The 72,089-nt window shown below is 32.4% G+C and overlaps 2 protein-coding genes across 2 annotated transcripts; one reads left to right on the top strand and one right to left on the bottom strand.

Annotated features, from left to right (window-relative positions):
• The first annotated feature begins 7,562 nt into the window (after positions 1 to 7,562).
• Positions 7,563 to 37,178, top strand: LOC123703148 (regulator of hypoxia-inducible factor 1-like). Its single transcript, XM_045651050.1, has 13 exons — positions 7,563 to 7,628; positions 11,592 to 11,740; positions 12,673 to 12,843; positions 13,462 to 13,618; positions 15,225 to 15,327; positions 16,843 to 16,930; positions 23,144 to 23,310; positions 23,512 to 23,697; positions 26,217 to 26,396; positions 26,535 to 26,685; positions 27,332 to 27,512; positions 32,290 to 32,432; positions 34,524 to 37,178. Exons 1-13 carry the CDS (start codon positions 7,568 to 7,570, stop codon positions 34,713 to 34,715), a joined length of 1,929 nt encoding a protein of 642 aa, XP_045507006.1. The 5' UTR covers positions 7,563 to 7,567; the 3' UTR covers positions 34,716 to 37,178.
• A 3,787-nt stretch (positions 37,179 to 40,965) lies between these two features.
• On the bottom strand, positions 40,966 to 52,499 carry LOC123703152 (chymotrypsinogen A-like). The gene is made up of 8 exons (XM_045651055.1): positions 52,446 to 52,499; positions 51,672 to 51,921; positions 50,303 to 50,479; positions 49,658 to 49,889; positions 49,115 to 49,165; positions 48,398 to 48,609; positions 41,858 to 42,014; positions 40,966 to 41,229 (listed from the first exon to the last, which is right to left on the bottom strand). The coding sequence occupies exons 2-8, from the start codon at positions 51,909 to 51,911 to the stop codon at positions 41,012 to 41,014; spliced, it is 1,287 nt and encodes a 428-aa protein (XP_045507011.1). The 5' UTR covers positions 51,912 to 51,921; positions 52,446 to 52,499; the 3' UTR covers positions 40,966 to 41,011.
• Positions 52,500 to 72,089: the final 19,590 nt, after the last annotated feature.

Genomic DNA, 72,089 nt, shown 5'->3' on the forward strand with positions numbered 1-72,089 from the left:
CAGGAATGCAATAAATATTATATAGAATGTCATTGGGGTAGTCTGAACTTATGTTTATAAAAATTACCGCCCATTTTTTTTTTAAAGTGATACTTTTATTACATCGTCTCAAACTTTTTGGTCTGTGTAGCGCAAATCGCGTGACGCACGATACGTACGATACTTATCGTACAAATACGATAATTTTTAGTTAAATGTCTATAGTGTGAAAAAAAGTTTCACTTTTACCGTGGTTTCATAAAACCACACAACATTTTTTTTGTTATTCTTGTTGTATTCTATTTGTGCTAACAAACTACTTACTACGTACAAAGCTAAGCGAACATACTTATAATAAATTATTATTTATCTGTAAGTCATTGAAATGTAATCTTTTTGAGAAATAAATGTCTTAAACCGTAAACCGTATCATGATTTTTTTATACATGACTCTACATAACGTAAATTCTGATACTCATTATGTTTTTCTATTTGTATTCTAGAAAAATTAGCACATAAGTAACTTTCTTCTGCCCATGACTTAGCGTAATATTTTAAATTACATTTTTAGCAATACCTTGTATGTTGTTCTTTTTGTTTGCTTTTATTCATTCGTAGTTAATAAAATCGTAGTTCAATTTCAAACAAACACTCTAATTGTGTTTATGTTTCTATTATATAGTATAGATAACAAACAAGTAAACTCTAACTAAAGATAAATAATTCAAATAACTAGATCACCCTGTAGTTTTGTTTTGCTTATGCAGAAAATTAGTTTAAAGGCAAAATCAATATTAATAGAGATGTTTTATATTTACGTAAATTTCTGAACTTAACTGCTTTGTAACTTCAAAATGTTAGAACACAATTATAGTAGGTAGTTTAATATTGAATAAATAATTGCAAGAATAAATATTTATTAGCTTTTCAAATTGGCGTAGAAACATAGGAAGGACTATTCTAAATTATTTGGTAGTTGGTTTAGACAGAATAATTAAAATGCATAAAGGTGGTTAAGTGTTATTTATTTTAATGTGAATAATAAAGTAAATAAAGCAGAAAGATTTAATTTTCGTTGTTATTTGATTTTGGATAAACCCAAAAACCACGTCTTAATCTAGTTTTACATAATTTATTTCCCCAGATAAAACTACGATACTTTTGAGTAATATAGGTAACTAGCTGTGCTCCGCAGTTTTACCCTCATTGCTCCGCTCCTGTTGGTCTTAGCGTGATGATAATATATTATAGCCTAATAGCCTTTCTCAATAAATGGGCTATCTAACACCGAAAGAATTTTTGAAATCGGCCCAGTAGTTCATGAGATTAGCGCGTTCAAACAAACAAACAAACTCTTCGGTTTTATAATATTAGTATAGAAAATAAAGTATAGAGAAGTAATATAAAGTACCTACTACTCAATTTTATAGTTTTTATCTCAGAGCTTTTTTAAAAAGCGATTTTAAAATACCAAACTCAGTTAAATTTTATTCATTCTACACACGATCTATTTCTTTCTAAACCCTAAACCTCACTTTTTTAACTTCATTTAGACAGACCAAAAGTGAACCAATTGAGGCAAAAATTTATTCGAATTTTGGTCTCAAATTCCATTGGTAATTCTCGATAGTTACCGAAAAAACTCTCAAATTTCTCTAGAGAACAATTAGTAGGAGCAGTTCAATGTGACAGTGGCTAAAAGTTACTAATGACTATTTAGTTTTTTTAAATTCAAGTTATGTTACGGATTTTAAACGTGATTTATTTGTTTTTGAAGTGAAACTTCTTTATCGAGGTTGTAAAAAAAATTAGTGTAACATTTTTTCGTTACGCGTGACATTTTTCCGTTACGCGCCATCTTTTTCATATCACTACCACGCGTGATTCGACGTATTTATTTAAAGTTGCATATAGTAAATTATTTTTTGAAAAATAAGGCCACAAAGAAGTTTCACTTCTAACGTGTGTACACAAGTACACGCACACATTTTTTTATTAGTTAACTAGGGATCCACTAGCGTTTGTATTCGTTGATTCCTGTTGAATAACTCTATCTATTAAAAAACCGCATCAAAATCCGTAGCGTAGTTTTGAAGATCTTAGCATAAAAGAGACAGCGGAAAGCGACTTTGTTTTATACGTACTTACGTATTTAGTATCACAGAATACTAAATAGTTACTACGTAAGTAGTATACGCACATATATTTTCAATACACAAATACCAACAAAAGGTCCTTTTACAATTTGTAACACAAACAGACAGTCCAATAATTAGCTATATATACATATTTGCAATGATATCTTAATCTTGATTATTAGTCAATGCCTGGTGATGCGCAATGGTTCACTCCACTAACCTAATTAGATTAATCCTTTACAAATTAGTAATACATGACATTCGCCACGCTTCGCTCGCGTTTACTTCGCTTTATAGTTTCCCGTACAAACCGTTTTTAGGACAATATCAAGTAACAATAGTAATACAAATAAATATTCTTCTTTATGTAATTATATACTAGCTGTGCTCCGCGGTTTCACCCGCATTGCTCCGCTACTGTTGGTTTTGACGTAATGATATTATAATATAGCCTTCCTCGAAAAATGGGCTATCTAACACCGAAAGAATTCTTTATATTGGACCAGTAGTTCCTGAGATTAGCTCGTTCAAACAAACATACAATCAAGCTTTGTAATATTAGTACCCATATATTACTAGCTATCCGCCAGCGGCTTTGCCCGCGTCTATAAAAACCCGAATAGTTCACGTTCCCGTGGGATTCCGGGATAAAAAGTAACCTGTGTGTTATTCTGGGTCTTCAGCTACCTACACACGAAATTTCATTGTAATCGGTTCAGTGGTATTGGCGTGAAGGAGTAAAAAAATAGGATATGTATCCTAATAAAAAAAGGAATTAAACACTAACAAAAAGGGCCAAGCCCTAAGGACATCTTGAATCCAGATTATAATTGGTTTCCCTTAACCCTCCAATGGTCACGTTCTGAATTACAAGTACGCGTGCCGGCCTTTTGGACCAATGTAAAAAGTTTCGGGTTAAATTATTTTAACGTTCGAAAACATACTATTATATAAAATTTCACTTAAAGTACCTAACTTTTGAAGTTGACTGAATATATAAAAATGAAACCCGTTTCGCGTTGTCACGGCATCATGTGTGAACGGCTGAACCGATTTCGATAATTCTTTATTTATTATATTCCTTGAAGAACGAGGATGGTTCTTATGTAGAGAAAACGTAAATATGTACCACAGGCGAAGCCGGGGCGGACCGCTAGTTTCAAATAAAAAAGAGATCATAATTAATTATGCTCTACATAGGCACAATATAATAATACTTTGTACAAATTAACATATTAACTTTTAAGTAATACCTACTAAGCTTGCTTTTACTTTGTTTTGCTTGATTTATTTATTAACTAGCTTTTCGCCCGCGTCTTCGCCCGCGTTTTCAAAAGAAAACCCGCATAGTTCCCGTTCCCGTGGGATTTCCGGGATAAAACCTATCCTATGTGTTAATCCAAGTTACCCTCTATATTTGTGCTAAATTTCATTATAATCGGTTCAGTAGTTTATGCGTGAAAACCATACATACATACAAACCTTTCCTCTTTATAATATTAGTATAGACCCTCCACATGAAAAGCTAAATACCTATACGAATAAAATAAGTATTGCAATTTAAATAGTGTTGGTAGCGCGAAAACTAATTAAAAAGTACTGGGAGATGCCTTTCTGTGTACTTTAGATAGGAATGCAGGAATCTAGGTTTATTTCTCCTAATAAAATAGCAAGCCTTTGAAGAATGTGTAGACATTTTCAATATTTGTATTTTATTTCACCGAAATGATTGTAATGATTTTAACGATTTCGTAATGTCTCCTAGACCTTTATACCCTAAATAAAAAAAGTTATATTTTAATGACCTACCTGTATTTATTTTACAATATACAGGTAGGTATACATACACAAAAATAACGATTTCGATTTGAGTCAAAATAAGTTTTCAACATATCAATTATTTAAATGAATACTTTACAATGTCAAATCGAAGTGCTATGGTTACGAAAGAATTCCATATCGAAAAAAGAAAAGCACATAAGTAATTGGCTAAGTTAACTAAGTTATAAATATGCCTTGCAGCTATAAGTTTAAGTAAAAGATTTGGAAATCATTATTATGAACAAAGAAATAATGCATGTACTCAAGAAAACATGATTGAAGGAACTAGTAACTTGAAAAATGTGACGTCATGATAAAATTTACCCGTACCTAGGTAAAAAATTGTGATTAACTAACTATAATACTAATTTGGAACATCTATACTAATATTATAAGGCGAAAGAATTTGTGTTTTTTGAAAGAGTTTGTTTGAGAGTTTGTTTGAAAGCGCTAATCTCGGGAACTACTGGTTCGATTTGAAAAACTCTTTCGGTGTTAGATAGCCCATTCATCGAGGAAGGCTATAGGCCTATATTATCATCACGCTAAGACCAACAGGAGCGGAGCCACGCGGGTGAAACCGCGGAGCCCAGCTAGTTCTAAATATCCGTGAAAACCGCATGAAAATCTGTTCTCTAGTTTTTAGTTTTACCGAAAATACAGACGTACTACTAATATTATAAATACGAAAGTTTGTGCGTATGTATGTGTCTAAGTATATTACCTATATTAATATTTAATACTAGCTTTCCGCCTGCAGCTTCACCTGCGTAGCCAAATAAAACGCGCTTAGTTCCGTTCCGTGGGATTTTCGGGATAAAAACTACCCTATGTGATAATTCAAGTTGTCTCCTCTATGTGTGTGCTTAATTTCATGAGAATCGGTTCAGTAGTTTTTGCGTAAAGGAGTAACAAACAAACTAAAACTTTCGCATTTATAACAGTAGGATTATTATAGGAAAAGTTATCCTCATATACACAGGCTTTATAAGTAAGAATTCTTTGACTTAGAATAAACGGCTAAATTACAAGTTTTAATGCAGTTCGCAAGTTATATCCAAGTTGGATAAGTTGTAATCCGGCTTACACTTGTCACGAGATGCTCGCATGATAAAAAAAACTTAGTTTTACTTAGCACTTTCAAGTTAAGCTTGTGAATATATTATAACGTGCGTTTAACTATTAAAGTTTGATTCTAGACTAGTACCTATTTAAGTATAGTTAGGCGTTGCTCGGCACCTGTTTTTTGAAGCTTTGGTGTTTTTATTGATATTTATAGGAAATAGCGATTTAATAAAGTGACATTTTTGGGTATTGGAGAATGCATATTTTCATATCTTATAAGTTATAATGATCGATTTTCTTTACGTTCAAAGTTAGTTTTCTCAATATGTTTCGTATTTTTCCAGAAAAAGCAATGATTATTATTTTAAGATATATTTAGGATTATGATATTTTTAAGGACAGTAAGGAAGCTGTTAGATTGTAGCTCTTAAATCGTATCGTTGCATTTTAATGATGTTCTATATAATACAGTGAAGTTACAAACAGCCTTAAAAAATAGTTGACCACCTATTCTCAAACCTATACACAAAAAAGTTTCATTATATTCTGTCAAGCCGTTTCGGAGAAGTTTAGTTACACATAACATACATACAAATGTTATATACATAACCCAATACAGATGAAACAAGGATGTATTAATCAACATGTCACATTGGGCAATGCGAAATTTTCACATTTATAATGTAGGTTAAAATTATAAAAACTCGTTATGCTGCGCTGTGTGCACACTAGCGCGCTACCGGAAAATTGGCGCGAATTACATTATGAATGTTGAATATTTTCTGAGTATTCCTCTGTTTTCTGGAGAATTTTGCGCTTGGTTAATACTATTGTAAAGGTGTTTGTATATTTAAGCGCGAAATTCAAGATAACACGTAAAAATAGATGTTTTTTGATTGAAAAACTTGATTAAAAAGTTTTTTTATGAAGATTTAAAACATTGAGTATGTACGGAGTTTTTGAAACCTTTTTAGTTTGTGCTCAAGTGTGTTCACACGCTGCAGCTCAGAAGCAACGGACGCGACATGCAGCAATGCGTATGTTTGCACACGTATCCTGGAAAAATCCGTAGAAATAAATCTTAATTTTTCTTAATTTTTCCGCGCAGACGGAGTCGCGGGCGGAAGCTAGTAATTCTTTATTCATCAAAAATAAAGTCAGTGATTATTTTGTATTAGTATCCTTACTTTTTGGTTCGGTTTATTTATATATACTTTTTTTTTGTAAAATGCGTTTTCCCGTGCAAGTGTGTTCACACGCTGCAGCTCAATGAAGCAACGGACGCGACACGCACCAATGCGTTTGTTTGCACTCGTACCAATGACACGAAACTCTTCGTCGAATTGCTCTTAATGATAATCATTCGTGTATGTGACAATTATTTTGTGCATACAAAACATTTCATTTATTTATAACTAGGTTTCCGCCCGCGGCTTCGCCCGCGCAGTCAAAGAAAAACCCGCATATAGTTCCCGTTCCCGCGGGATTTCCGGGATTGCGTAATTTTCCCGGGATAAAAAGTAGCCTATGTCCTTTCTCTGGTATCAAAATATTTCCATACCAAATTTCATGAAAATTGATTCAGTTGTTTAGGCGTGATTGAGTAACAGACAGACAGACAGAGTTACTTTCGCATTTATAATATTAAGTATGAATGTTTATTTATATTATTAACACATAATTGCATCTATCTTCTTTCACATAATAAACATTGTTTAAACCTAACCTGCTGACTATAGGATTATGTACTTACATAATATTATCCAACGGTGAAAATGAAGGTAGTACAGTTCCCGATATCAGTGCGTTCCAACAAACAAACCAAAAAACTTCATTTTTATATTATTAGTACATTGACATTATTAATTAAAAAAAATCACCTTGTACAGGTAAAGAAAATAAAAATATGTAAACACATAATATAATAAAAATTATACAACAGTTCAATTTTAGAATTACTAGAATGAAATCTAAAAAAACTACCCCTATTTTTTAGTTTTCACGTCCGACTTTCACATAAAAACTACTGGACGCATTTTGATGGAACATGAAAAAAAGTAATTTACAAAAAAAAAAGTCTTCATTTAATACCCAATCACTACAACACTATCATTAATACCCAATCACTACAAACAAATTCGCTTTCTCTGTCCCTCTGTCCCTTTGTATGCTTAAATCTTAACTACGCAACGGATTTTGATTCGGTTTTTTTTTAATAGATAGAGTGATTCAAGAGGAAGGTTTTAGTATATAATTTATTAGGTTTTAGACAAAGCGGGCGAAGCCGCGGGCGGTAAGCTACTTTATTTATATACAGCATACTTATAAATTTTAAACAATAAACTAAACCATGCCCTTACTCATAAGCGTACGTAAAAAGTACATAGCTAAAATACATTGCATAATTTCACTCACATCACTATAACCTTAATTTCATAACCATAGACCTTACTTTATTTGTCTATTAAAAATTGCATTTATTTGTCTCTGGTTTCGTAAAGTTTCTATGATCCTATCCCCGTTTGAATTGTCGTTCGCTAGCTTAGTCGTTAGCTCGTAGCAAAATGTGGTGGCTGGCCCTATGTGCTGTGAGTGTTCTAGCCCAAAATGACAGTTATAATATTGGTATGTATTTTATTTATCTATACAAAATATATTAATATTACAACATCAGAGGAAATGTAATCAAACTGTACTTATTTTATAAGAATATTTGGTGATCTACAATCGATATTGAAGGCAAAAATATGGATTTTAGAATTTTTATCCGTATGTATATTCAGGCTAAACTCAAAAATTACTGGATGGATTTATTTCAAAAATAAATTTAATAAACATGAGCTAGTTTTAGTTCAATTTAGGAATCAAATTGATACCTAGATGTTATGGTAAATTGAGGAGAATATTAGAAATATTTAGAAATTGAAATTTTAACGTATTTTATCCGCGACTTATTCATTGGATTGGTTTCTGTAATAATAAAATAATGTTTAGTAAATCGAAGACTGCTTAAGATATTTGATTTTGTTCTATCTTTCTTAAAATATATGACCTAGTTACAGCGGAATTTAGAAGTAAATCAATTATTTATATCAATATTTAGGAAGTGATAACTTTAACGGATTTCAAACACGTTTTATTCCGTATATTTTTAAGGGCGTCTTGAATATATAAAAATGAAACCCGTTTCGCGTTGTCACGACATCACGCGTGAACGGGTGGACCGATTTCGATAATTCTTTTTTATTATGTTCCTTGAAGTACGAGGATGGTTCTTAAGTAGAGAAAACGTAAATATGTACCACGGGCGAAGGCGGGGCGGACCGCTAGTGCTAAATAAATTACACTAATCTTGGATATTGGCGCACGGAAAAAATCGCGTTTAAAATCCGTTATAAAGTGTTTAATACGGATATTTTGTCATGTATTTGTCCGACTCCGACTGTACTGTTGCTTCCGCGTCAGTCATATGGATTGTTTTTATTGTTTTTCCTTGCTTTTCAAATTTTAATATCAAGCAAAATATTAAAAACATGCTGCGCTTCGCGGTTTCACCCGCTTGGCTTCGCTCTTGTTAGTTTTAGCGTAATGACATAGAGCTTTTAGCCTGCCTCGATAAATGGGCTATCTAACATCGAAAGAATTTTTCAAATCGGACCAGTAGTTCCTGAGTTTAGCGCGTTCAAACAACAAACTTCAGCTAGGTATATAATATTAAGTAGGTGGATATGTTATGTATATCGTTTCCCCAATTAAAGACACATAACATTGTAAAAAGGGACATACATACAAAGTAAATATTTGAACTTTTAAAAGTACTAATGAAAAAACTTTTTCTTTACTCCGGATTCTGGAAATTTCTAACGAGACGAATTATTGGCGGGAAAATCTCTATGTATCCTTCTTAAAGTTTATTTTATTATATTTTATACAGTTAAATTTTTGTATGAAAATACATAATTTAAATTTTAAACACATACCTATTACATATTAAGAGGTTTATGTTAGATGTCATTTTCTTAATTAATAGACTACATCACTACATAGTAGGTACGCTTTCTCTGTCCCTATGTCCGTTTGTATGCTTTAATCTTTAAAACTACGCAACGGATTTTGATGCGATTTCTTTTAATAGATAGAGTGTTTCACGGGGAAGGTTTTACTATATAATTTATTATTTAGGTTTTAGACAAAACGGGCGAAGACGCGGGCGGTAAACTAGTTTATTATAATTTATTTGTATTTGTTGTGTCTTTGTCTTTAAATTTTTGTATATTGTTTTTAAATTATGTGTTATAAGACCGTAATAATTTAATAATATAACGCATCTTAGTTTTTAATTATTGACAGGATTTTTAAGGACCATTAGGTTCTTTGTTTAGAGATATTTTAAGCTCTTCATATAAGGTTTTTTGAGTCTTTTGCTTTCATGTCATATTTTTATAATAATATATATTTTTAATAACACATTAATAATGTTTAATTAACATTGGTTTTAACATTGGTAACACAATTTTTTTTTTGTAAAGAAAAATCGTTTTAAATCGTGGTTTATTTTGTTCCAAAACGGATCCTTCTTTATTCAGTCGAAAAAAACATTAAAGTACATAATTATTAGATATTTATTAATTATATAGGTAACAATTACACAAAAAGATGAACTTTATGATTGAAAATATGAAGTAATTTATTTTTATGACGTCATTAATTATTATGTGACCTCCGACAGACAATATAATAATTTATTATATATTAATGATAGGAAATTATAAATTACTTTATTGTAGACTGGCTGCGTGCCCCGGCTCTATTTGAAATATTCTGTTATTTTTTATTTTGATCAATTTAACCTGTCATTATGGAAATAATGAATTAAATGATCAATGTAAACATATAATTTCTCAGATTTACTAGGTATATAAAATTTATTATGAATAATGTACCTACCTATTTGTGAAAATAGGGTATTAGGTCATACTTTGGCAAATCGTCTTCATCGTCATTGTCTATTCTTAGGAAGTTTCTTACTAGCCCATAGAGTTGATGGGAGAGACAAAATAGTTGCGGAGACAAAAGTTGCTCTTGCGCGGTAGCTACCCCCTAAGCTCATAATAGGTATACCAACATAAAAAATAATGGTTTAAATCACTCTTTTGAAGGTTAGGAAAAGGCATGAGATAACTAACATTTAAAAAATCAAAAACTCTGCCTTTTTTCGAAGTGTTTTTAAAAGTAAGAAATTTATTATTTCTACAATGTTTTTCTACTAATTAGTATTTCTGCAACGCGAATTTTTTATTAGTAAAAATAATTGAATAAATCACGTTTAAAATCCGTTAAAAAGTATTTAATTTCTTTATGCTCGCGTAATATCAAACACAAGAAGATGCAATGTAACCTAAATAAAAAGAAATAAAAGCCTCAGTCACGCACGAACCATTGTACAGATCAAGATAAAATTTACGCATACTGATAGATGATAACCTAGATTATGGCTTTATCTCAATAAAAATATTATTTCTACATAATCCTAGTGTTTACTCTTTCACGTAAATACTACTGAACATACTACATAGGATAGGTTTTATCCCGGAAATCCCACGGGAACGGGAACAATGCTGGTTTTTGTTTAAACGCGGGCGAAGCGGGGCGCGAAAAGCTAGTCATATTATAAAACAAAGATCTCTACCGTTTGTTCTCGATATACTAAAAACTGTTGCACCAATTTTCATTCTGTTTTCACCAATGGATAGATGTGTTCTCGAGGAAAATTTAAATATATAATTTGTTAAAGAACAACGTGGACAAATCCGACGTAAAGTTATTACTATGATTTCACACATTGATCGATTACTTAGTAACTATATAAGTTAGGTAACTTGATATCGAAAAAGGCCTGCAGTTACATCATATTTTAGCATCTAGCTTGCAATCCTTTCTAGATTTCAAAAGTGTAACTAACTTGTTTAATCTGGGTTTAACTTAATCTACCGTTAATCTATGATTAACTTATCTGATATCAATTTCTAAGTTATGTATTTTGAAATGTTACCTAGTATTCTAATTTCTTACAACGAAAATTTTGTTTTCATAAATTTTATTGAAATTTAGAAATTGAAAATGACACATTTTTTCAATCATACAATAACAATACTAGATGTGCCCCTCGGTTTTACCCGTATTTCTCCGCCATTATGGTTAACGTGATGATAATAATATATTATAGCATAATAGCCTTCCTAGATAAATGGGCTATCTAACACCGAAATAATTTTTCAAATCGGACAAGTAGTTCCTGAGATCAGCACGTATAAGCCAACAAACTCTGCACCTTTATAATATTAGTATAGATTAATTGCTCGTTTATTTACAAACAAAACGTTGTTTATAGTTTCAAGTTATTTCAAATAACAGGTTTGATCGGAAATGCAACTTGCGTTGCATTGCGATGGTGAAATGGCATGAATGTAAACCTAGGTTAAGTGGTTAATCGTAGTAGGGTTTAATTTATACTAATATTATAAAGATTACGAGTTTGTTTGTTTGAACGCGCTTATGTTAAAATGAAAAATAAACATTTCTCCATAGAAACCCGGGATGTATTCGACTACAGTTCCATGCCGGCTCTCTCTGAGTTGGATGACTTCGACAAATGTCTCAAGGACAAAGATGCTGTGTACTGTATAGTTGATATGGAGCTGCTGGAAGATGATACACCATTGTATCAGTATATTAAGGTAATTTTAACGGGTTTAAAACACGTTTAATTATTTTGTTTCACGGAATAAATCGCATTATAAAAAATTATTGTTTTCTTGACATGAGGGTAGTTTGATAATATAAATCTTTAACGGCTTCAAAACCCGCGTTTTATCCAAAAAGGTAATACCTAAGTAGTATTATAAAGTTTTGTGTAATATTACACACAAGAATTTAGTAATATACTTATAGAGTAAATAAGCTTTACGTATAGAATACAAAAAAAAATCTTTAGACGGGATTCGAACCCGTGTCATTCGCCTAGCCTGGCCGTTGCAATCTATTCTAAATCTCTCCGAAATTATGTTTGTATTTTAATTATATATCGAATCAAATATTTATCTTAAACCAAATATTTAAGCCAACTAAGGGCTGATTTTTCAATCGTTGGTTAAAATTTATTCATCGAATAACGTATTTAACTACCATTTCAAAAATGTATTCTAATTGTCCGTATTTGACTGCAACTCAGGCCCCGGAACCACAGACACAATAGAAAATCTATTGTGTCTGGGACCGATCGGGCCGCTTGGGGCAATGGGTTAACAGGTGACATTTTAAAACGTTCGTGTAATAGCTTTGTGTTATTGGACGGGTAAATTTTAACCAAGAATTGAAAAATCGGCCCTAAATAAGTTAAGCAGTAAATAAATGCTATCGTGTTGATGACACAGAATTTCTTTCTTTAAGAGCCGATTTTTCAATCCTTGGTTAAAATGTATCAGTCCAATAAAGTATTACACGAACATATTAACATGTCACCTGTAAACCGTCAAATACGGACAATTACAATACATTTTTGAAATGGTAGTTTAATACGTTTTCGATGAATAAGTTTTAACCAAGGATGGAAAAATCGGCCCTTAACATAATATTTATATATACCTATATAAGTACATTTTATTTACAGAATTTCTCCTCACAATACTACCACAACTACAAGCACACGAAACTACACAGAGGCGTGTGTGGCACACAGCACTGTGGCCTGAACATATCTCATGCGAATGTGACCGAACTGACTGTGACTGCTTTGAGAGAATGTTTCAACGCTAGTATACATGAGGGGTATGGGTTACAGGTAATATTATTTAGTATTACAGGGAAGAGTATAAAAATCTGTTTGATTGAAGTTAAATATTGATTGAAGTTGAGCCCCGAGCGGCCCGATCGGGCCACGACACAATAGATTTTCTATTGTGTCTGTGATTCCGGGGTCTGAGTTATACTTCAGATAAACTTGGAGTAAATTTTAAGGGTTTTAGGATTTGATATATTTCCATATATTAACAAATAAATCAAATGGTAATTTACAAAATACTTTAATAAATTCACAGCAGACAAAAAAAGTATTCGTATGAATCTTTATTCATAGCAATACTTTTTTTATGATACTTTTATCAAACTTATTCGATCATAATATACTATGAAATTTACCGACTTTTTTAGCACAATTAACTTAGGATGAGAATTTTTCAATCGGTGTGTGGAAAGATCTTAGTGGATGGGGATCTCTATACGATTTTTTTTCAAAACTCACATTATAATGCATAATATCGATATGAATTCTTGATAGTTTCGATGTAAGTAACTCAAAATCAGACCAATAATTAAAAAACTTATTTTACCACTCTGAAGCCACATCTTTACTTTCGTCTTTTTTATTCTATATCAAGCTATTTATTCATTTTGTTATCAGGTGGAATCCTTATCAGTACGATATTGTAAGACACAAGAAGATCAACTACCCATAGACACTTTGGATATAATAATTGGATTGTTGATACTGCTGATATTATTCGTTAATCTTGGATGCACTGCGTACTATTTCTTCTGGCCCCCTGAAGATAAGCAGTGTTAGTATTTATTTATTTTAATTGTATAATGTTATATTATTTTGTACTAGCTTTCGCCCGCGACTCCGTCCGTGTGGATGTCGGTCTTCGCGTGGATGGTTTATTTCTCCATTTTGAGTAACTCTGACAATGACATCTTATATCTATTGGACCCAAATACGGCTAGGCCTATAATAATACGCAACGTGTGTTCGCGGTACAGAACAACGTCTATGGATAAAACTGAAAAATTAAGATTAATTTTTTTTCTACGTATTTTTCCAGGATAAAAAATATCCTATTTTACGCCCAGGATAATAAGATATAATTATACCAAGTTTCATCGAAATCGAACCGTTAGTTTTCACGTGATGTCTTCACATACAGACAGACAGACAGACAGACAGACAGACAGAAAAATTTTTTTAATCGCATATTTGGGTTTGGTATCGATCCAGTAAAAATCGTGCTATTTATTTTTTCAATATTTTCAATGTGCAGAATTGACCCTTCTACAGATTTATTATATGTAAAGATAGATGTAGTAGATACCTAAACTCAAATTTTAGTACTAAAAATATCATATTATATTAATAATTTAAGTCGAACTAAAAAGATGTCGCCGTCATCTGGTAGAACGCTTTCAAATCAACGTTCGGCCTAGTCATTCAATTGAATGTCATCATTATAATATGCACGCGCTAATCATTCAATCAAATAGCAGATTCAACCAGATTACTGCAACATACATAATAGGTTGAGTACCTACTCGAAGCACAAATTATCTAAAAATATCTTCCCATACACAAACTCCACCCAAAACAGCACTTATCGTAACAAATCTGTATGTTTGTCTATCCCAAAAATGACAATCGGTAATTGATGTGTCACTTATAAAGTTTCACCCAACTCCGGATCATTGAATAATTTAGTGACATGTGGATTTCCACGGCTATTTCAGTTGGAATTAGTTTATTTATGGGGCCTTCATTTGTAATGTGTTAATAGCTTTGTGTCTAAACTAATTACTACACAGTTCTTTGACTAGCTGTGACCCGCGGTTTTATTTTATTTATTTATTTATTTTACAAAGGATAGCCAACAATTGATAACACAAAATACAATTTAACTTATCAAGTGCAACAATAAATTATAGGCTAACACCACATGCCTTTAAAAACGGTTATGATTTATAAACACAAAAAAACTGATAGCTTTTTTCCGCATTGCTACGCTCTTATTATTGTTAAAGTAAGAGCAAGAATATGAGCTACATAATATTATTATGATGTAGTTTTTCTCAATGAATGATAAATAATTAATAAATATTTTTTTCAAATCGTACCATTAGTTTCTGATATTAGCGCGTTCAAGTTTCCATTTCGAAGATCATAATAACAACATTAGATAAGCAACATTATTTCCTAATTAAATAAACATTGTGTTAGTTATTTTACAATCGGAAAAGCCCGGGCAAATAGCTAATAATATAATTTAAATGTTTTGGTTTTTATTTGAACATTCTCCGAACAACTTTATTAATTTGATTGATTACATCAACAAATTCCTGTTTGTTTTACCCAAATATCTACAATTAAGATATTAAATGTTGACTTTTTTTATCCAGGCAACAGATATTTTTTGGCTTTTTGTTTGCAAAAGAATTGGAAAGCTTTAAAATATGGCGGCAGTGCTGATGGAGGCATCTTCAAATGTTTTCAAGCGATGAGGTAATTTTTATTATTATTTTTACGTATTTATTAATTCGTTAAACTATTACCTTACCAATGTATGTGTCTTGTGTATATCTATATATTATATATTATGTGTATGTTACTCTAATGCAGCAAAACTATTGAACAGATTTTAATTAATTTTAGCTTCGATATAGTTCCTAAATTAAGACTAAAAAGGTGGGAATAAGGGGAATTTTATATTAGGAATGTTTTGTAGAACTCTGTATTGAATAAATTCTATGAAAATTAATTTAAATATTGTTTTTCCAAGTACCCATATTATATTTCACGTAATAGAACCAAGAAAAAAACTGAAGCGCGAGCAAGAAAACTATCGTCAAAGAATTCGTATCGTCATCAAGAGCATTTGTATGGAAATTTAAAAAAGCGCCGCTGCCGTGCGTGAAAGGAACTAATTTTTGTATGTAATAATGACGTCATATTCTCAATGATATACGAATTGACCATGAATTGACGTAGTTATTGAGACTTTTTCTTAACGATAGTTTTCGTATTTAGTTATCTCGCTTTTACTGAAGGACACGCGAGGAAAGTCGAACTAATTTTATATATTTCCGAAAGTCCTACATAATCTGAGATCCGTATAAATCTTTAATCTTCTCACAAACTTCGTCAAAGGACCAGTAAACTAAAACAAAGTTTATCCAACCTTCGGAATCCCACCGTATATGTTAAGGTTAAAATTAAATATTAATATATAAATTTACTTGGTAATCTATTCTAAGAACAATACATTTGATGTTGATTATTCTACTAATGGTATATAGTTATAAATACACAGAGCAATACATTTATTATATCCTACTAATATTATAAATGCGAAAGTTCGTGAGGATGTGTAATGTGTATGTGTGTGTGTTTGTTACTCTTTCACGCAATACAGTGAACTGATTACAATGAAATTTAGCACACATATAGAGGGTAACTTGGATTAACACATAGGATACGTTTTATTCTGGAAATCCCACGGGAACGGGAACTATGCGGGTTATCCTTTGAAAACGCGGACGAAGCCGCGGGCGGAAATCTAGAACAAAATAAATTTAGCGTCTACATTTCTTGATAACTCAACCCAAAAAAGGCTCCGTGAAATCTATATCAATTTAATTTGTATCTAGTATAATCTATTTTTAAGATTATGGCGTAATATCTTTCTTTCTTTCAATTTATATTTATTTCAGCACGCTTCGCACGCGTAATATTCGCTACACAGTATCCCGTAATACATCAAACATTTATTTATTCAACTAGACTTCATTAAAAGTACTTTTGAATCGTTTAAATACAGAAAAAAAATACTTTCCCACCAACCAATATATCTGTTTGTCTCTTATACAGTATTTTAATTAATATACAAAACTGATATCTAAAATATTTTATATTCTTAGATTTATAATAACTGATGAGCTAAATTATATCTAGCAAGCGAGCGAAGCGAATGAAGCGAAGCGAATGCGAAAAAAATATTTATCAAAACTTTGTTCACAGGTTCTATACAATGGTGATGATCCTTGGTCTTCATTCGATGATATTTATCGGTTATGGATACACAGAAAACCCAGATTTCATTGAAAAGGTAAGACGTAGGTACTTCAAAAGATTTATAGACAAATTCTTGAAAATAATATGTGTGAATAATTAGAGCACACTATTGATTTACCACATACAGTAAAAAAGCTCAGTTCGTAATTTTCAACATCATAGCGGTTTCACCCGCGTAACTGTTCCTGTTTGTCTTAGCGTGACAATATATTATTATGTATAGCCTAATAGCCTTCCTCGATGAATGCGCTATCTAACACCGAAATATATTTTTTTTAAATCGGACCAGTAGTTCTTGAGATTAACGCGTTAAACCAAACAAACAAACTCTTCAGCTTTATAATATTAAGTATAGATAAAAGAACACAACAATTCTATCTCTTCAAAATTAATGGAGGATAAATCAGTAATAAATATAATTACGTATTGTGTAACTAAATAGCAAATAGTGTTAAGTGCATTTGACTTGCGTGTTTTATTATTATCGATTTTAATGATCAATTATTATTATTATTTGACTTTAACTGGTCTTTAAATAACTGTGAAATCATGTGTCAATAAGGTTTGCCACTAACCCTTCTAGCCAATTGCGAGTTGTCTCTCGAAATTTCAAATGAAGTACCTAAGTACTTACTAAGAAATTTTGTGATTAACTAATTTTATTTCTTTTTGGCACACTTGCATTTGCACAAGCCTTTAAATTACTCACTAATTGTGTAGCAAAAACAACAATAAAAAAATATTTATATTGAATAGTATATTTTTATTTAAAATTAAATGAAAGCATTATTTTAACAACAATTCTTTAAAATAAACAATTGGGTTAATGAATAAATTTCCAAAATAATTAACAAATAATCCAATTTTGCTTTTAATTATAAAGTCGACTAAGCTGTAACTTGGCGGATAATTCTTGCAAAACTTAAACTTAATCTAACTTAACAATTGCTTTGTAAACAATCTAATCCTTAGCGGGTGAACGGCCTAATGAATGTCAATGACCTAAGTTAGTACTTAGTTATTAGTACCAGGCTTTCGCAAGCCTTAGGACCACGTTCACTATCATTAAGTTATATATTTATATGTCATTATGTTTTATTCCTAAATAAATTATATGTTTATCAAAGTCCATTTCGTTGCCACAAGTCAAGATCCCTAAACAAATTAAAATTATTTATAGTAACTATACAGTATAAAAATTTCATCACTACATAGTATAAAACAAAGTCGCTTTTTATGTCCCTATGTCCCTTTGTATGCTTAAATCTTTAAAACTACGCAACGGATTTTGATGTGGCTTTTTTTAATAGATAGAGTGATTCAAGTGGAAGGTTTTAGTATATAATTTATTAGGTTTTAGACAAAGCGGGCGAAGCCGCGGGCGGAAAGCTAGTATCCCACCAAAAACATAAATGTAAAAATTGGAGCCGAGTTCAATCGTTGACTTAATTTGCCAAAAAAGAAATGAGATCTAATTAATGTGTGCCAAGTTCTGCAGACAGTCCAGAAATTTGTTTATAAAGATGTATTAAGTTCTTAGGTTGACTGAAAACTCAATTGTTTTATTTTCCCTTAGAGAACAATGTTTATTCAAAAATATAACTTTTTTAATTTGAATAATATAATTATTTTCACAAAGCAAACAACTAATGACCTATTGAACCCCATAATTTGATGAGGCTAGTTTTACATACTGTTTATATTTTGTGAAGTTCTAAAAACTAGCCTCATCAAATTATGGGGTTCAATAGGTCATTAGTTGTTTGCTTTGTGAAAATAATTATATTATTCAAATTAAAAAAGTTATATTTTTGAATAAACATTGTTCTCTAAGGGAAAATAAAACAATTGAGTTTTCAGTCAACCTAAGAACTTAATACATCTTTATAAACAAATTTCTGGACTGTCTGCAGAACTTGGCACACATTAATTAGATCTCATTTCTTTTTTGGCAAATTATGTCAACGATTGAACTCGGCTCCAATTTTTACATTTATGTTTTTGGTGGGATATCATTACTTTTTGTACAGAAAATTACTCTGCAAATTTGATTTAGGTACTTTATGAATATAATACTTTTTATATACGATTTTTTTTATATTTTTTCTTGCGGATTCTTTGTATGGTTTGTTTAGTATTATTTTCTATATTTTCTTGTATGTTATGAATGTCAGCGCACATTGCCCCGTCATTATCTGCAATTTTTTAAACTCGTTTTCTGTTTAAAAGATTACAAGATTTTCTAAACATCCAGCGTGAATATGTACACACACTATTACAAAGATGCAAAGATCGTTGTAGAAGAATCGTCGCTTTACTCCATGACGTTACGGTATTGCCATGACGAGATTTTGAAATTTTACTCTAAACGCGCCTAAAGATGTTTCACATAAATTAATATTAATATTACGCAAATTAAATCATTTCGACCTTCGACAAAGCCTTCTTCCATTACACTGAAATTAAAAATAAACTAAACACTCATAAATAAAGAATAAAGAAATGTGAATTTGTAAAATTATATATTATTTTTAACTGTATGAGCAATATTTTTATTACAATTTTCTTTTATTTTACGTTTAATAATAGTTTTGAATAAAGAAATCATGCAATCGAAGTAATCCGCCCTAGCGATACTAGCGCGAGTGAGTGTGATGTCAGAGGCGCATCGAATCTACAGATGTTTCGCGCTAAAATATGTAAACTTCAATAATCTATATCTCAGTCATTTATTTATGGATTTCAAAATTTTTTTCGGCCACTGACTAGTTTTCTATTTTTCTATGTTTATTGTGATCTATTTTTTAAGACTAGTAAGGTGAATATACTATTTTCTATATTTTTAAACTTTTCCATTTTTCCATACAAACAAAATTAATGTCATTGAAAAAAAAATTAAATACAAATAAATTCAGTATTTTCTGATTTTTTCCTTTGTACACTCACTATTACCTAGCTGATTACAAAATTTGAACTTTCTAGGTCATCTGGAAGTGGGTTAGGTTTTGTATATGTCTATAAGTCAGTCAGTCTTAAAAATTGCGATTTTTGGATATTAATATCTACGCAACTGTTTAATCTGTATTTATGAAATTTAAGGTTCTTGTTTATCTTGAGGTCCTCTTGATATGTACCAAATTTGGTTTATTTAACTTAAATAGTTTTCGAGTTATAAGGGGGTGAAAAGTGGCTCGAAATGGTTCGTGTAAATATACACACGGCTGCTGCTCGCCAGTTCTCTTCGCTTGAACTCGGCTTGACACGCTGCCGCGTGTCTAGATTATTTAAAAAACTAAAAGCACGCTTAAACTCATGAAATTATTTTATTGTCAACGATCCTTGTTACGTGTACAAAGTTCGAACTAAATCTGTCCGTTTAAAGTGGGTCAAAATGTAAAGGAGTCGGTTACATACAAACATACAGGTGAAGCTTATAAAACACAAATTCGAACCATTTTCTGACATTCAGATAGATATCTATCTATACAAAAACATGTTTTTTAACCGACTTCAAAAAAAAGGAGGAGGTTATCAATTCGGCCGGTATATTTCCCATAAATACCTAAGAAAGATTTTGCATAAGATAAAACCTCAATTAAAGTAAATAACCAATCATATCGCTTCATTTAGTTTGAAATTTGAAGCGATTCGCGTTTGAAGCGATATATTCGTTATTCCTCGCTACACATCCTCGTATATTATTAGTGAAAAAGCACCTTAAGAGACAGCTGTAAGCAAAAGTAGATATTCATGGATATGTATCAGTTTTACAGCCTGGTTCTTCAGAAGTTTTTATGTCACGATAGGCGACGCTATAAAACTAGTGACCGTCTGGTCTGATTAAATGCGTAAAAATTTGAAGTGCTAGGCTTGGAGCCCTTGCTGAAATAAAAGTTTTATCTTTGTGGGAACGTTTGAAGGTCGATTTATAAAATAAAATTATAAACTAAACAAATATTCGATTGAGTCATTCAGTAAAAGCTATAAGAGTTCATTATTTTTACCTTTTTTATGTTTTTACATCAGATATTGAAAAGGAGAGTATAATTTTAGCTAGAATAAGAATATCATTTATTAAAAAGTTCACTATTATCATCAATGCATTTTCCATTACCAACAAGTAGGTAATAAACTATTTTTTAACGACTTATTTATGGAATTGAACCCTAAAACTCACCCTACTAGAGCAAGCATTTATCACTCTGCCACAAGAAATAAAATTCACTTTCAAAATCGCTTCAGAGGGGCCACTGAAAATCAGCGTTTCAACTATGTTGCAACTTATGCTGAGTGGCTGCCTGACTTGGCTCCACTTTATTTTATTTTACTCTTACGTTTATTATTCTTGTATTGTTTTGTTTCATGTTGTGTTGTTTTAATTTTATTTATTGTAATTTGTATTCTGTGTTAATTGTGTTTGTGGAGTCAAATAAACGATCTTTCTTCTTTCTTCTTTTTCTTAATTATTATCTTCCTCAATCTATCCTACTACTAAAATCTTTTAAATTACGTATTAAAGGGTCAGTAGTTCCCTCCATCCTACTAGTCAATTACTATTTATTTATGCAAATGTAAGTAGTTCACTTTCGAAATACTCGACATCTAGAAAACTAAGTCTAGCATTTAGATGTATTTAACTGCATTACTGCACTGTGTTGCAAAATTAGGCCTACCGGTCATTGCGATATGAAATTGCAATGTGCATCGGTCGTAACAACCTTGTGATTGTGACTATCATTTGCTAAAAGAAAATGTATGTACTTTTCTATAAATGTTTTCTTAATTCTATATGTAATAATGTAACTACATTATTACTTTCACTTATAATATTTATTAATCCATGGTATATTATAGTTTAGTTATGCAATGTAAAAGACCAAGGCCTTGGAATAACCTAAAATTAATACAACTTAACTCCAAATACATTTAATGGTTGTAATTTCATACCAAATTGATTACTTTCAAAGTCAGTTAAGTGTAAAATAATGACAAAAGTGTATTATGAAATCGTTACATCCATTATAGTAGATTTTAATCATACCTATATTCACATTCACCTGTATGTCTGTATGTAACCGGCTTCTCTAGACTCGATTTTGACCTACTTTAAACGGACAGATTTAATTCAAACTTTGCACACTTATCAAGGATCGGTGATACAATAATAATTCTTAAACTTATTAAAGTAAATTTTTAGGTGTTTTTAAACTAAGTATATTTATTACTAGCTGTGCCACGCGGTTTCACCCGAATTGCTCCGCTCCTGTTAGTCTTAGGGTGATCTTATACTACCTATAACCTTTCTCGATAAATGGGCTATCTAACACTGAAAGAATTTTTCAAATCGGACCAGTAGTTCCTGAGCTCGTTCAATCAAACAAACAAACTCTTCAGCTTTATAATATTAGTATAGATTAGCTTCAGCTGTATGTTTTAATGTAACCGACTCCTATGGAGTCAATTTGACCTATTTTAAACGGACAGATTTATTTATTTATTTAAGCCAAACCAATAATTTACCTAGTTAAACTTTGTACACTTATTAAAGATCGATGACAATACGATTATTTAAACCCTATGTATATTTAACGCATGTTTTTAGTTCAATTAAATTTATTACATTTTATTTGCTGTTAAATCTCAAAATCCATTCAACCATCTGATTATTTGCAATGTTTCTCGCCGCAATCGTAACCTATTACGATAAAATCCTGTATTGTACACCGCAAAGAGGATAAACAATGTTTAATTTTCAACCACAAGCATCCATTTTGTAAATCGGAAAAGCATTGGCGCCAAAATCTGAGTGATTTTTTTTAATTCGCGCGTCGCACGGTCCGTGGTGGTCAATCGAATATTGAATTTCGAATGTTTGCTTCTTTATGATTTTAAATCGCATTGGAATCGTAATTTTGACCTTTTTCTATCGTAGCCAGGAATGTGTTTGTAATTAACCAATCACATCGCTTCATTTAGTTTGAAGTTTGAACCGTTTAGCGTTTGAAGCGATACTATTGGTTATTTACAAAAACATTCCTCGATACACAATACACATCCTCGCACATTATTGGTGGAAAAGTGCCCTTACTGTCGATTTTAACCCACTAAAATGAACAAATTTATATAATTAAAACTTTTTACATTTAGTAGTAATGTACCTACCGGCTACCTAGTAGTATTTAGTATTATAGCAGTAGTAGTATTAATTAGATTTTTCTATACTTAATCTAATGTTTCTTCCTTACAGTCCTACGACGATTTTTTCAAGTCCCTGCTATTCAACGCGCGTATCATTGTGCAAATCTTCTTCGTCATGGGAGGATTTTTAATGGCCTACAAAATGCTAACGTATGCAGAATCCCATCAGTTTAGTTTGAAGACCATCCCCATGGCTATTGTTAATAGATGGCTTAGGTAAGTGACATTTATACTAGTTTTTCTCCTGCGGCTTCGCCCGCTTTGATCCGCTTCTTAGCGTGATAATAAGACCAGTAGGTTAATTCCGGAGATTAGCGCGTTCAAATAAACAAACTCGTAGCTTTATAATAATTTTAAGTATAGATATAACAATATTATATATATATAACAAATAAACAAAATAAAATTTGTCTACAGGCTCATGCCAGCGGTCCTAGTGGTGATGGGACTCGCCATGACGTGGGTCCCACATATGGGATCCGGCCCCATGTGGGACGCGGTGGTGAAGCGAGAGCGCGACATGTGCAGGATGAACTGGTGGCAGCTGGTCATACTGATGCCGAATGTGTTCCCGTTTGAGTATCTGTGCTTGCCGCAAGCGTGGTGAGTGAGCTATCCTTTTGGTAAAGTTTTATCAAAATTTGTATAGCCGTTTCTAAGAGTCCATGTGCAGGATTAACTGGTGGCAGCTCGTGGATACTGATGCCGAATGTGTTCCCGTTTGAGTATCTGTGCTTGCCGCAAGCGTGGTGGGTTATCTAGATGGGATAGTTTGATCGTAATTTGTACAGCTGTTTATGAAAACGACTTAAGAAACTGCAGATAATTTTCTTATAAAGTTTATTACAAAACACAATCACAAAACCATTAGAAATAATTTAAGTTCAATAAATATTTAACAGTTGATGCTCTACGTGTAAAAGTTTTATCAATACTAATTTAACTATTACTTAGATTGTATCTCTCAAACAAAGAAGTTAGGTACTTATTTAAAATAATACACTGCACAAGACAAGAATAAAATACGCCTAAATAAAACGAAAAGCAAACATTACGCTGATTCTTATCATTCTTAGAACAGACACAATAATAACTATACCTTTAAATATCTACATCCTTTCTACATCTATCTATAGATAAAAATGAAACCCGTTTTTTGTCACGTCATCACGCGTGAACGGGTGGACCGATTTCGATAATTCTTTTTTTATTATATTCCTTGAAGTACGAGGAATGTTCTTATGTAGAGAAAACGTAAATATGTACCACGGGCGAAGCGGGGCGGACCGCTAGTATTTAATATAATTCTATAATATACCCACTGACCTACAATACGCACTTTATTTGTCATGTCTTAATAATAATAACGTAATGTTTAAAACTATTTGTTTTAACATCGTACTTATATTGCCTAATAAAAAACGAGTTCTAAGAAAAAAACAAATAAAATGGCAGTTGTGAAAGGAAACGTGTGAGATTTAAGATTATTATAATAATGCAATCTCATAATGCGAGATTACAAGTGTTTCTAAGACCTCTTTGGTACAGTGGTTAAGAAATTAATGGATGGTTCGATCCCCGGTGGTGATAAAAATTGGGAAAACTCGAATGGGACAAATAAGATAATATTACAACACAGGATTGTAAAAAAAATAATTTTCTTTACAATATATAACGTTGAAGATCCATTAATAATTTATTTTTCGTTCTTACTAGAATCGGCCGAATATTTTCCGAGCTTTTTTGTTGCAAACAGACAAACAAAATGACACAATCTTTTTTTTATTATTTTAAATTACCACGTTAGGCGCGGGTCAAACACAAGCGGCGCGGGCGCAGGCGTGCCATAAGCGCACCTCTTAAATCTGTTTTGCACCACGTTCTTCTTCTACATTTTGTATTAAAGAACTTTGGAAAGGCGTCGAGAAGGCACGCCACGATTGTGCTACGGTTGCGCCCCCTTTCCAAAGTTCTTTCATACACAAGTGATAACTGCGTTAAAAACAACCGACTTCAAACTTGCACTTGCAAAATTTACAAATACCTACAGACAAAAATGCTCATAAAATAAAAACTACTGGGCCTATCCGAATAAAATTTTTATGGGACCAATTCGACACCATCCCGCATCGAACAAAAAAAGAATCACGTAAATCGGTTCAGAAACCTCAGAGTAATCGGTGTACATACATAAAAAAAAAAATATACCGGCCGAATTGATAACCTCCTCCTTTTTTTTGAAGTTTGTTAAAAATGTAGAAGAAGGACGTGGTGCAAAACAGATTGAAGAGGTGCGCTTATGGCACGCCCGCGCCCGCGCCGCTTGTGTTTGACCCGCGCCTAACTCATAAGCTTCTCTTTACTCTGTAATGACACATAGCCTCTTTTGGCTTATAAAAATTGCAACATAGATATTAGAAATATATTTTTTAGAACGTACCTACTCTAATCTGGCTTAACATTTTTCAAAACTACGTTCAAAATAACAACAGCTGTAACTAGTACTTGTAAAAGATTTCCTTCTATTTGCTAACAAATACGCAGTTATGTATTGTTTGGATACGAAACTTGAATGTTAGTCTGGAATACAATTATAAAAATATGTTTATTAGAATAAAAGTTAGTGTCTCATTATACTTACTTAATCAATAATCATGAATACCCCATCAAAACTGATTTTAATTTTATGCTTTAAATATGTGAGTATGTTTATATGAAACTATAAATGAATATTGTGTATATCCACTGTATATATACGAATGTTTAAATGTATTCAATACTAGCTTCCGCCCGCGACTCCGTCCGCGCGGTAAAATTAAGAAAAATTAAGATTTATTTTTTTTCTACGTATTTTTCCGGGATAAAAAGTATCCTATTTTATGCCCAGGATAATAAGGTATAATTATACCAAGTTTCATCGAAATCGAACCGTTAGTTTTCACGTGATGCCTTCACATACAGACAGACAGACAGACAGACAAAAATTTTTTTAATCACATATTTGGGTTTGGTATCGATCCAGTAACACCCCCTGCTATTTATTTTTTCAATATTTTCAATGTACAGAATTGACCCTTCTACAGATTTATTATATGTATAGATTCATATATTTTTTATTCCAGGTATCTAGGAACAGATACCCAACTATTCCTGATGACGATGGTGATCATGCTCATCATCTGGAGATGGCCACGGTCTGGAGTACCAGTGCTATCAGTGGTGATGGTGATCAGCCTCCTGATTCCCTTCCTGCAGAGCTACTTCATGGAACTACTGCCTATTCGTGTTAGCATATTCCCTGAGTAAGTTGGAGAGAAACAGATTTTCTGTGATATCTTTATTGCTAATATTGTATTATAAATTTTAAAATTGCGAAAGTTTCTTCCATTTCACTACAATAGGTACAAGCAATTTTTTTCTAATTTTCATATAACTTCCAGGTCAATAAGGAACATTTTCGGATACAACGACACCTTCTACCACGCGTATGTCTCCGCCCAGGGTAACTGGGCTGGCTACCACCTGGGTGTATTGACTGCCTGGTTCTACCATCGAGCCCAGAATAAGAAATGGAATCTGGGAGAATCATGGGTAAGTGTATTTTGCACAATTTCTGTAGTATTTTAGTTTAGAATTTTTTGAAGAGTAACTTCTTTATCGGGGTTGGAAAAAAAATTAGTGTAACATTTTTACGCGTGCGGCGTGACATTTTTCCGATACGCGCCATCTTTTTCTTATCCCTACCACGCGTGTTTCGATGTATTTCTGTAAAGTTGCATTATTTTTTGTAAAATAAGGTCATAAAGAAGTTTCACTTCTTACGTATGTACCTACACACACTACTACACGCACACCTATTTTTTTATATGTAACGTAAAATTATGAATTGTATGTGTCAGTTTACCTGTTTATTTAAAAAGAAATTCAAGAAGCTTAAGATAAAAAAAATCAAGATAATAATTTTGGAGAGCTTGTCGGCAGTTAGAAATAAATAATAATCTAAAATCGTCATCATTAGGTCAAACAATTTAATTTATAAAATTAATTTTTAAACATATAAAGAAAAAAACATTCTCTTCACTATTTCCGCTAATTCATTTATATTTGAAACATATTGAAATAATACAACAACAAATTGGCAGCACTGGAAATAGAAAATAACCAAATTATTTTTCTTTAATCTTATAGGCAATTCCACCAAGAAACAAAACAGACTTATAACTTTAAAACATTCCAGATCCTCAAGGTCCTGTTCATCATCTCAATCCCAATAGCATTTGGGACAGTCCTGATGGGATGGGATCTGCACCATCGAGAGGCGTCAGCTTTCGAGTCCGCCATTTTTAATGCGCTGAACCAAAACTTCTTCGCGTTTGCTATGTGCATCTTTATTATTGGATACTTCTATAGATGTAACAGTAAGTAATACATACGCTTTTAACCATTAGGCCAATTTATGTAGGAGTAAAAAATTATATAATTTGTTACCGATGTCGATGAAAAAGTAAATAATATTATCACTAATGTAATAAATTTCAAGCAAGTGATGTCGATTGAAGAATAGAACCTCCTTGTCGAAGTTGGTTAATAATGATTTAAACGAGATTTTATAATTCTTATTAAGATTTTATTAAAAACCAGATTTTATGCAAAAATAACATGCGTTTGCGAAAAACGACGAGAGATGAATTAATGAAAATTAAATGAATTTATTTGAGCAGATGGTAGGCTTATTGTCCATGTGCCGTTGAGCAATATTTCTAGAAATTTATAATGATGTTAAAGCAACCTATCAATAATTGGGACATAAACAAAAATGAAACATCATTTTTCTGTTACATTATTCTTTTCTTCTACTTCTTCCATCATAGACGCTCCGGTTTTCTTTTCTGCAATCTCACCACCTGAAAGGAGACTAGTTCCATTCCATAGATATTATTGCATTGTCTCTAGAATTCTATTGCTAAGGGTATGCCATATTAAATCCCTAGAATGCCATCTTGAAACTTGACCTAAAGAATAGACGAACAAATACAGAACGTTAAATAGTTAAGCTAATATAATAATGTAATATATAATTTGTGTTATTTAATTTTTAGTTATTAGTATTAGTTTGTAGTAATACTTTTTGTATTTCTACAGTGACGATTCTGTTAAACTCCAACTTCTTATTCTTTTAAGGATGATGCCTTTTTACACCACCCAAAATAAATCCTAAATTTTTAACAATTTAATAGTCAATCCTCAATAAAAACGGTTAATAGATGATGGCTTCCACTCAATTAAATGTTCTCTCTGTGACAAATATTTTGATTGTCTTCAAAATAACAACGTTGCTAACCGTACTTAAAGTCGAGCCAATTTAATAGGCAACATTTGACGTCTATCAATTTTATCTTCGAAGAGAGGTAACCTGCTTAAAAACATCGATTAAAGTGTATTAATCGATACGGATTTGAAACATTTGTCAATCGAATTTATTAATTTATGATGATTTTTATTCACAAGTAATCAATGCATTCGATTCTAGATGTCAGATTTCGATTTTTTGAGCAACGTCTCTAGCATTTAAAAAGAAAAAAGGTTTATTGACACAAAATTGTAGCGACGTCAGTTCTTCAATTCAGAAATTGTTTATTATGTTTAGGATGGTTTATCAGTAAAATGAAATCTTAAAATAACTTGTATCGGTCATTATTATTATAAATATGTAATCGTAATTGAAAAAAGTAAAGCAAATGTGCAGTTCTAACAAAACGAAATATCATGTTATTCTATGTCGTCGTTACTAAGTTACGTTGTTGAATTTTGTTGAACTGTCAAATGTTGCCTATTAAAATGGCTCTACTATAAAAACTAGATCTCTCTGACTTGGCTTGGGTTACCATGAAAAGAGAAAAAAAAACGTAGGTACTAAAGGAAGAAATATATCGTATTCTATTTGACAAAGAATTTTCATACTAGTGTTGAATTTTCCATTTGTTATCAATGCTACATATACTTAAGTCTTTCCTCTATCTAATATGAATATAGTTGTTGGAGAAACTCGACCCAAACATCAACAATGAACGCTTTCAAAGATCCATTCGCTACCGAAAATACCTATTTTTCAAAAACAAATTCCTAAATCCTCTCTCCACTGACATAATACAGCCATTTATATTAGGCCCGAACACGTGTCGTTTAGCATAAGGGTTCGATTCCCGTGCGAAAGATAACAGGATTAGGCTTGGATCCGGGATAACAATAAAAATGCGGAGGAAGGATTTTCAGTCTTGCGTTCACTGAATTTAGGCGGTTTGAACACGGGAGTGTTTGACGCTGATGAATGCTTTTTCAATGGAATATGGTGTGACAGGATAAGATGATTGGAGACTTGGTGACTTGGGTTATTTCGTAAGCGCTTTGATGACTTATGATACGTATTAAAATGACACATTTGAAACTAAACTAATTTTGATAAATATTTTACATATTAGATTAGAGTCATTGGAAATGCTGGAAATTGCGAAGTTGGTTAGGAAAAATATTTTTCGATAAAAAAATGAAAGGAAACAAGTAATCAGTATTAGTATTAAAATTCATGATACCTATATTATGTAGAGACAGAATAGTGTACCAAAATCTAAGTTTGATTTGACAATTATTACAAGTTGAACAATTATTGCTTAACTCGATAGATTGTCCTATTTCACTAATTTTTCATACGTTTTTTGAAGAAAAACTTCTTTAATATAACTCGCGTCATGGCAATACCGCCACGTCATGGAGTAAGGCGACAATTTTGGTATCTTTGAATCTTGCCAAATAAGTTTCACTTCTGACAAGACTCAGCACACACGCTCTTTTCTTCTTTACTTCCTGTTTGATACAAATCGTTGTTACCAAAAGGCTTTAAAAATGTTGTGACGGTCGAATGTATTCACACGGTCTGCCTCGCTTGTACGTTAACGCGTTTATTCTTTATACAGGTTTTTTATTTGTTTCATGGAAGCCTACAAATTTTATTGAAATTGTTTCTCGACTCCTGTCACCTTGAGTTGTCGGTATTGTGTTAGTTTCAGTTGCTATTTCATCTATACTAATATTATAAAGCTGAAGAGTTTGTTTGTTTGAACGCTCTAATCTCAGGAACTACTGGTCTGATTTGAAAAATTCTTTCAGTGTTAGATAGCTCATTTATCGAGGAAGCTATAAGCTATATACCTATCATCACGCTAAGACCAACAGGAGCGGAGCAATGCGGGTGAAACCGCGCGGCACAACTAGTCTGTTATAAAACCTATTTTATTGTTAAATGAATTCATATACAATACATCATCATAATCATATTCCTTTATGTAAGTATTGAGCTAATCAATTTCGGTTTGGAAGATATCGTCAAACTTCTAATAATTATATTATTAGTTATGCCGGTTTCGTTTCGGTTCGGTTCGTTTGCTGATTATTATCTAAATGATATAAATAGGATAATGTTCAGATATATTCAAAATTAATTTACATCTTAGCACACCAGAAAATAACATTTTTATCGAACTAATTAAAAAGAGGTTGAAAGGAAATAGACTACACTACAACCTATACATGCAATGCAGAATTGTCTATATTTAACAGCCAGTTTTAGCAGACTGACTGCGTGAGCTTTACATTGAATCTTTAATAATTTCGATCGATTTCCATTATCATTGTCCCTCTTAATTTATAGTTCATACGAAATAAGCTTACCTACGTATTTTTACCATATTTATAAGTTTCCTTTGTCAAATAAAACTAACTTTGACGTAAAATTACTTCCATTCTATAAATAAAAGACCAAATAAATTAGACGCTAGATAAGTAATGTATTTTCAATGAAAAAATAAACTTACTTAGGCTTTATAGACTTTTCTTCGCAGAAAGAACGAAGCAGAAACTTATATAAATATACCAATCACTATTTATAAGTATTCTGTGAACGATCTACAATACATATAGCCTATACTACCTCTAATACTAGCTGTGCCCTGCGGTTTTATCCACATTGTTCCACTCCTATTGGTGATGATTGTGAGGTGACGCGTGATGATATATAACCTGTTGAATTTGATATATAACCTATAGCCTTCCTTGATAAATAGGCTATCTAGCTCTGAAATATTTTTTCAAATCGAGGCCGTAATTCCTGATATTAGTGCGTTCAAACATACAATCTCTTCAGATGTATATATCACTTACTTTCCGCGCACCGCTTATAGACTATGTAATATACCGACAGTTCTGTCGGTTACGCTTTGATTCTATTTATAATGAAAATATGCAGTTGAAGACTTAAGACCAGGGTAACACATAGATCTCGCTTTCGAAAATAAGCTTCTAAAATGGGGACAAATTGTTTGTCATGAGTTTTGTCTGCGGGTGAAACCACGGGACACAGATAGTCACATACTATAATATAAAATTAGTATGTTTCCGACCGCAGCTTCACCCACGTGATCAAAGAAAATTTATATTATTTATCACACAAATATAGCACTATCTATTGTAATTAATAGGAAAGAACACAGATCACAGAAACTAAAGGGGAAAGAAGCACTCTTTCGTATTTAAAATATTAGTAAGGCTAAGCTAAGCGATAAACGTAGTAAACGCAATGGTAAAAACAAAAGTTTTGGAAGATTTACGCTTGCTGTGTTCATGAATAAATTGGTTTCCCTTGTGAGTTGGGAGAAGCTTAATTTTTCTTTTTTGTAAATTCTCATGTGGCCGCCTTTTTGGTATCACATGAATATTGAAAATAAGGAATGATTAATAATAATGGTGGAATTAATAGAGATCACGCTTATGATATTACTAATCCAACTTGATAAGAAGATCAATATTACACACCTAATATAATATTATTATGCTTTGTATAATGTTTGTATTTTACTTAATGAAGAGGTTAGTATGACAAAACTTTCAGTGACTTTACATGAAACATGAATTTTACATGATAGCTAATGTGTTAAGGCGGAATAAAAATAAATGTTACCCATGTCGAGTTTTATAAACCTGCTTCGTGAAAAAATATTAAAATTCAGTTTCTTTTATGATAACAACACCTATAAATCTTCTGTGTTAGCATAAAACATTTATATATTACAACATACCTACTGAAAATAATTTCAAATACATTAATTTAAAGCACTGTGTATATATTTATCTGTCTTTTCCCAGAACTCTACGTAGGCTCAGTGGAGTGGGGCCCCCTACAGCCCTTGGGCAGAATGTCCTACTGCGCTATGTTACTTCACGCGACAGTCCTCAGGACGTATGGAGGGCAGATGAGAAGATCCTTCTATGCAACTGATTATACTGCTGTGAGTATTTTAAATATTATATTAAAAACAGAGCAAAGTAAATAGGTTACTATAAATCTAGATATAAATCAAGTAACAATGATGACTTCGTTTTAATTATTTTATGAATTGTCATATCTAAAGCTTTCCTTAATTTTTTAAAGTAAATAGTATCTGTCCATTTTAATTCTTCCATCTTTACATATATTCAAACTCAAACTCAAACATTTATTTATTCAATTAGACTTCTTCGAGAAGCACTTTTGAAACGTCAATACATATTTTAACATTTACCACCGATTCGGAAAGCAGTATCCATGGAGAAGATATTTCTACATAATTATCATCAACGTTAGTTTACAATTTTTTATTGACTGGTATAAATGATATTTTTCATTATTCCCAACTGCAGTTTAATACGAGCTTTCCTCACCCTTACAACAATTCAGACCCAATTTTTCACAATACATTGTGCCCTCATCATGAATCATTAATGCTATTATAGTATAGAGTAAAACAAACTCCAACTCGAACATAGACTATAGTCATTGCTGTTCAAAACATTACTTAAATCTCGTTACATTCATTCAAAAACAATCACCCCAAAACCAATTCCATCAAAAAATCTCAAACTATGAATTCAAAAGCCCGAACGAACATTTGAATGCGGTCCGATAATAGATCTCAAATAATACAAAGTTTAAGCAATACAATACGCAAATAAGATCCGTGAAATCTGTGGAACAGTTCCCGGGGGACTTCATTCAAGATTTCTGATCTCGGAATGAGATTAAGCTCGCTGTATAAACTCCACTTTTGGATACAATGTTCCGTGTTCAAGGTTGCGTCCAGTGAAAGATAAACTATAGCTTAAGATAAACTAAATACTAGCTTTGCAGCAGGTGGTGACGGAGATGCCCATTGGAATGTGATGTTTCACTGAGTATGCCTATGTTACTCTCTAGCTTCCTCACTAACTCTAGCAACAATAATATAAAAATTATACCAGCCGAATTGATAACCTCCTCCTTTTTTTTGAAGTCGGTTAAAAATTAATAGTAAATGTACTGCGTTGTTAAGTGAAAGAAAGGCAAAAATATATCTTTTTTACCATCGTTTTTCTGTTTTCATTGAATTTCTTGTAAATATTAGGATACAAAAATAAACACCATGCCATAATCGAAGAATACGTACTTAATTAATTTTTGATTAATTATATTATCAAGTACTTACGTTCAACGCGCGACGTTCATTCCGTCTTATGTCATATTTTCACGATTTTAACAGCTTCACTTCGATAGATTGTAAAATGTAACGTACTAAAAATAATTCGTTAAAAATTGTTAGCAGATTGTACAGTATCACAAATTCGCGACATATTACAATCTTGCGAAATTTCAGCTATTAAATTCACTTACTAGCTATGGCATAGTAAACCACTGGTTGGAGAGCATAATTTTAAAATTGTAAGCGTTGAAATGAAACCACTAAAGCGATCTTGTTTAAGATAAATAGTATAAATCTCTCCGTATCTCTATAAATCCTTAGCAAATTAATTAAGAATCAGCTTCCCACTGTAGCTGTGCAATTTAACATTTTGATTAGTGTTAAAAGTTTTACTAAACTTATAATTTGTATTCTGATTTCTTGACGTTTACAAATTAATTTGAGAAGTAAATCCCCGAATTATCTTTCAACATATTTTAGCATTGATTTTTGTTATAATTTACATTGATTTTATTTCTAAAACATTTAGTAATTTCGTCCAAATATGTTCATTTAAAAATCTAATAAGGTTACTTTTCCATCAATAATGTGCGAGGATGTATAGCGAGGAATGTTCATTCTAACCCCACTATGTCAAATTCTGTTAGTGTAAACAGGCGTAGAACATTCTTTCGTTGTTCGTGCGTTCGAAAAGATTCTATGCAATGTTCTAATATTGAACAACACTGAATACGAGTTTTCGTTTACACTTAAAGATCACGAAACACTGCTCTTGTTCTAGCTCTAGCTCTATGTTCGTTTAGTGAAAATGCACCGTCAGAATTGACCTAAGATACGCGCTTTCCTAGGTGACACTTGTGAATTTAATTAATAATGTTTTTCCAGATAATGCTATACGCTGGTATAGTAAGTACAACCTACCTCCTCTCTTTACCTCTTCATCTATTCGTGGAAGCACCAGCTTGCGCCCTGCAGAAGATTTGGTTCGGACCTCGTCGACAACCACGGGAAGAACCCATGAATGTTAAACCGGGAGTGTCTACTGTTTCTGTGTCTACTGTATCTACGCATATATAGTTTATTAGGTAAAGCCGCGTATCCACTAGGTGATTGTTGCGCAACATATTGTACAACATGATGTCCAACATATTGAAACTTTTGTTGAAAAAATACTGACTCTTTGTATTCGCTCTACTAATATGTATATGGACAACATAAAACCAATGAACCAAAGCCAATAGTTCTGATTTCAATCAACAACAAGCCGAGCGTTATGTTGCACGCTGTTGTGTAACTTTGTAACATAATATGGTCACGTGTTGCGAGCTAAATGTTGCCTAGTGGAAACGCGGCTTAAAGCGTATTCATGATAAACATTTGTTGAGCAACAGTTGATCAAAAATGTTGCTCTAAACTATGCTTAAATGTTTCTTGGGTATTTCAACTCGCATTATCAATTCAGACACAACTCAGACAAATGATCAATTTTATTTCTAAACAGATGTTTACCATGAATGCAGTACTTTGCTTAAAAAACTAACGATCTGAGCACAGGAAATTTAATTAAAATCGGTCGAGTTGTTTCGGAGTTTGTATACAAATACTGTGATAAGAGAATTTTATATTTAGGTATTAAATGACGCAGTAGTAGTAGATGTTATAGTAGATTTAACAATGGTCTAAGCACGCTACATAAACTGAAAATATATGAAAAGATTGGTACAGTAAATAATATACAGAAAGATTAAATCTTTTGATTAGAAAAATAAATTTGAAAGTAAACAATTTTGTATGGACGTTTTATTAGTATTTTTTTCAGAAAATTATGTAGGTACATAGAATATAGTTTTGACCTGAACCTGGATGGGAATCTACTATGTATGTATCTATTATGTGTTGAGGTACTATATATAGTCTAAGATCCGGAATTAGAAAAATATACCCTCATCTGTTATTTAGATGAAACAATTTTTATAAGCTAATTTTATTATAAATTGTTGACGGTTTTAACTTACTACATGTAATTAACACGAGAAAGTAAAAATTAAAAATAAATTACGTGTTAATGAATTAATTACTATTAATTGTAGCAGGCTTATGATGGCAGATGTTGTTTTTATAAGTTCATGATATTGAAATCAGCATATAAAAATTGTTTCACCTAAATAACAGATGAGGGTAAATTTTTCTAACCCCGGATTTTAGACCAATATCAAAAGTGACGTTAGAGCAATCAGTTTCCATACTCAAATTGAATTGCTTCTAACAAAGGCTTCTTGGAATATCCATACCATGCTGGAAGTTTATACTCAATAAATTAATTCTATATTTTGTCTCTACAATGTTTCTGGAGCGCTTCTTCCTAAGAAATTATAAAATTATAAGTACCATCATAGTTTACTAGCTGTGCCCCGCAGTTTTACCCGCAGTGCTCCGCTCCTGATGGTCTTTGCGTAATGATATATGCCTATAGGCTTCCTCTATAAATAGGCTGTCTAACACCGAAAGAATTATTCAAATCGAACCAGTAGTTCCTGAGATTAGCGCGTTCAAATAAACAAACTCTTTAGCTTTATAAATCGACACGATTGGAAAGTGATGATCGTCAACTACACATGCTCTTTTGCTCTCTAACTTCCGTAGTTCTCGATTCTGGGTTATTTGAATATATCAATACCAATTTCATTATTTTTTTCCTACTTAATTTTTATTTTGTACTTCCCAATATGTTAAAAAACTTCCTACACTACCAAGGAGACGAGTAATGTTAAGAACATAATAACGATTTACAAAACTTTGAACCAATCCTCAATACAAGAGCTTACGTAGAGAGATTACGTTAAAAACAGATAGGCGAACGTTTTGTAAAGTCGCTTAAAAACAAATGACTCCCAAAATTCTAAACTATTTCGTATTGGTGTTCCACAGACTGATTGTGAGTCGTAATTAAAACCGCATTACTTCTAACGAGCGCTCCTCACAATGGGCAGCATTGGTCGAGTAAAGGCAATCACGATAGTGTAAAGGGCCTAAATGATTATGATCGGCCGTCATTGTAGGTCTTTATTCAAAACTCTGAAACGGCAAACATCGACGATCATTTGTTGGGCCAACGCTGCCCATTGTGAAGAGAGCGAATAACGATCCTGTGCGATTAACAAACTTTATTAGATTTTATCAATGTAACTGTTTATTTATCAGATGTTGTGATGGGTTTACATGTGTTATATTTACGTATATTGATGATTTATCTTGACTCTGTTCATTCCTGTTTCAATATTGATACTAGACTATTAGAAGCTGTTTTGGTTATATAAAAACTAGTTACTATTATATTATTATGTCTTTAGTTTTTCTATTATGAATACGTTGTTCTTTTAATCTTTATTCACACTTTTTACACTGGGTTTTATTAACTTGTTTGCTCAATATACGCTATAATTCAACGTCCAATTACATCTTAACGATAATTGACTGGTTAATTATAAATATATAATGTACATAGATGTAAGTTTTGTATAATAAAAATGTTTATAGAAATTGTGTTTTATTTAACTACCTACTCTATATTTTCTCTAATCAATAAGACAAGAAATAAAATACGTAACAAGAAAATCAAAATTAAATTCAGCGTGAAACTTGAGACCGGCTGAACCGATTTCGTTAGTTATTTTTTTATAATATTCCTTGAACTACGAAGATGGTTCTTATGGAGAGAAAACGAAAACATTTAGAAAATAAGGATTAAGGAGACTGGTCTCCCCGTGACCACGCTCGCTGTAAAGTGTTCGAAACTTAAAATTAAATAATGCAAAAACTGGCAACACCTTTTCTTCACTTTCAGACATATTATTACGTAGGACGTTATCAACCGTAATATAATATATCCACAATCGAATACATTGGTATCTATGACATATCGATATAGATTTACAATACGATGTATTCAATGTATTAGTGACCTGATTAAAATCCCACTTCTAACTAACTATCCCAATTAAGTAGAGTATTTTAGGCGTAAAACCGACTAATCCTAATTTAGGTCCCCTGTGAACATGAACAAAAAAGGGTAGATTTACTAGCATAGTTAGTTTCATTACCTGACTTGTCCATCATGAAAATTGATCAGTAAGATAATATGATAAAAGAACTAAAGAATTCGATTTTTTTATTTTTAAAAAGTGTAATTAATTTACGAAATGCCTTCAGGCATTTGATTATTTCGGACTTAGATTTCGGACTCAGAGCAGCAGTACAACCGGCCAAGCTCTAATGTGTTTTTGAGCCGCTTTCAGTGACTATGTCGATAAATATAGTTAGTGAAAAACACACTTTAATACGAAAAATTATTCGTATTATTACCTATCCTTGATTAGTGTATTATGTTTGAATTAAATTTGTCCATGTGAAAAACACAGTTTAATAAGATCATGAAATTATTGCCACCGAGCATTGATCTTGAGTTTGAAATATGACCGTTTAAAGTGGGTCAAAATCGACTCTAAAGTAGTCTGTTACATACAAACATCCAGGGATATGTCCAATGTGGGAAAAGGATGGCACTAGACTACATATAGCGCTGTCATTTTTCCACACTGGAAATAACAATGCTATAAGACATCATGCTGCTAATATAAGCGTGTTAACAGAATTTGAATGACCTCATTGCCTCCTATGCAATAACCTAGAAAGAATCAACGAGCTAAAATGATCAGTGCAGTTCACTTATTGCGTAGTTGGCAAGTTCCCAGTGGTCCGGGTCACTTTGGTTTATACCCTTATTTGGCGTGACTATGCCTGTGTTAGTAAATAGTAAAAAACTATAACTAATAAAGTTTTAAGATCCCTGCCAAATTGCAAACTGTATTGTTGTCGAGTTTAATTTATTCTTTGGAGCTTTCTTTCTATTCAAATGTCGTTGATTTTGTTGCATACCAATCTGTGTTATACCTAAAATGAACACTGCAGATAAATTGAAAGATTGTGTTAAATTTATTGCCTACTATTACCTACTTTGTAATACTCTGTGAAATAAACATTAAGTACTTTCTTAAAATCATCAGGAAGATGTACCCAAAGAAGAATATATTCACATTGTATATCACAGCTTCAAATACAGTAAACTTTAAAGCCTTGTGATATTAGTTTAGGCAGGATAATCATACGTTTTTCTTATACTAGTACATATGTTTGTATATTATGCATTTTTAACCGACTTCAAAAAAAGGAGGAGGTTATCAATTCGGCCGGTATGTTTTTTTTTATGTATGTACACCGATTACTCCGAGGTTTCTGAACCGATTTACGTGATTCTTTTTTGTTCGATGCGGGATGGTGTCGAATTGGTCCCATAAAAATTTTATTGGGATAGGCCCAGTAGTTTTTATTTTATGGGCATTTTTGCAAGTGCAAGTTTGAAGTCGGTTGTTTTTAACGCAGTTATCACTTGTTAGTAAAAATAAACATGTTTTATTTCATGTATTTTCAAGCAGAGTTCAGAAACAGAATAATATATTGTTAGTAGAGGACCCAAATTTTCTAATGCTTTGCAAATAAGTTGTATTCTATTTTTTTGCGTCTAAACGAAATGGGCACTGACCCGACAGACGTTGTCCAATTTTCCGGCCAGCTGTTCCAATTTTTTCTTTCTCTAAAAACCTCATTCGGACTATAAATATATTATTAGAAAAATCCTGTTTTCAATGGATTTCCAAAATATTTCTGTATATACTGTTTTCAATGGATTTCATAAATGTTAAATTGAACGCAAGAACAAAAGTGCATAATCAAATTAATATGATTAAATACAGGTAATTATTACATACAATAACATAATATTTAAATTTAAAAAGTAGTGAAGGTTTTTCTAATGATAAAATAAAAAACAAGTTTCTTTTTATAATGAAAATTTATTTTGACTGCATTCCTTTCCTGCCTTTAAATGCTATCAAGACTATTGTTTGGAATAAGAGCAAAAGATCATATCCATATCATTTTAAACACAATATAAGAAACATACCTACGAGCTTTGATTATTGACAAGTAAATAATCAAAGCCTACGAGCATAAATGGCATCATAATCTTCTGTCACTCACAATGGCACTTTAAATTAATTTACCATACGCAAATACAAAGATAACATCACATTTATATCCAGCCTTTCGTTCCACATGTTTTCTAATCCATCATAGTTTTCCAAATTCAATATTCCATACTTATATCCAGCCAGTATTTCTCCTTAATGTTCTACATTTTCTTAAATAAATAAATCCTCTATTTGCATTTAAACTTGGTGTTTTAAGGTGTTATAACTTACAATATAATATTACAGCATGTTTAGCTGTTATTTAACAGCATGCAAATTATTTTATTACATATCTATAATCAAAGTTCTTTTCTTTCTAATGTATATCCAGCCAGCCTTTCTAACTTCGTTCCACATAATATTATCTAATCCATTCACTATATTGCACGCCTCATAAGCGAAGCGTTGAGGTGGGTACTACTGTCACTTCGCGCAAAACATCTGATTTTTCAAACTTAAAATGTCTTTATGTATCATACATTGCACTTGTAAGATAACATACACACACATATTAAGAAAAAACACTATTTTTAACATTCATGATATTTTTGATGTCATTTTTGTTATTTAAACTAGTTAAAAAACAGTTTAAAAAAGTTCTATCTTGGACGTCCGTGTGTCTGTATGTGCGGAGGATTTTCTTGTTAACACGATAGCGACCGAAATACTTTACTAATCGAGTCTTTTTTTTTTTCTCTTACGCTTGAGTATGCTCAGGAATAGAACCCTTTCATTTTTCAGGGTCTGATTCGATGTGGTTTAATTGTTATTAAATAAACAAAAAAATATCGACATTTTTTATATATTTATAGTGTACTCAAAATTCACCATTATAAACTCGATTCTTTATACTATAAGCCAAGGTTTAAAAAAATAAGTTGGTAGTCAGTCCCTTAAACCTGCGCAGTTTCACATCTAGGTGGGGCCACAAGAAAAATAGCTCAATTATTACGGTACCGCTTTCTTTACTTTTCCAACTGTTTTGAGACAGTACAAGAGCATTGGCACATGAGAACAAGTGTATCTACATACTTATATTATATACACCTTTATAAATAATCAATTTTATTGTAAAGGATGAGATTATGAGGCGTGCACTTTTGGATTTTCCAAACTTTTTATACTTCTTTTAAATGTACCACATGTTTTCCAATCTTTCTTTTTTTGTCTTCAATATTCCACGTTTATATCCAGCCAGTCTAACTTCGTTCCAAATGTCTTATAATCCTCTCTACACATTTGCTCTGCTGCGTCCTCTTGCATAAATAATAATACTTAGCAACATATTTAAAGTTTCAAATGTTTTCTAATCCACCCACCGTACTTAGCTACATCTGTGAACACCACATACATATACGGATCACATACAGGAGCGTCACTTCGTTTAGCGCTGAGCGAGACGATGCCCCTCACGTACCAGGCACCGTTTGTAGAATTGTCCTTCGGTATATCTGGAACGAAGACTGAGAAACCACCGCCGCTGTCACCGTTGCACGCTGATGTTCCTATAATTAATTAATTGATATTGTTAATCTATACTAATATTATAAAGCTGAAGAGTTTGTTTGTTTGTTTGAACGCGCTAATTCAGGAACTACTGATCCGATTTGAAAAATTATTTCGGTGTTAGATAGCCCATTTATCAAGAAAGGCCATAGACTATTTATAACATCACGCAAAGACCAATAGGAGCGGAGTACTGCGGGTAAAACCGCAGGGCACAGCTACTATTGAATATAGAGCAGTTATACTATGGTACAAAACTTACCTAACAAATAAAGAAAATAGAACAGTTATTATAGATGGTTCAGAAATTATGTTAAACATGTGCTCTATCTTTGATAATATTGGATATCATAGAGGATTTATCTTTTGTATTAATTTATTACACTAGACTTCGTTTTCCTACCACTTGAATAGTTAAGTGGAAGCATTACACGAAAAAGAACCAAATAAGAATTGAAATTAACTTAAATCTTAAAGATTTATTATGATGATCTTGTCTGCATTCCGACAAAAACATATTTGTATAGTTAAAAGCACTTTGCATAAAGTTTTAATCAACCTTCCTTTTTGTAATTTCAAATTAACTGTAAGGTGTTTTTTTTTTATTAAATAAAAAATCCAACTTACCATTATTTAATCCAGCGCAGAATTTCTTATCATTCATTACAGTAGCATAGAAGACGGGATTCTTCTTTATACACTTACTTTCCGATACTTTTGGCATTGTGGCGCTCTTTAGTTGCGTGGAAAGATGGTCTGTGTTATCAAAACCCCAGCCTACAACCTGACAAATAAACACATAGGACTTATAATAAACATTTGTGGTGATAAGTCGTTTCTTAAGGATTTATCATCACAAAACATATTTTTCAATTCGAACTAGTAGAGTAATAGCTGTGTTTTACCTGAAATAAAACACATATTAAATACTTACCTATATTTGAAGCTTACTTATTGAGAAGGTACCTAGCTTTTTCCGCCTATTTTCCCTCTCTTTCTCGTTGTATATATGCTATCTCTCTCGCACACGGCACACCTCCCACCAGGTGGCGCGGCCGGCGCACGATAATGTGCAGGCGCTAGATCTTCTTCATTGAGTCGAAATACTCAACAGGTGGACGTTAAGTGTAAGCTTCAAATATAGGTAAGTATTTAATATGTGTTTTATTTCAGGTAAAACACAGCTATTAAACACTTGACCGTAATTTGAAGCTTACTTATTGAGACCTGTTTGTTACCCACCTGGTGTACAATATATGGACGCCAATGTGAATTTGAATAGGTACATAAGTAATTACTTATTTCTTTATTTGAAAGAGTAAGGTGTGCAGATAGTATACCAATAAATCACACAAATTTTTAAATTTTTATATTATTTATATTAACAATAAAAAGTTAATCAAATAAGAACCAAAAAGTAAATCATAATGATTAAAAGTATTAGAACTTATGAGATTCGTTCAAGCGTACCTTAGTTAACCTTTTGGGCTTGAAAAGTTAAAGTTACTACAATTTCCACTATCTTTAGCGTAAATCTGCGAAAGAGCAAGTAACGACTTTTAATTACGCATTTAGATGTTACTTACAAAATTAAGCAACAGCTCATCACCGACGAGGCAAGAATACCTCAAACTCAAACCTTTATTTATTCAATTAGACTTCTGTAGAAGCACCATTGAATCCTCATAACATAGATTTACCAGCTGTCTCAACTCACACAGTTCTAACCCAACCTGCTACTAGCGGACAAGTAGAGACCTTGGTCTTTACTTTTAGGGTCAAATAAATTAAAAGGTCATCCCTTGGATAAGGTAATAAAATAAACCAGGTAAGCGGTTTAAATTATAATACAGATAATATGTAACATCCAACCAAAGCGTGCGGTGTCTATTAATGTTTAGAGCCAACGCCACCGATCATAATATAAACATGGCTGGTACTTTCAGTGCAATGCATGAATTATTTATTTAAAACTGATAGGTTTTAAACTCTGTACTGGAAACATATAATGAACTCAAGAAGTTAGAGACTAAAATGATAAGAGCTTATCTGTGTCCCAAACCTGCAATTACTACAGCTAAGTACGTTAAGTTTTAATCAAATTAATTTTAAGGTATAGTTATGGTTTACATCAGAACTTATATACCAAAAGTCTCGGGACTACATAACGTGACTTATTTATAATGAAAGTGTTTGTGCATAACATCTAGGCCATCAACAGCTATATGAACGTCAGATAGGAAATGAGCCAAATTTATCCAGTAAGTAACAAAGGTTTTTAATTATACTTATTCTAATTCAACCAACTTCTACTAGCTACTCCGTATGTCTTTTGGGTAGACGGAGTCAAATAGGATTTTTCTTCCGACTATAACATTTGATATTTGGAAAATGTATACATTTCTGTATACCTTCAGAGTCAGATTCTAGTGGTGCAGCACTAAACACTGTCTATTAGGTGAATGGTGCTGCTGACCGGGCCTTCAGTTCTGCTTTCCAGAATACCTTCGCCCTTCTCGGTGCTACTACTACTGAAATAGCAGTACTCTTACACGTCGTTCAGGCCTCGAACTGACTAGGATTTCTCATATTATCGTTACAACCCTCGCTCGCTCTAACGAGAACAAATTATCGCTAAGGAATTCTGCTGCAGGACAATGGCAACAGATTAATATGCATTATTATGTTCAGGAATATGGTGCGTTCTGAATACTATCGTCGTCTGAAGGTATCTCCTTTCGATTAACTGCATTAAGGGTGCAGATCTGATCCCATTTTTGTTCCGTAGGAATGCTACGACTGCCTAAACGTTAAACTGGACAAAGAAAGTTGCCCTGAATATGGTCGGTTGTTCCAACATCCCTAATATGGCTAGCTTACCTTAGTTACCCCTTGATTGTAACTGCTACCAATGGAGGCACTGCTCGTGGGTTGTCCACAGTTTTTCGAGTGCAAAAATGAAGAACTGAACTCGTGGGGATCTATGTCGAATGAATCTGTTTTATGATTATGAAAGGACAGTTGGTTGTGGATGCGAAGACAGGACGTTACTTTAGTCATCTGTAACCACCACGAGAGGCAGCCACGGACAGTGATATAGTAAGAACTAAACTAGCAAAGTTTAGTTGGCTTACTAGACTTTGTCATGTTTAAAATGCAGTATATCATCTGTATAGAATTGCATTTATGACCATTGATAAACTTAATTCAACCGCAACCACGAGAAGCAGGCACGGATATCGATATAGCAAGAACTAAACCAGAAAGGTTTAGTTCGCTTATCTGGTATATTTATAATGTTTCAAAAGCTCTGTATTGCATTGCATTTATTGCCCCCCCCCCCCCCTTCAAATCAAAGAAATGTGAAGTCATCTGGCAGAGCTTTCTCGTGAAGGGTAGGGGTTCCAAGTAATATCTAATAATACGAGGCTTTTGTTTGGAAGGATTGACCTTCCGTTATTAATTATCCTCTATCCTAAGTAACTCAATAGTCAGAATTCACAGCACTCGTTGAGTCCTTAAACGTTTTACGTTAATAGTTGCATATAAGTTTATTATATAATATAATAATCCTGGTGGGATGACAAGAAACTTGTCTAAGCAAATGATTATCCTAATCCCTCAGCGATTTATTGTTTGAGCCCTGAAGAAAAACTCATGGGTGCCATAATGAGGCCAAACGGGTTGATAAACGAGTCGAATAAATTGCCTACAAGATCGGGCAACTAAAGTAGGCCTATGAGAGGTCAACTATACATAACCAATCGTAATTTGTTACATTCAATCGCTTTGCGATTAAAAAATCTCTTCAGGTGATTTTATGTGAAAATTGGTCGGCTAGTGCCATGGAATTACGATAACAAATATACCATTGACACAAGGCTTGGTGACAATCCTGGAAACCACCGCCACAAATCATCTGCGAGATGATATTTGATCCGACTCGCCTCCCTTTGTTGTGATTCTCTGCATTGTGAGGCTCTGCATTGGTAAATACAATTTGTTCAAGTCGCAATTTCCATAATTGATAAACCAATGGTGGTTTCCTGATTAAATAAGCGTAAGCTAACCTTTTAGGATACAAAGTATTCATTTCATGCGTCCATTATTTAACGTCTCTTACCTATTTTATTGTATTTATTAGGTTATATTACTATACTTATATTGTATAGATGGCCCACTGTGAATTAGATTTCAAAACCTTTTTCTACCTACCTTAGAAGAGTGAAGATCCGTTACTGTCATCTCTAACATTTTCGTGGGTCCTCGTTGACGAAAGCAAATATCTATGATCATTTTAATGATCAATCCTTTGTATATTTGCACCAACCGCAATCAAAGCCCCGCGAGGGCCGATATATATTTGCACCATTTCCCCGTGAGGGACGGTCGTAATCAAAGCCCCGCGAGGGCTGATATATATTTCCACCATTTCTCCTTGAGGGCGGTTGTAATCAAAGCCCCGCGAGGGCTGATATATTTGCACCTATTTCCCTGCGAGCGACAGCTGCGCGAGGGATGTTTGTAATTTGAAATAAGTAGGGCCTTCCCAAAAATACTTAATAGTCACCCTGCGAGGGTGGGTTTAACCTGGCTAACGAACCTAACCTGCGAGGAGTAGCGGTTAAACCTAGCGGCCACATTTATGTAATCTGCTTCGAGCAAGATTTAAGGTGCTAATATAAAATTAGAAGTTAATAATCATTTAAAATAATAATATAGTAACAAGATACTTTAACTTATTTTCCAATGCTAGCAACAGCTGTCCAGGATGAAATAAGAATTGATTTGACAATGGTAATTAATTGTTATGTATATATAAAAAGAAGGCTTTAACTATTTAATAAAGTCAAAATTCAAATCATTTACACAAAATTTTAAAATGAACTTCGATTCATATTTAATTTAGTTCATACAATCGATGTCACATTCAGTTGCTTTATATCCGTTAACATTCCTTACGAACGCAGCCATACGTGGCCATACCATCGTAGGACGGTTTTATTGCACAAAATAATCTCCGCTCACCCGCAATTTTTTACTTTTTGTCAAGGTGTACAAGTTTATAATATTATTCTAAAACGTTAGAATATGTGAATAGTAAATCCTTTGAAATGTCTCTAAATTTAATTTCTAATTAAGGTATCTCGATAACTATACGATAACGTCTCTTTCCAAACTAGAAAATTTAAATGTAAAATTTTGGCACTTACTCGTTTTAACCAAAAAGTTGCATCATTTGAAACATAGGAAACGTAATATAAATAAAAGTAATTTTCAAACCAAAATTGCTGTGTGTAATACCTATGTCTATTTTCGCTTATATACGGATCAGATTAATACTCATAAAAGGACACGTATAGACTACGGATACTTTTGAATGTGTGGTACGTTCATGGTACCTACTGAACATGTGCATTGTGCGTATTCCATCATTATTCAGATGAGCGGCTAACTCCCGGACGATTTATAACATATCTCGACATGTTCGGACACGTTGTGATTCGTGCAATTACGCTAACATCAATTTGTTCCTGTTATAGGTAATACCTATATAATTTGTTCTTTGAGCTGACTCATCTCGTTCGATAATTTTTAGTTATAAACTATACTCCGAACCGTTCCTAGTGATAACGACAATGTAATAAAGTCGTAGCAATGGATTGCATGCCTGTTAAGCTTTGAGTTGGCTCATAGGATTAGCCTTGGATTTATCCATACATACTATTAATATTCACTTGTAACCTTGTAATAAAAACACATTAAAAATGAAATAAAATAAAAATATCTATATAAAAGAGAGTGTATTTGATATATTTAGTCAATATCAAATAATCACAAAAGTAATATTAACGATACGAGTAAAGCCGAACGGTAAATCCGTTAAAATCTGCTTTACTCACAGTATTAGAAATTCAAATATTCATTAGTATATATTGCATTACTTATAAAATATTTCAAAAGAAAAGTTACTATTTCACGTAAAATGTAACGGTTGTATCGTTAATTTTAAATATCTAACATGCTATTAAGTATTTAAAGCATATTGAAAAATAAACTATTGCTGAAGGATTCACTAAAAGACCTCAGCATTTTAAATAAAGTCCAACGGATATACCGTCGATTTAAAAGATTTTTGCTCATTTTTAAGTAAAATGTCATTACAATAGATGTAAAAATAACTCACTGTACCGATCCGACGGGATACACTTTTTCACACTTTTAGCACTTGCAATATGCAATACTTAATACTTAATAGCACCAAGGTTGTAGTCTTGTAGACAACCTTCTCGCGGCGGAAGCTAGACGCCAATGAAGAAGATCTAGCGCCTGCACATTATCGTGCGCCGGCCGCGCCACCTGGTGGGAGGTGTGCCGTGTGCGAGAGAGATAGCATATATACAACGAGAAAGAGAGGGAAAATAGGCGGAAAAAGCTAGGTACCTTCTCAATAAGTAAGCTTCAAATTACGGTCAAGTGTTTAATATTATATTCTATGCTAGTAGTTAGTGTGTTTAAACAAACAAGCATTAATAAAGTGTTATAGATTTAAAAAAAGTGTATTTTTAAGATAATTTTCATTATTTCCTATGAGTATCGCATATATTCTGCGCCAATTGCAAAGTAATTGAAGCTTTATATAAATTCGCAATGTAGGTAACAAAACCATTTTTTAGAAAACTAACTGCGAAAAATAAACTCAAAACCAAATGCTAAAATATGTAATGACGTTTCAAAAGTGCTTCTAAAAGAAGTCTAATTGAATAAATAAATGTTTGAGTTTGAGTTTGAGTTTGAGTTTGAAAATGACACGACGTGTAACGGTGCATTTACATCAAACGAACGAATGCTCAATCATGACGTGTAAACAGGCGTAGAGCGTCGTTGTTCTTAGTGCGTTCGAAAAGATACTATGCAATGGTCTAATACTGAACAACACTGAATACAAGTTTTCGTTTACACTAAAAGATCACGAAATAATGCTCTTGCTCTAGCTCTAGCTTTAGTTCTATGTTCATTTGATATAAATGCACCGTAATACAAACAAGAATATTTGATTAGACTTAAAAAATTCAAAACATTGAAAAGCTAAACAATATTTAGTGGCTTCTTGGCTAAAACTTAGCAAATCTAAAAATTAAAATATTAAATTAAAGGCCTACTTACAGTTCCATAAACTCGATTAGTAGGTAGTCTTTCATACGCAGACGCCTGCCAGATACATGCTGGTTGGATGTAGTCATTGTAAGTTACTTCTGTCTTCAATTGAAGTAGCGCTATATCGTTGTTTAGGTTTTTTGGTGCGAAGTCTTCATGAACTATTATTGAGTGCACCTGGGAGTTAGAAATCAAATTATTTATATAACAACATACCATAGGTTTTGGTTACCTGGAAGAGATAGCTAGCCATAAGGTCGGCTGTTGGTGTATATCATTAACAATTTATTAACCCATTGAGCCCCGAACGGCCCGATCGGGCCACGACACAATAGATTTTCTATTGTGTCTGTGATTCCGGGGGCTGAGTTTTCATTCGTTCAGTATTGTTATATTTTATTATAATAACCCCTATTTCACTCGCATTAAGTTTTGTAATGACAAAATGAAGCCTATGTCCATTCCCAGGGCCTAGTCTATCTCTATTTTAGATATTTTCTTAAATCGAGAGCTAGAGCTTTTTTTTCGAACTCATATTAGCTTTTCATAATCATATATACATATATGAATGAATAAAAGAATATGTTTATTGCCATAAAAATTTTTGTTGATTCATAAAGCTTTAAATCTACTTCATCTAAAGAACGGAATAAATATAAAATTGTGTATTATATTATATCGAGCGTTTGTACTGAAAACAAAATTTACTCTATTTGCTTTCTACATATAGTATTTCAGGTAATACGGCAGCACCACGAATTGTTGTACAATGTGCAGCTAAAACAAGGATAATATTATATGCAAAATACATTTTGTAGTTTGTTTGTTTGAACGCGCTAATCTCGGGAACTACTGGTCCGTTTTAAAAATTCTTTCGGTGTTAGATAGCCCATTTGTTGAGACAGGCTTATAGGTTATATAACTTATATATCATCTCGCTAAGATCAACAGGAGCAGAGCAATGCGGGTAAAACCACGAGGGTATCATATAATTTTCAATATAAATGTACTTAATAGAGTTACAAGATTCTATATCCTTGCATGGTAAAACCACCGATTAATTGATCGATCCATTAGGAAAATATTAGGAATTTCTAGAAAAAATCTCGAAGTCTCTACTTTTACTGTACTATAATGCATACTGCAACGATTATGAGAACGACTGTAATAAATTAATGAAACAACAGCAGTTAGTTATATAAATGTCAGTCCTCTGTTTATTTTCTGGGTAAAATTCCATGTTTGTTCTATTTAATACAATTTATTTACCTGTCAAAACAAAGCTCTTCGATATCAAAGTCCCCCCACATGTATACTTAATGACAGTTTTATCCAGTCTGTATATAGCAACGTGCCAGGGCCAGTCACCTGGCTGAGTGGTAGCTCCGTTCACAATCAGTTCTGTGTATTTAATTTTACGCCTGCCACAGGACTGATCGAGTAACTTCTTTTTGGTTTCCGCGTGGTCTTTATAACCCTCTATGTATTGATCTAGGTAGCCCTGTGAAAGAATTAAAGAAAAGGAGCTTGTGTGCCGAGCACACGTGTCAGAAGTGAAACTTCTTTTGCAAGATTCGGAGATACCAAAATTAAAACAATTAGTTTTAATTAGTTTTATAATTTTAATCATGTTATCTTTTATTAACTAGGCATATAATGCCAAATCATTAAAAATATATATTGTAGAGACACACATATGCAATATACTGATCAAAGCTTTTTTATATGTATTCATCCACATTGTTTCATCGACGCTTTTTACTTTACAATAAATTTTATTTTATTCAGAAGCGCTTAACCGTTAGCCTAAGTCATATTATGTTTGTGAAAAGGATTAACAGTATAAAAAATAAGGCTTTTATTTGGAGATCTTGGACCAAGAAGTGCAAGCTACATATATATCAAAATACTTACAACTTTTGCATTCTGGCAGTAATTTGCACTATTTATTTCCAAATTAGTCAAATACGGTACAACATGACTATTCACAGGTCCCTTTATATTTAGTGTTATGCCTTGATGTGATTTGAAAAACCTCACGTTAAAATCATCGTTGTCGTCTACGGATAATCTTGCGTACGATTTTTCAGTCTGAAAAAATATTTCACCTATTAAAATAATAAATAGAATTAAAAAAAATAATGACCATACAAAAATGAATGGGAATAGAGCATAGTTTGGGACCGGGGGGTTACCATGATATCATAAAGCAGTATAATTTCAAGTGAACTTCATCGTAATTCCCCTGTCAGGAACAGGGCCGAAGAAACTGGATGTCTATTTAACATTTTTTCACTTATTTTCATACTTTAATTGTTATTTTAATATATGCCTTTTGACTAACAGATTGAAACAAAAAACTTGAGTGATGTCAAGGGACATCCGGATGGAACGAAGTGTTAAGTTATAGAGAGACAGACAGAGAACCACGCGCACGCCGCACGGCTTACAACTCTAGCAAAAAAGCAAAAAGTGTCGTGACAACGTTTCGTAAGAATTTTTTCCCTCTAGCCCCCTTTCACAACGCGCGATAACTGATAAGGAACTTCGTTCCAAAAATCAAAGAACTGTGAAAATAGCTATTACTTAGATGTGTTTTGTCTCGTCTCATTTAAATTTAATTCAGTTTCTCTACAATATAAGTAAGGTTTGTTTATTAACGAATAAATAACAGTATTCAAAAAGTATTTTTAACACATTTATAAACATAAAGCATTAAGCAAAGTGATAAAACTGGACGATAAATATCCAGTTTTCCTCCTACAGCCGTTTTAAACGCCAGAGCTTGCAAGAAAGGATAGGTTTTCTTAGTTCATTACTCCTTGAAGAAAATACGACTGATCTGTATAAAATTTGGTATAAAGATTAAAATCTCAATTATACTGTAAAAGCCATGGACCACATCACAGTTAAATCCATACTATCCATATCCATACTAATATATAATTGCGAAAGTGACTCTGTCTGTCTGTCTGTTACTTAATCACGCCTTAACTACTGAACGAATTTGCATGAAATTTGGTATAGAGATATATTGATACCCCAGAAAGAACTTAGGCTACTTTATACCCCGGGACATAAGATAGGTTTTATCCCGGAAATCCCACGGGAACGGGAACTATACGAGTTTTTCTTTGACTGCGCGGGCGAAGCCACGGGTGGAAAGCTAGTGTATTATAAAACTAAATTTTTGACTCATGTTTAACCTTTCATACTGTTAGATCTCAAATTAAACGATCACAAAAACCTTCCAATTCATTAGTCTATAATATATTTCTCTTACCAACGTAACACTAGCTTCAGCATCAAACTTCAAAACCATAACCGTTTGCGCGGGAAACTCCTTACTAATCTGTAGTTTATACTCATTTTCTTCATCTGGAGGCTTCCCAGGCTCATAGGCCACGGTCACATCAGCGGTGTCATTGCAAGGGTGTACGTGGAGGAGAGGAGCACCTACTAATCTCCATTGTGTATCTGCCCTTATTGATATTAGGGATATAATTAATAGAAGTGTCTTCATTTATGACAGCCTGGAAGATAAAATGTACTTTAGTGCGTTGAAGGAAAGTTTATTTTGGCGTGAAGTGTATTTTTATTTTTTGTATGTTGGTAAATGATGCGTCTGCATTTTGAAGTCGTCTTGTTATGGAATTTAAGAATAGTAAGTTAAAGAAACATTGTTATTTGCATTAAAATGAGTTTGTAATACTTTACTGTTATTATTTTTTTTCAAATGAATCAATTTTATATGTTTCATGGTGCGACAGGGACGCATCATATTGTTTTGTATAACTCTATCTCTCTCTACAAGCTTTGTATTATTACAAATAAATAACAGATACATACAATATACATACAGATACATATTTCTTTAACAAATAAAAAAACCATAATATTATAAAACCTGAGTCACTCAGGAATAATCTAGCTTTCTATTAAAAATTCTAAAAATTATAAATTAGTTAATTAATAATAACAACTTTTACACTACATCGAACTCTTTACGCACTTTTTCCGTCAGATAAATTACTTACTCGTAATTTCAAATACTTACTTACGAACACTTAAAATATTAATTTACATGTACTTTAAAACATTTAAACGTGAATTGTGCTCAAGTTATAAACAAACACTGACGTATAGTATGAAGATTGTGATGTTACAAGCATAATGAGGAAAATGGCAAATTGGAATAACCCGTATTTGTAGGTATAAAATCTGTGATAATATTCTGGAGTTGAAAATATTATTGTAATATCAGAAACTATTGTATCGAATTGTATACTATTAATTTTAGAAAGTCTGTATACTATTTTAGTGTAGTAGGTAATTGATTGTTGAACAATGAATGAATGAAGATTCTGTATTGCTATAGAAACAAAAAATATAAAAGAAAACAATTAATATGCATCGAGGGAAGGTACTATTCCTATTTCCTCTTTAGTCAATAATGAATAAATTGAGTCTATTACAGACATTTATAAATCCGCTACATTTACAACATGCACCGTAACATCCAGCAAAAACCTGATATTCGCGTCTAATAATATCTGACCTGCAGTCAATACAAAGATAAAACTTAATTCGGCGCCATCTTTAATTCGCTAATTGTAATTTCAGATTGCGATTTATTGTCTACTTTTGCTTAAAATTAATGATAGAGCCCAAATAGAGCCATAAAATAAACTCAAACTCAAACATTTATTTATTCAATTAGACTTCTTCTAGAAGCACTTTTGAATCGTCATTACATATTTTTTACATTTATCACCGATGATAGCCGAATAATTCCTTAAAATTGTTTATTCAATTTAGAAAATAATTTTAAGTAATACTGTAATAGGTATTGACTTGATCGATAATTTATATTATTTACGGAGATCACACGGAATTATTTAAAATAATATTAATAAAAAGCGCTCAGTAGCAGACAACATCACCATTCACCACATAGTATAAAACAAAGTCGCTTTCTTTGTCCCTATGTCCCTATATATGCTTAAAACTTTAAAACTGCGCAACGGATTTTGATGTGTTTTTTTAATAGATAGAGTGGTTCTCGAGGAAGGTTTTAGTATATTATAATTTATTAGATTTTAGATAAAGCGGGCGAAGCCGCGGGCGGTAAGCTAGTAATATTATATCCAAGAACTTTTAAGCTTGAATTTTCCATTGTCCGTAAAATGTTTCAATAAATAGCTGAGTATAATAACACTAAAACAAAATACATGTGAATTCGCAGTATCTTTTGCAAGTCACGAATCGACAAAAAATATTCAATATTATAATAATTTAAATAATAGGTATTCTGGCAACCCTAGAAACATAAAACTCGACGTTATGACTGCCCTGTCACGACCAAGAGGGCAATTCTTCCATTTTGCTTTTTTAGGAATCATTTCTTATTGTTTTTAACCCCTAAAGAAAGTGAGGGGTGTATAAGTGTATCTGTCTGTGTATTTGTCTTTAGGTTGCAAAAGCATTTAAATTAAAGCAATAGTATATAATTTTTCAAAAGTAAAGAACTAAGTACATTATAAGTAATTAATATTAATTTAAATTTTTTGTCACCTACAGGTGACAGGCATTACAATGCCCACAAAAAATAATGTAATTTTATGTTAAGAAAGAGAATCCAGCTCAATAAAAAAAAACCTATAATTTAATAGACAACTTTCTAAATTTCTTACAGAAGAAAATTTCGTTAGCAAGACTGAAGAATATCAAAAAATTAAGGAATAACTTCACAATAAATTTTTTATACAGTTTTATTGAAGTGAAACTGCAATCATCATTATCAAGGTCACGTCATGGCAATATCGTCACGTCATGGAGTAAGGCGACGATTTTGGTATCTTTGAATCTTACCAAAAATTTTCACTTCTGACACGTGTGCCCTGCACAGAGCATACCAAAAAGAGCGTGTGTGCACGCTCTTTTTGGTATGCTCATTCCATTATAAATATTCAATATGGTCACTTCTTTTGTTTTCTGAATTGTTTTTATATGTGGTGAACTTTAAAAAAAATCCATACAACGGTAATTCAATTCAGTAGCAGGATTATAATATAGAAAAGGAATTGTCATGCATAATACGGTAAACGGTCGATTTGAAAATATCTTAGAAAATATCCTCATTCTTATAAATTGAACGCATACAGTGCAATATACGGAAATTTAAAGAGATTGCTCCGCCGATCTAGAATACTATTTTTATTTTATCACCAGCTTCAGCTCACGGCGTTTCTCGCGTTATTATTAATGTCTTAAAAGTATGTTTGTTTGTCATTCTATTTGTGATGATTTTATAGTATGATTTTTTTTTTTCATTTAATTTTAGATTGATCATGGAAGCAAAGCTGAATATAACAGCTACTACTTAATAAGGACAACAATTGTGAAAAATACTCTTAACAAAAAATTAAAGATAGCTTTCAAATAAAAAATAATCATCGAAATCGGCTCAGCCAATTGGAAGTTCTGAGCTAACAAGTCCAAAAAAGCAGTTGAATACGTCTTCCTTTTTTGAAGTCGGTTAAAATGAATTAGAATAAAAATGGTTTAAAAAATGTAAGACGATGTCAAACTCCTGGAAACTCATAAGAAATGTAAGTAATTTAGATTCCAATATAAAATTCATGCAGACGAAGCCCCTTGTTTGAAAAGCATTTATATTACTTTGGATTCTCTTTAATATTAAAGCCACTATGGACTGAAATTTCTTGTCAACTCAAAAGTTCTTTTTTTATACTTAAAATGTAATTTTTAATACATTTATAAATAACCTTCTTAGTACTCAAGAATTGTATAACATTAGTTGTGACCGGGCCTTAGACAAAGTAACAATTAAAAAACGATAACGAAGTTAGAAAAGGCAAAAATGTATGGGATTGACATACGCCGCGTTAGATCACGTGGTCTATCTAATGTCAATTCCATACATTTTTACGATTTCTAACTTCGTTATCGTTTTGTAATTGTTACTTTGTCTAAGGCCCGGTTTTACCAGCATTGCTGTGCTTTTATTGGTAAAGTGTAAGTATACATTACTGTAAATTAAACATACCAGTTTTACCCAGAAAATTATGACGATACTAAAATGTTATAGGTAAGTACTAGCCATCCCACCAGGCGATAATTTTTTTGAAATAGTTCCGTTAGTTCCTGAGAATAGCGCGTTTAAATAAACAAACTCTTCAGTTTTATATTTTATGTAAAGACCAAGCGCTGTATATGAGCTCTATGTATCAGTTTATTTTTGTTTACTTCTTTGCAAGAAAATTTATCACGACATAGTATAACAAATTCGCTGTAGCTGTCTGTCCATCCCTATGTATGCTTAAATCTTTAAAGCTACGCAAAAGATTTTGATTCGGTTTTTTTTAATAGATAGAGTGATTCTCGAGGAAGGTTTTAGTATATAATTTATTAGATTTTAGACAAAGATGGCGAAGCAGCAGGCGGTAAACTAGTAATAAATATATTTTTACACTAATTTTTCTACTCTTAGAAAATTTCAATCAATTATTAATTAATTGAAACCTACTTCATGGTCCTTATGCGTACATAATTCAAAACTTACTAGAACCTTTTTAATATACTTTCGCAAAGTCATCGAGATCCTTCGAAAGTTGCGAGTTATTAATATTCCAAGGCACAACAAAAGAGACGTTTTAGGGTTCAGCGGAAAAAATAATACATATAAAAATCCTTCTAATATTATAAACGTGAATGTTTGTGAAGGTGAATGGATGTTTGTTATTTAATCACGCAAAACCAGCTGATCGTATATGCATATTTTTACAGATTTGTTACAGATGAAGATTTCACGCGCATATGATATGCTACCTATTTTGACCTAGGTACCAAGTGAGAGAAGCCGGTGTCTTCAGGTAGTTATAAAATAATTTGAATTTGATTTAGATTTTATGTTTATTGAGTGATATTTAATTTTAATTATTATGTGATATTTAATTTGATATCATAGTTATACAAGAAGAGCACAAGCATCGTTGACTATCAAACTATCTAAAAATGTGACATTTAATAAAATTCTACTGATCCCACTATTTCCATTTACGCTCACCCTTCACCACCCATATTAAGTAGAGCATTTTTCCTTTATATAAAAGTTAAATCTGGTGCGAAACGCAACGTATGAGTGAAAAATTAGGGTCCCGCATAAAAGACACTTCCAAAAAGAGATAGTAAAAAGCTTTGAAAAGCCAGTATTAAAATCTCGATGAGAATAATTCGTGTTTCTTTGTTATTACTGCCTTTGGAACTCGCTAATTATAAAACTAACAGTAAATGTCCTATTTAATTGGTATAAAAACTGGGACTGATTATTATGTATTTTAACACAGGCTTTCTTTTTCTTTCATATGAGCTAGATTAAATAAAATATAGTGTTAACATTCATGTAGCTCAAACATAAACTTTTCCAAAAGAAACATTAATCTGACGGCTTTAATAACAGTCAAACACGTCAGCAAATTGGTAATAAAAACAAAACAATAATTTTTTTGTAAATAAATATTAATATCCTACTCTTATGGCCCAAAAAACTTATTGAGTATATATTCTACAAATCTTTAGTTATAGTTCACAAATGATTTATTTTTATATGATTTGATTTAGATTTGATATCTTCAAGAACACACACATATATCCCGTATTCTAGATATGATCCAACAAAAACAACAACATAAATTCCATCCATTCCCAGTGAAGAATCGTTCCTCTCATCTCCCTCAGAAACTCGGTAACAATGAAAAAGTAATTGCAAAGAAAGTACGGCTAAACGTTTCACTAACCATTACATCTATTAAGTCCTTCAACATGGATGTTCGATATCTAGATGCGACTCATTTTAATTAATTAAGATAATATAATATTTTTGATAATAATAAAATCGAAACGTGCTTTTACTTTGTTCATTTATACAAAACTTCTTTCTATAATAAAATGTTATGTTTTTAATTCAATTGTTTTGTTTGTTTTAACACTATTATTGATCTTGATCAGATATTTACTAAGAACTTTATTTCAAATTATCTGGATATCAAATATGCGCCCTATCATTTTTTGTGAATTTACTCTCACACTTATTAGATTTATAATCAAAATATTAATTTGTTAGAAAACGATTCAACTCAAAATAGATAAGCATTTCCTATGTATTACATAGAACTACATTCATAATACAGGCACTAATTAATACATTATCACTGACACATCCAGTTCTATATATCGATGTAGCCATTCAAGAGTAATATTACAGTATCCTCATTACTGGTCTATATAATTAGGATCCTTCTTTTACACTAATTTCAGTAATTACATCAGATTTTACCACTAGTTAATTAGGTAATGGAGTTTTTGTTAAGGTTCCTATTTAAGTTCTACCTACTCTGACAATAACGTGGTTTTGACTGTAAATTATCGTGGGTTATATTCCCTTAAAATATGTTTTTTATTTATTTAAAGAGGTGCATACCACAGCTGACAATTTTTACTGCTTATTCACAAATTTAATCACATGTTGCGGTAAAATGCCAACCAAATTGTTTGCACACAGCATAGTTGAGGCAAAAAAAAAAATAAAAATTACATTATCTAATTTAATAAACACTTCCTTTTTTCCAGTTTGTATATAATTTTTTGTAAATCAAATACGTGGAAATAAATAATAAATTACCATAACTAGACTAAACTTTTACATTTTTATGTAAAATATTGGCAGAATGGAATTTAGAGCTCCGAAGAAGTTATAAGATCTCATGTAGAATTGTAGAGCCTAACTCTAACTCTACACGTCTTAACTCTACAAGTTGTAACTTAATCTATATATATAAAACTCAAAGGTGACTGATATAGTGATCTATCAATGCACAGCCCAAAACACTGGACGTATCGGGCTGAAATTTGGCATGCTGGTAGATGTCATAACGTAGGCGTCCCCTAAGGATTTCCCGAAATTCTTGCGGGAACGGGGAAAAACGGGGATGCACGTACAAAGTCGTGGGCGGAAGCTAGTATTCTAATATGCGAATTAAAAAGGAAGGTTTTGTGAAATAATTGTCACTTATTTCCAACTTCGCCGCCGCAGCTTCGCCCGCGCAGTCAAAGAAAAACCCGCATAGTTCCCGTTCCCGTGGGATTTCCGGGATAAAACCTATCCTATTTTCCGAGGTAAAAATTTTTTTTTTCTCTTCTCTTTGCACTATCCCATTAACTTCATACATTTCCTTTCCCATCAGGTTGCCTGGTAGAGATTGCTGCTCAGCAATAAGGCCGCCTCTTGTACAAACTATGCCTTTTTTGTATTTTAATGTTATTTTGTCCTAATTTTTGTTTGTGCAATAAAGTGTGATAAATAAATAAATAAATAAATAAATAAAAAGTAGCCTATGTTCTTTCTCGGGTATCAAAATGTCTCTATACTAAATTTCATGCAAATTGGTTCAGTAGTTGAGGCGTGATTGAGTAACAGACAGACAGAGTTACTTTCGCATTTATAATATTAAGTATGGGTGACCACCTTATCAAATAATTAGTAACAGTCTAAAACGCATTACTTATATCAGGACGTCTTTCAAACCTTAATTCATTTAACCTTTACGCCATTCCCTTCGAGTTGAACATCAGGACATCGTATCAATAGATTCAGATGTTTATCTCCGTTATAATTGAATCTAAACAGCCGTTTACACCTTCCGAACATCACTACCCGAATCACGTTCACGATTTTTAAATAAATTCCTCAGGAATTCAGACAGGGTCCCAAAATGGGAGGATTACTGTTCATAAGTTGGGGTCTTTGAATACCCGCACGTGACGTCATTAGATACGTGGCCTAAAGCTAGTTGAAAGGTCGAATCTAGGTTTAGATGCTAGAATTTATTGTGACATCACTGTTATTTTGCGTGACTGTGAAACTCACTGACGTGTCACTGTTGGAAAATCACAGTGATGAATTCAGCTCTAGTGAAATAAATCATGTCAAGTGATTCTTTATGTGATGATGAGTACATGATGAGGAGATTAACATGTGATAGAAGTTATTAAAGCAGATATTCAAAATTGTAATGAGCAAATTGTAATGTAATAAGATGTTTCATATTATATTATGTTCCTTTTTACAACGCAATATTAAGATGTATACGATTCTAACTTAAAATTAATATTCATTTTATTTGATTTTAAGAAAGAAGTAACAAACTTACAAACCAACGAGCTATAACACTACGAGCTGTTATGTTATTTTAACATAAAATCACTTAACGATATAACCTACCCTAGCTAAGATTGTAGGCCTTCAAGCACTGTGAATATTATTAGACTCAGAAGCAAGACGCCAACTACATCTGGCCTGTCTCATGTTTGGAATTGCCAAGACCCGTATGCCCATATATCTGTACGAAAGGCTCAGCTGGACAACGAGTAGTCGAGATGTTGCATGCAGAAGCTGTGCTCAGCCACTTATCATTCCTCAACATAGTACTTCCACTTTTAGAGGCAGCTTCCGCTATGCAGCATCGAAAATATGGAATGACTTGCCGCCACCGATTAGGTTATTGTTAAACATTAATACATTCAAAAAACATCTTAAGAACTACCTAATCGATGAACAGCGAAGGTTAGATTAATGTCCAATGCTTATTTTTTCGTTTTTGTTTTTTCTTACTATTTATTTTATCTTTTAGTATGGGTCAATCCTATCTATATTTATTTTATATAACTTTTTATTTTTATATTTATGTGGGTACGTTTTTCACGATATAATATATGTGTATGTAATATTATGTTTATCACATTATTTTTAATTTATTATTATTATTGCGTCGTTTCATATCCGTGAGTCGAAACTAGGTTCTAGTTGAAAACCAGCGCTAGGCTCATGCCTGGCACAAGCTGAACTAGGTCCTTTTTGGCGGTACTGCGGGCACAATTTGTTTTAATATTTTTTTTTTCTCTTTTCTTGTTAAATTTTTTGTGTTATTTGTATGTATTAAACAAGAAAAGAGAAATAAATGTTTTTATTTCTTATTTCTTATTTCTTATTAAGCCAAACTGCTCCTAGGCGCAATATCCAGCTTCTGTAATTAATATGCAATGTTATTCAGAGAAGCGAAGCTTATGAAATAATAATCAAACCTTATGTATAAAGTTTTTAATGAAAAACTAAAGAATGAACTATAAAATCTGGACGCCTTTATACGATATACGTTTTTTACGTCGATTCAGCACTTAATTTATAAGTTTATTCGGCACAAACATTAAAAAAATATTTCCTCTTTAACAGTAGTAAAGAGGCGATATTTTTAATAGCTTAAACAACATTCCCTGAGGGGTAGACTGGTGGTGGAGAATGTATGAGATTGACGTAAGCTGTCGATACATTTATCTACAGCTTATGTCAATCTCATACATTCATAATCTATTCTATCAAACGTTACGCTAAACGAAAGCCACTTGTCTAGGGGGGCTGTTTTTAAATGCAGTAAATGACTGGCCATAATAAAAACATCAAATTTCACGAAATTAAGTCACCGTTAAAAGAAACAGTAAATAAAGCAATAGTAACTCAAACGAAGGCAATAAAGTATCAAAACAAAACAATTGCAATTTTACTACTAAGTAAATAAGGTGTACAATTCAAGAGAATCACTAATTCTCTAATGAAGTGTAAATATAAACCAATTGTAACTTTAAAAGTGAAAGTAATAAGGTGCAAAATTCAAGGGTTACTTACTCACATAATTGTAAAGTTATTGCAACCTTACCACTATAGTAATACGGTCCAAAATCCAACATCGCAAGTTCTAGACGGTCTAAGTATTAAACCACACAGAGGCAAGCAAGTCATCTTAGCCCATTAACGGGCATAACAAGTTAGGACTCAGCAGATCCAGATTTGACATAATTGGACTAATTCTGTGTGTACCAATAATGGAACAGATTTAGCGGTTAGGCTTTTGATGTTGTTACTAATCGCTGTAGGACTTTTGGGTATTGACCTCGCTAATGTAACAATTAAAATGGATATAGTAATACGCAATGACAAGCAATTATTTTCGGAAGAGAAATCCAATCTATATAATTAGTCTATATAATAATAATAAATCGCCAAAGTATGTGTAGCTAAGCGCAAAACTCGAGAACGGCTGAACCGATTTCGAAATAGATAAAATTCTTTCAATTGATTATATTTGTTATTGTCACTTGAAATTAATAGTTTTCATTTGTTGACTGTTAAAAAAATTTAAAATCATTTACTATTTCAGTCATGGAGTTTGATTCTTCTAAGCAAAAATGTTCTGGAAAATAGTGTACTGTTTACTATTAGATAGAGCAGATTTATATGTTTGTTTCTCACGGTTTAAATCAAAAACTACTTAACCGATACTCTATATATAAAACCAACTATAAAAAAGGAAGAGATTATATTATGTCACTTGTATTTTCATGTGTATGTATATATTTTTTTTAAAACAAGTAAAACCGGGTGATGGTGGTTGATTTAAAATTCAAAGGTATTCAGTTGAATGATTCAAGTTTGAGTTTAAGTTTGTTTGAAGCAAACCAATGACCACAAAAAGCATTAAGAAAGTGGAGAATAACTTGACATCTTACTCAGCTTCCACTCAATGAACTCTCTTTGAGAACTATTCTCACTTCATTGGGCTTTTTTGGACTTACATTTATTTACCTTTACTTGCGTATCTATACTATAATATCTATGTCGTGGCCATATCGTAGAGTTGCTCATTTCATGAAATGATTGATCATTCGTGTAATGGTCGCATTTCATGATGTGGCCAACATAGTTTAACCAGATTGTTAAATCGTTAATGTTTCACGATTTTGTCATCCACATTTGGCCAGATCGTATAAAATATAGAGTCGATAAAATATTTAATAAATTCAGGATATTTAAAGAACTTGTTCATTGTCATTCAAGTTAGTGTTATTGTCATGAAATACGACCATTTCACGAAATGATCGATTATTTAATGAAATGAGCAATATATACAGCTGAATAGCTTGTTTGTTTGAACACGATAATCTCAAGAACTACTTGTCCGTCAACACTACTACTTGTCAATTTGAAAAAATTATTTCGATGTTAGATAGCACATTTATCGAGGAAGGCTATAGGTGATATATATTATCATCACGCTAAGACCAAAAGGAGCGGATGCGGGTAAAACTGCGGGGCACAGCTAGTGTATTACACAGTTCTATGTTTTGTCTTTTGTCTAGATAATTTAATGTTTATACTTTATGCACACGAAAATCGTATGCGGTATCGATATTTTCAGATTATAAGAAAAAAAGAAAGAAAACGTTTATTCATATACCACACCATTAAAAAAGAATATGTTTTCAATTCTTATGTCTCATTAAATGCTTTTATGTATTCATTTTTATATAATATTTTTTTTAAATAAGACATGTTTTGTATTTATCAGTCGATTGACTAGCCTTTAGAAAATTTTATTACTTACTAAGTGAAAGCGACTTTTATGCCGATTTTTATGTTCAGACTTGATAGATAAATGAAAATATTACGCTACAAATATGAATACAGATCAATAAGACACAGAGACATTGTTGTTACTTTATGGATATTCTCGTATAGAAAATGACTGTGATATTGGCACATTTGCATGTATCTAGACACGCGGCAGCGTGTCAAGCCGAGTTCAAGCGAAGAGAACTGGCGAGCAGCAGCCGTGTGTATATTTACACGAACCATTTCGAGCCACTTTTCACCCCCTTATAACTCGAAAACTATTTAAGTTAAATAAACCAAATTTGGTACATATCAAGAGGACCTCAAGATAAACAAGAACCTTAAATTTCATAAATACAGATTAAACAGTTGCGTAGATATTAATATCCAAAAATCGCAATTTTTAAGACTGACTGACTTATAGACATATACAAAACCTAACCTACTTCCAGATGACCTAGAAAGTTCAAATTTTGTAATCAGCTAGATAATAGTGAGTGTACAAAGGAAAAAATCAGAAAATACTGAATTTATTTGTATTTAATTTTTTTTTCAATGACATTAATTTTGTTTGTATGGAAAAATGGAAAAGTTTAAAAAAATAGAAAATAGTATATTCACCTTACTAGTCTTAAAAAATAGATCAAAACTAGTCAGTGGCCGAAAAAAATTTTGAAATCCATCAATAAATGACTGAGATATAGATTATTGAAGTTTACATATTTTAGCGCGAAACATCAGCTGTAGATTCGATGCGCCTCTGACATCACACTCACTCGCGCTAGTATCGCTAGGGCGGATTACTTCGATTGCATGATTTCTTTATTCAAAACTATTATTAAACGTAAAATAAAAGAAAATTGTAATAAAAATATTGCTCATACAGTTAAAAATAATATATAATTTTACAAATTCACATTTCTTTATTCTTTATTTATGAGTGTTTAGTTTATTTTTAATTTCAGTGTAATGGAAGAAGGCTTTGTCGAAGGTCGAAATGATTTAATTTGCGTAATATTAATATTAATATAAGTGAAACATCTTTAGGCGCGTTTAGAGTAAAATTTAAAAAATCTCATCATGGCAATACCGTAACGTCATGGAGTAAAGCGACGATTCTTCTACAACGATCTTTGCATCTTTGTAATAGTGTGTGTACATATTCACGCTGGATGTTTAGAAAATCATGTAATCTTTTAAACAGAAAACGAGTTTAAAAAATTGCAGATAATGACGGGGCAATGTGCGCTGACATTCATAACATACAAGAAAATATAGAAAATAATACTAAACAAACCATACAAAGAATCCGAAAGAAAAAATATAAAAAAATCGTATATAAAAAGTATTATATTCATAAAGTAAATCAAATTTGCAGAGTAATTTTCTGTACAAAAAGTAATGATATCCCACCAAAAACATAAATGTAAAAATTGGAGCCGAGTTCAATCGTTGACTTAATTTGCCAAAAAAGAAATGAGATCTAATTAATGTGTGCCAAGTTCTGCAGACAGTCCAGAAATTTATTTATAAAGATGTATTAAGTTCTTAGGTTGACTGAAAACTCAATTGTTTTATTTTCCCTTAGAGAACAATGTTTATTCCAAAATATAACTTTTTTAATTTGATAATATAATTATTTTCACAACGCAAACAACTAATGACCTATTGAACCCCATAATTTGATGAGGCTAGTTTTACATACTGTTTATATTTTGTGAAGTTCTAAAAACTAGCCTCATCAAATTATGGGGTTCAATAGGTCATTAGTTGTTTGCTTTGTGAAAATAATTATATTATCAAATTAAAAAAGTTATATTTTGGAATAAACATTGTTCTCTAAGGGAAAATAAAACAATTGAGTTTTCAGTCAACCTAAGAACTTAATACATCTTTATAAATAAATTTCTGGACTGTCTGCAGAACTTGGCACACATTAATTAGATCTCATTTCTTTTTTGGCAAATTAAGTCAACGATTGAACTCGGCTCCAATTTTTACATTTATGTTTTTGGTGGGATAGTATTTACAATGTCTCTCTTGTTATGCTACACTGTATTTTGTATATACTCTTGGAATATTATTAAGTTGTTGTGGAAAGAGTGCAATATACTGAACATATTTTAATTTTATATTTATATATATAAATAAAGAGTGCAGTGAATATAATTATATTTTAAGTTGTTTTTTTTATTACTGACCAGGAGAAGAAAATGTTAAAATAGGTAATGACGATTCAAAAGTGCTTCTAGAAAAAGTCTAATTGAATAAATAAATGTTTGAGTTTGCCCTAAACAACTTCTTTTCAGTAGCCTATGTTCTTTCTCGGGTATCAAAATATCTCCATGCCAAATTTTATGCAAATAGGTTCAGTAATTTAGGCGTGATTGAGTAACAGACAGACAGACAGAGTTACTTTCGCATTTATAATATTAGTATGGATTTTATTGATGCAGTCGTAGTGTAATCATTACTAATATTTTTAAGTATTTCTATAAGGTGACCTATCTGTATTTATCGATTTTTCAAAATTCATCATTCGCTTTCTACAAGTAGAGTTCTTTTTTACTATTTTGTTAAAATACGCATGGAAAGTTCTACTTAAAAGCTTGATAAGTAACAAATTAATATCATAAAACGGTCCCTCACATAATTTACAACGAATATTACCAACAATTTCCATAGAATTTAATATATCATGGAGCCATCGCAACCTATCCTATTAATTCTGTTGCATCAAACGCTGGCTTCTACATATTTCACACATGGCCAAATTCTCCATTGACAATATGAACTAACGAGTTACCAACGATCCGTACTATATACTATTTTACTACTACTCCATCGCCTATATATGTATACATTGCGTAATCTGTTCTATAGGTCTTAAAAGTAGCAATCGTGAGGCAGCAATGGACGCCAAATGTGGAAATCAAGGATAGTATTCGTAAAGTGATAACTAGCCAACACGATGGGCTATTTTGTAGGTGTCTACTGAGAATTGGGAGTTCTGAATAATCTGTGATTCAAAAATTGGACGTCTATTCAAAATGGCCGGCTATAATTTAGCTGGAAGTTTTCAAAGTTTTGCCGACGTCGGTTTTTGTTAAAGTTCTGTTGGTTTGTAAAGAATGTTGTTGAATGAATGATTTGAAGTTTATTTTAAAAATCCATATATCGTTATGAGTTTTAACATGTGTGATATTAGTTATTGTTTTCATAATATCTAAAGCTTCTAAGTATTATTATTTACTAGCTGCGCTCCACGGTTTTACCCGCGTGGCTCCGCTTCTGTTGGTCTTAGCGTGATGATATCTAGCCTATCGCATTCCTCGATAAATGGGCTATCCAACACCGAAAGAATTCTTCAAATCGGACCAGCAGTTATTGAGATTAGCGCGTTCAAACAAACAAACTCGTCAGCTTTATAATATAAGTATAGATTATGGTAAGCACGTCTATGTTTAACGAAATACATAGACAATTTGGATAATATAATTTATACTTTGCATTGTTATCTACCTTTTGAACTGCATTTATATTTTAGATTTTGAAATGAAGCACACAATTCACAAGTTACATTTTAATTAAATATTAAATTAAACTGTATTTGTACCAGTTTCCTAAATCATACCTATCGATGATGTTAACAAGGTTATTACTTATTTTGAATGTAAATAAAATCAAAGCGGATGCACACAGTAAGATAATATGCAGATAGGTACATCTAAAAATCAACTTTCTTGCACGTTCGCCTTTCCAACCCTCGACCTTTCGATTCAAAGCCAATTTCTAACCACTGAGCCATCGTTCCACAGTAAATACAGAGAGAAATACGATGTATACGGTTAATAAATTTACTCGGAACGCTAAGCACTGAGCTCTATGCAAATGGAACCCTTTTATTTCATACTTTACCGTGATTACGATGTTTATCAAGCGACATGTCTGAATTATAACATTTAAATGAGTTTATTTTGGATTTTGGCCGTGTTTTAGACTTGGTTTGGCACCAGAATTTTGCTGCGTTATTTTTAGAATTTACTTAATGTAATAAACTACCTATAATAATATAAGAATGAATCGTGTTGGTAAGCGCATAACTTGAGAACGGCTGAACCGAATTTAATACTGTTGTTGTGATTTAAAAGACTGAAAGTTTTCGAACGAAACTAATAATTCTAACAAACACAAAAACATAGGTTATTATGTCCTTGTTTTAAAAAGTTACTTTAACGGATTTTAAACACGATTTATTCATTGTTACTAACGTTAAAGTATATATGTATAATTTCTTCATATTTAATTGCGCAAAATGCAACAAAAGAATACTACCCTTATTTTACTCACCAATAAATATATTTCTATTTTCTAGAACCTTAATTTTCCATGCATCAAGACACATAATATAAAAGATTATCGATTTTTAGATTCCTTCCAAAATTGCTACAGTCGCTCATATCTCGGAAATTCATTCTAAAACGTTCCCAATACAAAAGGTTCAATTTAAAATATTTGAGAGCAACGTACAATTCTGATACATACCAACCTGGATATATTTGACATGATAAGTATACACTTGCTATGTGATGGCCTAATCGCACTGCTTGTACCTATTTATTAGGTTTTGGATTTAAAGTGGATTTGTTTATTTTATTTATTTATAATATTTATTGCATACAATACAAAATATAGAATACAAATTTTACATGAGAAACAGGACATTTGATGCAAAGGGCGGCTTTATTGCTTCAAGCAATTGCTTGTCTAGCAATTGCACATCTCATGTAATTACATGAGATACAAAATGCATATGATTTTTTTTAAATACTTCATTGATTAACATATATTTAATATTTATTATCATCATTAATATTCCGCCAAAAACGTCTCATGAAAAAAGTTGGCAGGACGCAATTGTAGGGCTTGCACTTTGAAAAAATCTCATATCTAATGTAGAGCCCAGCGTCTCTACACCCCGTCCGATTAGGGCCCTTCTGGCCTCCTACACTCAAGCGACAGCCCAAGCCGAGGTTCGAGATCCCCGTCAAGGGGGGACGCCCTTGTGCATGTCGCTACCAGGGTGAACCTTCAGTTCGCCCCCGCGTCCGCGTTAAAATGTAGAAGCTCTTCTGGCTAACATTGAGAGACACCACAAAAAAAAAAGTGTCTCTACACGTCTTAACTCTACAAGTACAAGCTCTAACTCAAACTCTACACCTTACTTATAATATGTGTCTTTGCCGTTTCGGCTTTCTAGGACTTCGGAAGTAGGTACCCTAAAAATTTATGATCATCAGTTAGTCAGTGACAAAAACAGGGGTTTTTATCAAGTTTTTATAATAATATATCATACATAAACTTGACATTTATTATTTTTAATCAGCTTCATATTTTGAGCATTTTGTTCATCTGGTATAATATAAAATAGAGTTATGAGCGATCTAGAAAAGGAAGTTACCGTCACGTTTCGTTTGGCTCATCATTATATTGTAAAGCTGAAGAGTTGCTTTTTTTCTTTGAACGCGCTAATCTCAGGAACTACTGGTCCGATTTGAAAAATTCTTTCGGTGTTGGATAGCTCATTTATCAAGGAAGGCTATAGACTATATAACATCACGCTAAGACCAACCGGAGTGGAGCCACGTGGGTGAAACCGCGGGGTGCAGCTAGTCTTAAATAATTATTGTAATTGTTCCTTGGATTTCTGTCTCGCCTTCCACTACATAAATGTCTTCTGTACTGTTGTCTGTATTAAAACAACAGTGCGCATTCACCACAACCGGTACATTTCAAAGAAAACTAACCTGAGGGATTTGAAAATCAGGACAAGATTCTCCATTACTTATGTACTGAGATTTGCGTTGCAACTCTGTAGAGTGTAGATGTTCTAGCTTTGGTATAGATTAGATTATGGTTAAGATTAACGAACGAAAGGTCTTGAATATAATGTGTAGTCATATTTTTTCGAATATAAAACATATTGTTGTTGAAAGAAAAAAAAGGATGTTGAGGTGATGACAATACAATTATTTCATACGTTTTTATATCTTAACTAGCTGTGCGGCGCTGTTTCACCCGCGTGGCTCCGCTCCTGTTGGCCTTAGCGTGATGATATATAGCCTATAGCCTTCCTCAATAAATGGGCTATCTAACAACGAAATAATTTTTCAAATCGTACGAGTAGTTCCTGAGATTAGCGCGTTCAAACAAACAAACAAACTCTTCAGCTTTATAATAAGATTATACCATGTAGTAAAAACACGTGTTCTACCTAGTCTAAACATAACCAAACAACATAATTGTCAGCTAAAAGCACAGGCTAAAAGCTTCACAATTCCAACATTTAATTCAACAACCTGTTTGTTCAGGAAATAGCCCTTTTTATTATTCAACATGATCAAGGGACAACGCAATGCGGTAACGTATTTAATTCTGCACAAATACCTATATTGTGAAGGTTCACAAAGAATTTTATAGCGGTCTTTCGGTGTATTGAAGTCATTTATCATCTCGATGTCGTACGTGGTAAAACTAAAAAGAAACTTAAATATGTCATTTAATTCCATTTCTCTTTGAATATTATAAGTGAAAAATGTATGAAAATAAACCATAAATTCAAAAAAAGCTCAAACTTTTTATGTCATCTTTCCAAATTTAATTTAAAATAAACGTACGATCACTCTATACTATTATTATATATAATATATATAATAGTATTAAACTATAATAAAAAAAAATACTCTTTTACCGCTCTAGGCCTTTAGGGCGGCCGTACACGGACCGCTCGAGCAGTTAAGGGCTGAGCGCCGTACACGGACGGCTCGAGCGGTCGGCGTCAACTGCTCGAGCCGTCGGTTGTTGACCGCTCGAGCCGTCGCTACCAACCGCTCGAGCCGTTGATTTTTTTGACTAGTCAAGTCATTGATTTTCAGGGGTATAGGGAGCCGTCGACGGCTCTAGCGCAGTCAACGGCTCGAGCAGTCAGTGTATGCCTCACGACCGCTCGCGAGCCGTCAACGGCACGATGGAATTTCGTCATGCAGTTGACGGCTTGAAGCGGTCGCGACGGCTCGAGCCGTCACGTGTACGGCGGTGAATGAATGCCTATAGTTCACCGCGCGGTCGCGGCTTCAAGCGGTCGGTCTCAACTGCTTGAAGCGGTCCGTGTACGGCCGCCCTTAGACAAACGTACGTAACGCCATGGAATAGAAACTGCTAACGCTAATTATTGACATAAGCTCATGACATTTTGGTAATGGTTCGATCACACTACCAACGACGCAGGCGACCACGACCAAAGTTCCAATCTTGCCGAAATTTGTTCAAAATCAATATTAAAATCTCCCGTCATTCTGGTACTCAGGAATAAAAAAATTCGAGGTCAATTAATAAAAAGGTTTTTTGCGATTTTCGCCGAGACGGTAAGTTTATCATACAATCACCTGAACCAAAATTGTATATAATCTAATTATCTATAAAAAAGGTTAAATACATTTTTTTCCAGGAGCCACCGTTTCTATGAAAAACCTGTTTGTTTATCCATTGATCTCAAAATTTTTTTTTCCAAACACCAATACGACAGGAAATTCTTAAGAGGGCTTATTCAATTTAACGCAAGTCAAAATCTCCGCGATCTATTACGATAGATCGCGGCTTGCGCTATCCTTTTACTATGAACAGCATAAGTCCACAGGAGAGCGCCGAGCAACATGTCCTCTCTCTGGAAAGGCTCGCTGCCGACTGATTTTAATCGGGTCGCGCGCAGTGTTTTATAGTACTTTAAAAAAAATTGTAGAAAAATAATAGAGGTACATTAGTTGATTTTTTAAATTTTATCTTATAAGTAAGACGTTCTTTTATTGCAATATGTAAAAATTATATTTAACTAAGTCAAATATCTTGGTGAAAATAATCATTTTGTCGACTATAATTTCTAAAAAAATTCACATTGTTCGGATTTTAATTTCGTAAGTTAGGAGTCCAAAATAAAAAAATCTTTTAACTAACTATTTTAATAAGGATTTTTGCAGTTAGTTAAAAAAAATTGTGTGTTAGATCTGTCAGCGATTTCAGATATTTTTAGCTTCGAAATTGACACTAAAAGCTAAATCAAGTAATCATCGGCTCAGTTATCTTGATGGTATTCACAAATACTGTATTAATTGAAAAAAACTCTTAACTAACTATATAGACAATAAAATTTCCTAAAATTATTAGTAATTCATATGTTTGTAAGATAAGTGGTTGATGGACAATCTGGTTTGAAAAATCACATATTTGAGCCAAACAGCGCACGGACCGCGTACACGGCCTTAAATTTCATTTTTAATTGTGTTTTGCACAATTTTATTTAATTGCGACTGGATGAAAATTTTGTTCGTGGTCGTCGTTGTCGTTGGTAGGGTGACCGAATCCTTATGCAAAACATCATACGCTTATGTCAATTTCTATCGATAGGTAGCGTATTCTATTCCTTGGCGTTTTGACGTTTGGCTAAAGGGGCTGTTCTTTATGTGTTTCTATTTCTTTTGTAAAATACCGCTGGCCCTAGCTTCAAATCTTGACAGGCATTATCATCACTACATAGTATAAAACAAAGTAGCTATCTCTGTCCCTATGTCCCTTTGTATGCTTATTGCTTAAATCTTTCTCTTAATAATCTTATATTAATCTAATATAATCTTAAATCTTAATTATTAATTGAATAAAATTATGAGCAATGAACAATTATTCCACAGTTGACAGATAAGTACTACGTACAATTATTCGATTATAAAAAAATAAAGCTTAGCTACCATTCATTCAAGAAATTCCTCGAAGTATTTCTTAAATACTAGGAAAAGTCCAGTGAATGGGAATTACTAGGCTTTGTATACGGCTGTTGAGTTACATTCCCTAGATACGATTTAATTTTTCTCTTTAGATTTATTTGTATATAATAAAGATAATAAAGAGAGTTATTGTTTCATATTACGTAGAATGTAGAGTTCAGATTTCGATAGTATAATGCCAAAGCATGGATGTATTAAATGAAATGAAAAATAGTACATACATATAGGCGAACATTACTCTTCGTTTATTTTTGGGATTCGGTTAAAAAACGTCCAAAAGATTTCTTGTTCATAAAATAAAATATATACTATTGCGGCTAGTATGAGTTAGGCTTTTTTGAGT

The sequence above is a fragment of the Colias croceus genome, chromosome 25, assembly GCF_905220415.1.
Source record: "Colias croceus chromosome 25, ilColCroc2.1".
Classification (NCBI taxonomy): domain Eukaryota; kingdom Metazoa; phylum Arthropoda; class Insecta; order Lepidoptera; family Pieridae; genus Colias; species Colias croceus.

Bases quoted from the DNA above. Each gene is read 5' to 3' on its own strand.
- LOC123703148 (XM_045651050.1), top strand. From the start codon at position 7,568: ATGTGGTGGCTGGCCCTATGTGCTGTGAGTGTTCTAGCCCAAAATGAC. The intron at 13,619-15,224 runs GTTAGTATTTAT...TTTTTTATCCAG, and splicing joins GCCCCCTGAAGATAAGCAGT to GCAACAGATATTTTTTGGCT. The intron at 26,397-26,534 runs GTAAGTTGGAGA...TATAACTTCCAG, and splicing joins CGTGTTAGCATATTCCCTGA to GTCAATAAGGAACATTTTCG.
- LOC123703152 (XM_045651055.1), bottom strand. From the start codon at position 51,911: ATGAAGACACTTCTATTAATTATATCCCTAATATCAATAAGGGCAGAT. The intron at 49,166-49,657 runs GTAAATAAATTG...TCCTTGTTTTAG, and splicing joins GAAGAGCTTTGTTTTGACAG to CTGCACATTGTACAACAATT. The intron at 42,015-48,397 runs GTAAGTAGGCCT...TTTATTTGTCAG, and splicing joins CTAATCGAGTTTATGGAACT to GTTGTAGGCTGGGGTTTTGA.